The sequence below is a fragment of the Castanea sativa genome, chromosome 12 (genome assembly GCF_040712315.1).
Source record: "Castanea sativa cultivar Marrone di Chiusa Pesio chromosome 12, ASM4071231v1".
Taxonomy (NCBI): domain Eukaryota; kingdom Viridiplantae; phylum Streptophyta; class Magnoliopsida; order Fagales; family Fagaceae; genus Castanea; species Castanea sativa.
Genome location: NC_134024.1, coordinates 25,063,945 through 25,135,816, shown reverse-complemented (window position 1 = coordinate 25,135,816; position 71,872 = coordinate 25,063,945). Strand labels below are relative to the sequence as shown.

The 71,872-nt window shown below is 35.9% G+C and overlaps 4 protein-coding genes and 2 pseudogenes across 8 annotated transcripts; all 6 read left to right on the top strand.

Moving 5' to 3' along the window:
* The first annotated feature begins 5,639 nt into the window (after positions 1-5,639).
* LOC142620866 (hexose carrier protein HEX6-like) lies at positions 5,640-11,463 on the top strand. 3 transcript variants are annotated; one of them, XR_012841649.1, is made up of 5 exons: positions 5,640-5,951; positions 6,343-6,665; positions 6,950-8,201; positions 10,354-11,044; positions 11,342-11,463. XR_012841649.1 is itself a non-coding variant. In XM_075794167.1 (3 exons), exons 1-3 carry the CDS (start codon positions 5,654-5,656, stop codon positions 8,021-8,023), a joined length of 1,695 nt encoding a protein of 564 aa, XP_075650282.1. In that variant the 5' UTR covers positions 5,640-5,653; the 3' UTR covers positions 8,024-8,253. The 3 variants fall into 3 exon arrangements, 1 of the variants encoding a protein (XP_075650282.1); XR_012841648.1 differs by lacking the exon at positions 11,342-11,463 and having other exon boundaries at positions 10,354-11,239; XM_075794167.1 differs by lacking the exons at positions 10,354-11,044; positions 11,342-11,463 and having other exon boundaries at positions 6,950-8,253.
* LOC142620867 (hexose carrier protein HEX6-like) lies at positions 8,025-11,463 on the top strand (annotated as a pseudogene).
* A 20,017-nt stretch (positions 11,464-31,480) lies between these two features.
* Positions 31,481-35,196, top strand: LOC142619002 (hexose carrier protein HEX6-like). Its single transcript, XM_075792074.1, has 4 exons — positions 31,481-31,753; positions 32,162-32,484; positions 32,811-33,990; positions 35,017-35,196. Exons 1-3 carry the CDS (start codon positions 31,624-31,626, stop codon positions 33,825-33,827), a joined length of 1,470 nt encoding a protein of 489 aa, XP_075648189.1. The 5' UTR covers positions 31,481-31,623; the 3' UTR covers positions 33,828-33,990; positions 35,017-35,196.
* A 3,033-nt stretch (positions 35,197-38,229) lies between these two features.
* LOC142621384 (U4 spliceosomal RNA) lies at positions 38,230-38,361 on the top strand (annotated as a pseudogene).
* Positions 38,362-39,130: 769 nt separating this feature from the next.
* LOC142618729 (hexose carrier protein HEX6-like) lies at positions 39,131-41,744 on the top strand. Of its 2 annotated transcripts, none has more exons than XM_075791733.1 (3): positions 39,131-39,544; positions 39,977-40,299; positions 40,613-41,744. In XM_075791733.1, exons 1-3 carry the CDS (start codon positions 39,415-39,417, stop codon positions 41,687-41,689), a joined length of 1,530 nt encoding a protein of 509 aa, XP_075647848.1. In that variant the 5' UTR covers positions 39,131-39,414; the 3' UTR covers positions 41,690-41,744. The 2 variants fall into 2 exon arrangements, with proteins under 2 accessions (XP_075647848.1, XP_075647850.1); XM_075791735.1 differs by having other exon boundaries at positions 39,407-39,544; positions 39,897-40,299.
* Positions 41,745-47,587: 5,843 nt separating this feature from the next.
* On the top strand, positions 47,588-51,921 carry LOC142620023 (hexose carrier protein HEX6-like). 2 transcript variants are annotated; one of them, XM_075793462.1, is made up of 4 exons: positions 47,632-47,921; positions 49,739-50,058; positions 50,686-51,516; positions 51,676-51,921. In XM_075793462.1, the coding sequence occupies exons 1-4, from the start codon at positions 47,792-47,794 to the stop codon at positions 51,757-51,759; spliced, it is 1,365 nt and encodes a 454-aa protein (XP_075649577.1). In that variant the 5' UTR covers positions 47,632-47,791; the 3' UTR covers positions 51,760-51,921. The 2 variants fall into 2 exon arrangements, with proteins under 2 accessions (XP_075649575.1, XP_075649577.1); XM_075793460.1 differs by having other exon boundaries at positions 47,588-47,921; positions 50,686-51,921.
* The last annotated feature ends 19,951 nt before the right edge of the window (positions 51,922-71,872 follow it).

Here is a 71,872-nt window from a genome sequence, read left to right as displayed (position 1 = left end):
GTGATTGGAGCCTATTAATGTTAATTGAAAACTAATTTGGGACCTATTAATGTTAATTATGCTAAAATTATTTTCTAACAAATGACCTCTGCTCACCATTTCGTTGATATCTTTCAAAATATTTTGAATCTGTGAATGAGGTTAATTTTCCCTAAAACTAGACATCTAGGGCTTCAATTTAAGCACAAGAAGAAGAAAATTTTGGTTAGAATTGAGTAAGATATGATTTTTTGAATTTGGCTCTATAGGCTGTTATAGTAGCTATGGGAAAATCGAATTTTGCTTGCTCTTCACTCTCACTAATCTCTACACTTAATGCACTAGATTTCCCCAAAGTCTGAAATAAGGTTTAGGTTCATGATTCTTTTTTATCATTTGTCAACCTTCATTAAATGGCCTTTTATTTATATTTTCTCCACTACTACTATATAAACCCCCCTTTCCTTTATTCCAAAGTACACAGAAACACCATCTCTTCTCATCTTTTAAGTTCTAGTGAAGTTGAGTAATCTTATTATATTTTAGTCTTCCTGAGACTCAAGGTATTGAGTGAGACTTACTCTCCCTTTCCTAGTTCTTCTTTTTTACTCCACCTTTAGGACTTCCACCAAGAGCCTCCTCCTTCACCGTGTGGTCGTGCATGCAGGTATAATCTTTTCTCCTAAATTGATTTTATATTATTATGATGAGATTAAGATTAGAGCATGTTAATGTTTATTTAATTTCTTTAAATATGTTTGAATGTTCTTAAATGTTCATATGCGTTTTTCACATGTTCTTGGTTATTCATCACATGTTCATGCATAACACTAGTTTTGATCTTAAATCCATATAAAAAATATGAAAAACACATTTGTTTCATAACTCTCTCAAATCCTTGAATCTAGGATATCACCATCCACATACGTTCACTAGAATTTATTTTTTAATCCAAATGCAATGCTTAATAAATTGAATTAGGATTTATCACATGCATACATATTAAATTCAACATGAAAATTGATTGACATATTGGATAATATGATATGAATGTTGGCCACCATTGTCTAAATGACCGGTTTCATCAGGCAAGGTGGGTGCCTAACACCTCCCACCTTTTAACATAGCTTCGAGCTTAGATCAAGAGTTGATAGATCAATGCTTATCTATGTAATTTTTTATTTTTAGATTGTAAATAGGAAACAAATTCATGTACTTTAACTTAGATTGTATTTAGGATCAAAGTCATGTAATTTCCAATTATCAATGTAAATTCAATTTCAGATTAATAAAATGATGAATTTTTCCGTTATGGTTTTCTTATTTTTTCCAATAATTAAATAAGTGGTGATTCCATTGTAAAACCCTTAATCTAAAAGGGAAAATATAATAAGTCGAACCTCCATTTTGAGATTTAATAACACGACTCTACCCATTCATGTGGGTTTGACCCAACACTATAAAAAAAAAAAAGGGCCGGGAGCGCAGTCTCTCACAAAAGGATATGATTTTAAATACTACCCACGTGGCTTGTCCATAAGCGAAAAAAAAAAAAAAAAACCAAATAAAGGGCGGGGGGGGGGGGGGAGTTTTCTTGTTTGGAATCCTCAATTTAAATGCTCAAAATACCCTCAAAGTCACATGTTTAAAAAGTTTAAATAATAGGGTTAAATATGTAAAATTATTAATTAAAAAACTCTTAAATTTTAACTAAATTAAAAAAAAAAATGTAGTTTTGCACGTTTGTCCCTCATGCCTCTATGCTTTTTCCATTCTCTCTTTTTCTAACATGAAGGAATAAAACTGCTCCTACTCCTAAATTTTAACTAAATTTAAAAAACTATTTAAAAATAACCACATTTCTCACTCACGTCTTTTTTTTCTTTTTTCTTTTTTCCCTAATGTGAAAGGATAAAACCTTTTTTTTTCATAGTCTCCCTTTTCATATTTACATTCTTTTTTATTAATTTGTTTTATAGGAATTGTGGGTAATAAAGTAATAATGCCAGTATGTAACGCATGACTCACATGACTCGTATATTTATGCTGTTTGAAAAGGGACCCTAATGCACTACCATTTTGATAAGACTGGACCCACTAGGCCACTACCATCTTTTACTTTTATAAAAGTAATGGTATTTCTATTGCTATCTTCTTCTTTTTTGCTAAAACTTTGCTATCTGTATCTGTATATATATCTCTTTTATTTATTTATTTTTAAATTTTTATAATCTTATCATAACTTTTGCCGGATATCATTTTTGAGCAGATTGATTTTCTTGGTTTATTGAAGGCAGCAAACAACAATAATTCTAATAACACAACCTCTAGCACACTCTCTCTCATTATTCTTGATGGATGAGAGTGAATGAACGAGGAAAAAATGGTAGATACATGTAAAAGTGAAAAATAGTTATAATTTATCACATAAGATAATTGTGAGAAATGATGATGCAAAAGTTGTAGTCCTAAATTAACTCCTACAACATGTGAGAAAGATCAATTATTTATTTTTTAAAATTGTTATGCAATTTTTCACAACCAGCATACTTTAAGTTAGAGTGGTTCTACTACCACAACTTTTTTTGCCACAACAGAGTTGTGGCAAATTACAACTAGGTTGCATATCACTTTTACTATTTTACATAAACTCACAATTTTTTCTCTACTATTCACAATCTAGATTTTTCTCTTTGAGTTACATGTTTGGGTGCTACTAACTAATATTTTGAGTCACTCATTCATCATTCAGTAATGGACCTTTGTCTACCAACTTCTTAGTATATATATAAGGATCCGCTTTGTTTCCAAGTGAAATGGTAAGTGTCCATATTTAATTAGAATTAAATTAAACCAGATTTTAAAAGGTTGTTAATAAGGGGTAAATACTATTTTGAGTTAGAAAGAATCTATAGAAACAAAAAAGTTGACAAAAAGTTTAACATATCTATGGTGAATCCAAAAAAAAAAAAACTAGAAAATTTACTAATTTAATTATTATGAAATTCTTTGTGTATGGAGTAGCATTGCTATTTGAGTCACCCGTCAGACAATGATGTTATTTTGTCTACCAACTTTTTAACTTTTTCAAAAAGACTATACTTTTATATAAGTTATTGTATTTTGATCGCTATCTTTATCTCTTTTATTTATTTTTAATAATCTTAACATAATCCTTCCCGGCTATCATATTTGACCAAGTAAAGAATTTATACAGTTTAATATCAAAGTTTCATGTAATATTTTGTATGTTTTATTTTGTGATTGAATGTCTTGACATCAAAATAAATACCCCCGCCCTTGGTGAATACTGATTATGATTATATTTTTGGTATGTATTATTAAAAAAAAAATTGTGGTTGTAAGCAACCAAACAACATCCTAAAAGATCCTTTGAATAATGGTGGATCGAAATAAAGGAGATTGATTTTTAAGTTAAAGCATTCCCCTTCCCGTTTGGAAATGCAAAACATTTGCATTTTGCATCCTAAAATGTTGCACATCTCATCACACCCCTATGCTTTTCAATGAATGAAAAAATACAGCAATTCTGAATTAAGATAAATAAATAAAAAGTATTAGCCTTTAAAAAAAAAAAAAAAAAAAAAAACTGACCTCTAAGTATGCGCTTATGCGCGTGCTTAGAGGCTCTTCTAATTTTTTTTTAGGGATAATTACAATAAACCTACCTATGGTTAGAACCGTTTTCACTTTGCATACCCGTAATTCAATCATTTATACTTTGCCCACCTGAGGTGCTTGCCGTTAGGGATCTGTTACCCACCTCTCCCTTTGCCGTTAAGGTTTTTTATTGCTTAAGAACTTCTTTGAGAACAAAACACAGAAATAGCACACAGATCAAAGGCTCAATGAAATCACTTTTAATCTATATCAATATCAACAATCTCTTAACGACTCAAAATTGTGAACCAATTTTTACAAGAAGACCAACAATCTCAAAACAACTAGCAACTTTATTAACAAAAGAGAGTGAGATAGAGATAAGCAATCATCAACCAAAGAATGAGGTAATGAGAAATCTAGCCGTGGGTTTGGATTGTGGTGGATCAGCCATGGGTTTGGTGGCGTAGTGACGACCCTAGGTGCTGCTTATGCCTCTCCTAATTCTCAATCCTTTTCTGCACAACCAAACACCACCAATTAAGGAAAGGAAAGGAACCTTCCAACTTCAAACCCACTCTGAATCCCAACTTCTCTCTACCGCTGATAGGGAGCAACGACCGATTTTGTCGTGGGTTTGGGCCCACACCGCTATGGTCCACATGGGTTAGCCGAAGGATCGAACCGACGCGACTCTCGAGCTTGCTTCGCTTGCCAAAGACAACGATCAGAATAAGAAGATCATCATCAACGAAGGTGGGGTCCCACCGCTTCTCAAGCTGCTCAACGTGAAGGAACCCATGGCACGAAGCTCTTCAATGGAGGCGGAGGCTCCGCGTCAGTGTTGTCGCATTCAAAGGAGAAGCCAAAGGAAAAGGAGAAAGAGAGAGTGAGTCGGACCTCTTCAATTCTCTGGCACGAGCACCAAAATGACGCCGGAGCCGTTCGGAAGCTTCTGGAGGAAGATCCAACGATGGTGCACTCTAGGGACTACGACAACTGCAAGCTGCTCCACGTGGCATCGCTCCACGGCTGGATCGAAGTCGCTCCACGTCTTTTGTGGGTGATGCCATGAATGGGTTGGGTTTGAAGAGAGGGAGAAGTCAGAGAGATAGAGATGAGCAGGGAGAAAAAATAATAAATAAATAAATGAAGGAGATGGTTCTGGAATCTATTGGATTTTTTTATTTATATTTGATTTGTATTCCTCCAATTTATTCTTGTAGAAGTTCTTCAGCAATCAAAAACCTAACTTTTTGATTATTGTTATATTTGTTTTTGCCTAAAAATGTGTTTTTCTAACGGCAAATGGAGAGGTGAGTTACGAAAGGCTAATGGGACTAATCTTAGGTGGCAAAGTGTAAATGATTGAACCACGGGTAGGCAAAGTGAAAACGGGCTATACCACAAGTGGGTTTACTATAATTATCCATTTTTTTCAAAGGTTAATAATTTTCATTCATCATAATTCGCGATTGTTCTATTCTTCAATTACAAACATCTAGAGGTGTGATGATATTATGCATTTGTGGGTGAAATACTTTATTTATATAAATCTCATCACATCTCTAGGTACTTTTGTGATTAAAGAATGGAACAATCGCAAATTCTAATGAATGAAAATTATTAATCTTTAAAAGAAATAGAAGAGTGCTTAAAGGTCATTCTATGATTTAGAGGTGTGATGAAATTATTTGTTTGTGGGTGAAATAATTTTTTCATATAAATCTCACCATACTTCTAAATATTTTGATGATTGAAGAATGAAACAATGGTAAATTATAATGAATAAAAATTATTAATTTAAAAAAATAAATGGAAGAGCTCCTAAGCACGAACGACACCGGAGAGTGCCTACTTAGAATCTAGTATAATATTAATATTAATATTTATAGAGATAACTGCAATTCCGATCACCACTCAAACGGTCCAAAACCGTAGAGAGTGCCCAAAGATATTTTTGGACATAAAGTGGCTGACAGTGAAAGTCAGCAGGACTCTAAACCTGCAATTCTTATAATCAAACCACATGCTTCGCCAAAGTCCAGAAACTATGATATTTTGTTTTGACTATACCATATTTATTATAGTATTTTATAACATCGTTGCTCATTCCAAACAAGGAAAGACTGTTCATCTGAACCTATATTATAAAACTTTGAACTCTCTCTCTCTTTCTCTCTCGTTTGTGTGTACTGTGTGTTGGAGCTTGGAAGAAGCTATGGCAGCTGGGTTAGCCATAACAAGTGAAGAAGGGCAATATAATGCCAAGATGACCCTTTTGGTTGTCCTATCTTGTATGGTTGCTGCCACAGGAGGAATTATCTTTGGCTACGATCTTGGAATTTCAGGTCCCTTCTTCCTAAAATTTTATATTCATCATGTTTATAAAAAAATATATATAAATCTTAGTTTTATTTTTATTTTTCACCTACCAATTAAGAGAAAACATTCGATTTATACTTGCATATAGTTGACGATGGTACGTTATGTGGTGTGTTGGGTTATGTTTTTGCACACATTAAACTCAATTAAGGCTAAAAAAAAAAAAAATTCAATGCTTAAAGCTTTCCAGCTTCTTAGTAGTTCAGTTTTGTGTTATAATTTTTCATCAATATGACTGGCTAAGGACTTAAAAAAAAAAAAAAAGACTGGCTAATAAGCAATGTATCATTATCTAATAAACCACACTACTAAAGAAGTTTGAAACAGTTTCACTAACATATGAAAGCAACTATGAAGGAGGAGTGACCTCTATGGAGCCATTTCTCAAAAAGTTCTTCCCCGAGGTGTACACTAAGATGAATGAAGACACTAAGACCAGCAACTACTGCAAATTTGATAGCCAACTGTTGACCTCCTTCACATCCTCACTTTATATTGCTGGCCTTGTTGCTTCCTTCTTTGCCTCAACAGTCACTAGAGTCTTTGGGCGCAAGCCATCAATTCTTATAGGAGGTACCGCATTCCTTGCTGGTTCAGCTCTTGGTGGTGCAGCTTTGAATGTGTACATGATTATATTTGGTCGAATTTTGCTTGGAATTGGTGTTGGTTTTGCCAACCAGGTATTAAAGTTACTCTATTTTTGTTTTTCCTCCTTTTGTGAAACCTCTTGCATTCATCTCTGGAACATTTTCTGAACCTTCTTTTAATAGCATCAGTAACAGTTTTAATAAATTACCTTAATGAATGTGGAAATTGAGTATGGCAGAAATTGTGAAGGTCATATGTGTAGATGCATACAAAAGTAAGACAAGACTAACATATTTTAATCTTGTATCATTATGGGAATATCTTTGAATTGGATCATAGTCTAAATTTTGTTCTGAAATGGACTTTGTTTTTGCAGTCAGTACCCTTGTATCTCTCAGAAATGGCACCACCAAACTACAGAGGAGCAATTAACATTGGCTTTGAACTCTGGGTTGGCATTGGGGTTCTATTAGCTAACCTCATAAATTTTGGTACTGAGAAGATTAAAGGCGGTTGGGGTTGGCGAATCTCCCTAGCCATGGCTGCAGTCCCAGCTTTAATCCTTACACTAGGTGCTCTATTTCTCCCAGAGACACCCAACAGCCTAATCCAGAACAGCAAAGACCACGAAAAGGCCAAGCTAATGCTGCAACGTGTCCGAGGCACCAATGATGTGCAAGCAGAATTAGATGATCTCATCGAAGCTAGTTCCATATCAAAAACCATTAAACACCCATTTAAGAATATCATACATAGAAAGAATAGGCCTCAACTGGTTATGGCAATAGCAATTCCATTTTTCCAACAAGTAACCGGAATAAATGTCATCACCTTCTATGCACCTGTACTTTTTCGAACAATTGGTTTAGGTGAAAGCGCATCACTATTCTCCGCAGTCATGACTGGGGTTGTTGGTGCTGTCTCAACCACCATATCAATGCTTATAGTGGATAAACTTGGCCGAAGAGCTTTGTTTATGATTGGGGGTATTCAGATGTTCCTCTCACAAATTATAATTGGTGGACTCATGGCTGCTCAGCTTGGAGATCATGGTGGGATTAGCAAAGGGTATGCAACTTTGATTATAATTTTTATTTGTATATATGTGTCCGGGTTTGGATGGTCATGGGGGCCACTAGGATGGTTGGTTCCAAGTGAGATTTTTCCTTTGGAAATTCGATCGGCAGGACAAAGTATTACAGTAGCAGTGGGCTTCATCTTCATATTTTTGGGTGCTCAAACTTTTCTTACCATGCTTTGCCATTTCAAATCTGGTATTTTCTTCTTTTTTGGGGGATGGGTAGCTGTGATGACTGCATTTGTGTACTTGTTGTTGCCGGAGACTAAGAACGTGCCCATTGAACAGATGAGTAAAGTATGGAGGGAGCATTGGTTTTGGAAGAGAATTGTTGGGGAGGTGAATGAAAATATAAAGATGGAAGCAGCATGATATGTTTACTTATTGTATACCAGATCGTAATTACTATGTTCTCGTTAGAATTTCCATTTTCGCTCTCTCATCTCTTGCAATTTCAGCTTCTTTTTTGTTAGCTAATTGCGAAGTTATTAAAGGCTGGTGTGAGAAGGTGAGGATTCTGATAAGGAACACGAACATGTACATGAACCAAGTAAGTAATTTATATAGACTGAGTAATATCTTCAAGCTAAGGTTATCAGTTAGCCCCTATTTTTCTTGCCATCTGGATTTGAAATAGCACTTGCTAATTGCTTTCATTATATGATAAGTTATGAAGTGTGTTGATGGGAAAAAATTTTTTCTTACCAAATGAACATATTACCATTATTTGTAGAAGATAGAGTCAGAAGTTTATAACCATCAACAACAACAAAAAACAAAGCCTTAGTCCCAAAATTTTGGGGTTAACTATGGATCCTTGATACATCAGTTAGGGTCGACCACACACACACACACACACACACATATATATATATATATATAATGCCACCACTAGATAAAATAAAAGGCTGGGGATTTCAGTTTGGTTAAGTCTTTGAGCTGTATTATTTTTGGGCCATTCTTGTCCCCATTTATATGTTGATTTGGGTCCAATTCAAGAGATAAAATATGGCTGAACCCGACATGAACATGATAGCTGCATGCGGGCCTCACACAGCAGCCCAAGCCCACCCAAAGTTTCAGCCTTCAGAAGATTTTTATTTTTATTTTTATTTTTATTTTTTGTGTGTGTGTGTGTGATGAACTTGATGAAGATAAGGTTGTGACTTCATGTTGTATTCCAATGACCATGACTCTGGTTCCGTTAAAATTACATGATGGCATAGTATAAAAATCTACTCCATCCTTTGTCTCTTTTAAAGTAGGAGAGAACCATAAGCTACAATTGCCAATGAGTATATCTTTGTCAGTGCTCATTTTTTACTCAAGTGTTTTGGAACACATCAATAGCAAATCCAGAAACTGTAATATTTTGTTTTGGCTTTACCACATTGATGTTGATGCCTGTCAAAGAAGACTGCTCTATTGTTCTGAACCATAGATACAACTTTGAAGTTTGAACACACAGACACACATTCTCTCTTGCTTGTGCCTACTGTACATGTTGGAGCTTGGAAGAAGAGATGGCAGTTGGGCTAGCTATAACAAGTGAAAAAGGGCAATATAATGGCAAGATGACACCCTTTGTCGTCCTATCTTTGGCTACGATATTGGAATTTCAGGTCCCTACTTCTTAAGCTTTTAGATTCATCAAGATTAAAAATAAAATAAAAACCTTAGTTTTATTTTTCTCCTATATATGCAATGTTAGAGACCAATTGAGAAACGCATACTAGTCTGTACTTACAGTTGACGACGATGTATATATATATATATATATATATATATATATATATATATATATATATATATATATATATTGGTACTCAATTTTCAAGTACCTTTTAAAGCAGTCCAAGACACATATCATACTTTTGTTTTTACAAACATTAATGTACTCAATTAAGGATTAAAAAGAATTCAATGTTTAAGCTTTCCATCTGCTTACTAGTTCATCTTCTGTTATAATTTGGCATTAATATGACTAACTAATATCTCGATCAATAAGCGATAATTAACTAATAAACCACGAAACAAAATAAGTTTGAAACAGTTCCACTAACATATGTGAGCAACTATGAAGGAGGACTGACCTCTATGGAGCCATTTCTCAAAAAGTTCTTCCCAGAGGTGTACACTAACATGAATGAAGACACCAATATTAGCAACTACTGCAAAGTTGATAGCCAACTGCTGACCACCTTCACATCCTCACTCTATATCGCTGGCCTTGTTGCTTCCTTATTTGCCTCATCAGTCACTAGAGTTTTTGGGCGCAAGCCATCAATTCTTTTAGGTGGTGCGGCATTCCTTGCTGGTTCAGCCCTTGGTTGTGCAGCTTTGAATGTGTACATGCTTATATTTGGTCGCATTTTGCTTGAAATTGGTGTTGGTTTTGCCAACCAAGTATTAAAGTTACTCTTTTTCCCCCTTTTGTGAAACCTCTTGAGTTCATCTCTGGGGCATTTTTGCACCTTCATTAAATGGCATCAGTAATATGTTAGTAAGTTACCTTAATGTTCTTTCGACAAAAGGAATGTGGAAATTGAGTTTGGAAGAAATTGTGAAGGTTAAATGTATAGACATTATACGCATACAAAGGCAGGACAAGACATCAGTGATATGTTAGTAAGTTACCTTAATCTTAGAATTTTGTTTTGTTGCTAAAATGTGGTTCTAAATCCTAGTACTTGTTTTTGCAGTCAGTCCCCTTGTATCTCTCAGAAATGGCACCACCAAAGTACAGAGGGACAATTAACGTTGGCTTTCAACTCTGTATTAGCATAGGTTTCCTATCAGCAAACCTTATCAACTTTGGAACTGAGAAGATTAAAAGTGGTTGGGGCTGGCGAATCTCCCTAGCCATGGCTGCTGCTCCAGCTTCAATCCTCACACTAGGTTCTCTATTCCTTCCTGAGATACCCAACAGCCAAATCCAGAATAGCAAAGACTACGAAAAGGCCAAGCTTATGCTGCAACATGTCCGAGGCACCAATGATGTGCAAACAGAATTAGATGATCTCATCAAAGCTAGTTCCATATCAAAAACCATTAAACACCCATTTAAGAATATCATACATAGAAAGTATAGGCCTCAACTGGTTATGGCTATAGCAATTCCATTTTTCCAACAAGTAACTGGAATAAACGTCATCACCTTCTATGCACCAGTACTTTTTCGAACGATTAGTTTAGGTGAAAGGGATTCACTTTTATCTGCGGCCGTGACTGGGGTTGTTGGTACTGTCTCAACCTTCATATCCATGCTTATGGTGGATAAACTTGGCTGAAGAGCTTTGTTTATGATTGGGGGCATTCAGATGTTCCTCTCACAAATTATGGTCGGAGGACTTATAGCTGCTCAGCTTGGAGATCATGGTGGATTAGCAAAGGGTATGCAACTTTGATTATAATTTTTAGTTGTATATACGTTACCGGGTTCGCATGGTCATGGGGGCCACTAGGATGGTTGGTTCCAAGTGAGATTTTTCCTTTGGAAATACGATCAACAGGGCAAAGTATTACTGTAGCAGTGAGCTTTCTCTTCATTTTTATCAGTGCTCAAACTTTTCTTACCTTGCTTTGCCATTTCAAGTCTGGTATTTTCTTCTTTTTTGGGAGATGGGTGATGGCAATGACTGCATTTGTGTACTTCTTGTTGCGGAGACTAAGAATATTCCCATTAAACAGATGAGCAAAGTGTGGAGGGAGCATTGGTTTTGGGAGAGAATTGTTGGTAAGTGAATGAAGATAGAAGCATGAAAGCACCATGATATGTTTACCTGTTTTATACCAGCTCATTATTACTATGTTCCCACGAGAATTTCCATTTTTTTCCCTCTTATTTCTTGCAATTTTAGCTTCTGTTTTGTAGGCTAATTGCAAAGTTGTGAGAAAGTGAGGATATTCCTGATGGTTGACTAATTAAGGCCAAATTTGCCAAATAGCACAATTTTAGCAAAATTTTAGCAAAAACACATAATGACAAATTTGTTAGTTATGTGGCATATTTTTGGAACTAGAATTTAATAAACTCGTGTTCCAAGCAGCTCGCAAGCAATGGAGTCCATATTGCTTGGAACCTGAGTTTCAAAAATGTGTTGTATAATTAAATAATTTTGTTAGGATACTTTTTTTTACTAAAAGTTTCAAAAATTGTGCTATTTGGCAAATTTGGTCGCTAATCAAGGAACACAAACACGTCTGGTGTACCATGAAATTCTTGAACATTTCCTCTAGTTTTCTGACTTGGTAGATAAATAATTTATACTAAGGATCTGACTAACTAATTTATATGGTAGTATACATCTTCAAGTTAAGACTATCAGTTTGAGCCCCATGTTTTCTTACAATTGGATTAATAGCACCTGCTAAATTTTCATTAGATGATAAGTAATACAATATTTTGATGGGGAAAAAGTTTTTCTTACCAAACTAACTTATGACCATTATCTATAGAAGATAGCATTATAAGTTCAAAACCATCAAAACATAGTAAAGCTCGTCTCTTTATTTAAATCCCTAATGATTCTCACACGTAGTTTTATCATTGCCATAATGTTCTCATTTAAGAACCTCTTCTCTTATTTCTTTTAGTCAGTAAGTATAGGTCTATTGGTGTCGTTCGTGTAAATGCACATGTGACAAACTTACAAGCATTGAACACTGTGTTTGATGAAAGTGATATGCTTGAAGAAATTACGAACTTATGAATGCTTGTGTACAATAGTAGTAAAAACTTGGTGTGTTATAATCTTTCCCGATCTTGATCGATCAACTCCTTAATATTGATATTTTTGTGAGCAACAAAAATGACTAAATCATCAAACTCGTCTGAATCGCTGAGGCACGCCAACTGTTCGACTAAATGCCTCACCGACTCATAATGGTTTTCAACTTGTTGGCTCCTACTCTGCTTTTGCCTTTTTTTTTTTTCTTCCCTACAATCTCCCCAACTTCCCTTCCGTGAAGTTTGCATTTCTGATCTTGACTTGTCTTAATTTTTTGTTTGCTGGTTTTTGGGTATCGTGCTGTGTTTCCTGTTATTTGCTGTACGTAGTTTCCATGCTCTGTGTACCTTGCTTCGGCTTATGCTTGAATGTATAGTTATTTAGGCTGTGTTTGGCAACATGTAAAATGTTTTTCAAGTGTCAAACGTAAAGGAAAACATTTTTTGTTGTTTGACTGTGCTGTAGAACTTACACCGGATAATTATTACTTGAGTTTGTTCTTGTATGTAAAAAATTTCTATTCTCTGGAAAATGTAAGCCCAAGCCAGCCACCGCCACAAGGACAAGCACAACCCACCACCACCCATAAATAATCCACCACTATCCACACAAAACTCACAACCACACAACACAAAAACCACCAAAACACCACCACAACAACAACAAAAAAATCAGAGATCAAAGAAAATGAGAATTAGACACAAAAATAAGTATGATGCTTGGTTCGGGTCAAAGAGAAAAAGTGAGATGAGAGAGAGTGCCATGACTGAGAGTGGAAGAGAGGGTGTGGTTCTTGAGTGAAGGCACTAGATCGGTTACATGTAGTATCCGATTCAGCCTTGATTGGTTGGAGGAAAAGAGAGAGAAAGCAGATCGGCGAGTGGTGGAGACGAGGTTGAGAGGAGACGATCTGACCCAGAAGGCGGCGACGACAAGATCGAGAGGAGATGATCTGACCCAGAGGAGGAGGAGGCGATCTAGAGGGTGGCAGCGACGAGTTTCAGGCGGCGGCGACGATCAGACCCGATTCAATCTCTCTCTCTCTCTCTCTCTCTCTCTCTCTCTATGGGTGTGTTAGCTCTCTCCCCTCCTGCTTTGGCCTGGCGTGCGGGAGCATAGAGAGTGATTAGGAATTTTATGAGGAGACGGGAAATGGTTTGAAGGTAAATTAACCGCGAAAAATGATTTGCAGGTGGGGTGGGTATTTTAGAGCATCTACGTCAGTCTTTCTATTTTACACATTTATTTTTACACTAAAAATTTACTTTTTATATTTTATACATTTACTTTTACTAAATACCCACATCAGTTCCTCTATTCTACCCATCTTTTAATTAAATAATCAATACTCTCACAATTTTTTATTACTTTTCCTAACCACCTTGACAAAACGCGCGCTCTCTCTTTCTCTCCTTTCTCATTTCTGATTTTTTTTCTCTCTCTCTCTTCTTTCTTATTTCTCATTCTTTTCTCTCTCGCTCTCTCTTTCTCTCCTTTCTCATTTCAGTTTTTTTTTCTCTCTCTCTACTCGTTTCAGATCATCTCTCTCTCTCTCTACAATCCCATTTCAGATCAACTCTCTCTCTCTACCATCCCGTTTCAGATCATCTCTCTCTCTCTCTACTCGTTTCAGAATCTCTCTCTCTCTTTCTCTCTCTCGATTAACACTTTGATCCACTCGGATCCGAGCTCCGATCCATGATTCACCAATTCCGAGCTTAGATCCGCTCCGATCCGTCCGATCCACAAGCTCCGATCGACCAGCTTCGATCTGCGCCGATCCATCAGCTCCGATCCGCGCTGATCCACCGGCTCCGATCCGAGCTCCGATCCACTCCGATCCACCAGCTCCGATCCGAGCTTCGAGTTCCGATCCACGATCCACCAGCTCGGAGCTCCGATCCACGATCCATCAGCCACGAGCTCCGATCCACTATCTGTGTGTATCTCTGTTTTTTTTTTTTTTTTTGAGAAGTGTATCGCTGTGATGATGTCTGTGTGTTTGTGTGTGGGTGTGTTTGTGTGCATTTGAGGAAAACGAAGATGAGCAGTTAACTGGGTTGTTGAGCATGGATAGGAGAGAGAAAAAAAGGAGCCAATGGAAATTAATAAAAAAATGGATAAACGAGCTACAGTAACCGTGTTAATATACACGGTTACTGTAGCTCGGGGATGGATTTGCACAATTTTGCATGTTTTTACACCCACTGATGTGTGCATTTTTTGGCTCAAAATGTGTAAAATTAGTAGTTTTTTGTGTTTTAGATGATTTTAACTGGACTGATATGGATGCTCTTACGGTCAACTGAAATCTATTTTCAGTTTGACTGTAATTTCTTGTGTTGTCAAACATCAGTAATGGTGTAAAACAATATCAAAAATTCAATTACACTCGAAACAAATGCAGCTTTAGTTGTAACAAATAACTATAGTTCTAATCTAAAAAAAAAAGTAATATGATTAAATATTTTAAAAATATAATTGTTGGATTATATGTTCTTTATATTTTTAATGTGTATGTCAAATTTCATGTTAATCAGATATTATTTATTATTCAATCTATAAATTTATTTTTTATACATGATTTTAAACTGTAAAAACTTGAAATTCAAATATTTGATTGATAATATAACTATTGATATTTAATTTTTTGAAAATTTTGGAAGCATAGAAAATATATAAAGAAAATGTAAACCAATTTGTGGATTTGTCAAAATTCATATCTAATAAAAAGATATTAAGTGGAGCTGTAACCATTAATTACATCCAAGTTTGTAACCAACTTTATCTAGAACTAGCCGTAGACTCACACGATTCGTGAGAATAGATAATTATTTTGTAACTATGGTATAATACATAATTTGTTCTCTAAACTTTGAGTAAAATTGAACACTTCACCTATCAAAATTGAACAAAAATCATTTGTATAACGTACAACATACACTTTGATTTTTTTTTAAAATTAAGATTTAATTTCCTTTAATTGGACATTCATATCACATTTATTGTTGCTACGCTCATGTTGAGCCTCCTCATCTGCCACATCATTATTCTTTTTATTATTTATTTTTTACTTTTAATTTTTTGACTATATTAAATATATAAATATATTGGCTTTACAAATTCATCTTAGGTAGTTTTAACTTTACATATTCATCTATTTTAATTTTGATGTTATAATTAAATAATGAATCAATGAAAAATTAAAACATAAATATTGTTTATACATATTCATTTTGGATGGTTTAATAGTTGATAGACATTTAAATACATAGCCAAAATTGTGTTTTGATATAACTTCAAAATCTCACTTCCAAAATAACTAAGTATTATGTCAAAAAAATCAAACAAAAGTTATAAGAGGGAGAGAGAAGACTTGTGATAGAAAACTAAAAAAAAAAAAATACACATTACCAAATCGTATTGACCCAAAATAGTAAAAATACAAGGGGAAATTACACTTTGCCCACCTGTGATTTGTCCGAAAAACACTTTGCCTACATGTGGTTTAAAAATTGACACTTTACCCACTTGAGGTAAACTCCTTTTATATCCTGTTACTCACCCCTATTAAAAACATGGATAAAAACTAAGTTTTGTAAAAATTAAAACCTAGCTTTTAATTTTAGGTTTTAATTTTGGTTTTGGAGAAAGTTTACAATTTGTCAGTAAGACGAGACATTTGTGAAGTAGAGTTTTTCTGCTGATTTGATTCTCTCAGGATTTCATGTTCACTAGTTGGACATTCTTTTATGATTATTGATGTAAATGTTTAATGTGATAGCAGAAGACCCTGGAAATCTACCAATTTGATTGCTTTCATGCAATGCTTGCCACTAAGGGTCTGTTTGGTTGAAGGAGTGAAAAAGTAGAAGGATAGAAAATAGTGAGAGGATGAAAAAGTAAGAGGCTAGAAAATATTTTAATTTCCTTCATTTTTGTTTGGTTGGAAGTGGAAAGATGGAGGAATGGAAAAAGTAAGTTTGGATAAATTTACGTATATACCCTTATTATACCATTTATTTTCCTTCTTCCTCATCTAACCAAACACATTCAAAAAAAAATTTCTCTCAATTTTCTCTCCAAAGTTTTCCATCTAACCTATCTCACCTCCAATCAAACACATGCTAAGACCCGTGAAGCTTTTGAAAAGACTCGTCTCTTTGAGAACCATTTGTTCAAATTATGATGTAAAATTCTGAACCAAGGCATGGCTGGCGAATGTTAAGCAAGGAATTTTTTCATACAGCCATTTACTGTCATCCCCATAAACTCCAAACAGTGGACCTATTCATGAACACCGCGTACCTCCAATATACCCTTGAAGATAAAGTACTTTACCACTAGATTTACCACTTCAGGTCAAGCATGGTTTTGCACCTCTGGCTTACTAGGCGACATTGTTATCGAAGTCAACGACGTGACGTTTCATCTCCACAAGGTTTTTTTTCCATCAATCCCTGATTTATTTTTTCTCTACTACAATATAACATTCTCTCATTTTCTTTTTTGATATTTCAGTTTCCTTTGATGTCCAAGAGTCGAAAGCTTCATGACCGTACAACGGAGCAAGAAACTAACAGTAGTACTGTACAACCACAAACAACGGAAGAGGAACAAGAAAACAGTGACGGATACGAAATTGAGGAAATATAGTGATACATAACATTATCGGAATTTCCAGGTGGTTCAGAGAAGTTTGAGACTCTGGCAAAGTTCTGTAATGTGCACGGAATTTTCCGATTTGTTGTTGATAAAAAAATTTAGGTTTTAATTTTTACAAAAGCTAGCTTTGAGACTTTTCTTTTCGATTGATTTTTTAGTTTTTTATGTTTTGAGAGGAGAGAGACATAAAATGGTAACAAAAAATACAAATTTACCTCTATTTTTAACTAAGGTAGGTAATGGGAGACAAATAAAGTTTACCTCAAATGGATAAAGTGCCAATTTTTAAACCACATGCAGACAAAGTATAATATCCCCAAAATACCATGATTCATCAACCTAAAGTAAATTTGCATAAAAGAATAAATTATATATATATATATATATATAGAGAGAGAGAGAGAGAGAGAGAGAGAGAGAGAGAATTAAATCCTTTTTTGGGAGAGAAATAGAAAATAAAATGAGAAGAAGAAGCGTCAAATTAAAATATATAGCTCTCAGTGAAACATCAAATTATCCAAGTCATGCTATATAATAGAATAACATTATATTCAATAGGATATCTTTATATGTGTTGGGGACATTTTTGCGACAAGGGCCAAAAATGCGAGAACGGTCCAAATTTTCCCTTGGGTTCTTTAGAAGTGTTTATTGTGGAGAATCAAGCCCAAAATTCTAAAAGTATAATGAACAAAAGGCTAATGGTGTTTTGACAAGAGAGAATCAAAATACTAATAACAAAAGTGCAAAAAAAGCATAAAAATATACCAGGTCTGAAAGTTTGATCCACAGTCAGTGAGAAGAGGAAATTGAGAGAGGCTGTGAGGAAAAGAGGGAAGTTTTCCCTGTACCCATATTTCCACCCCTATACTTTAAAAGTGCAAGAATGTTAGCTAGCTGAATGGGCTTAACAAAAGTGCAGAAAAAAACATAAAAACATAACAGGTCTCAAAGTTCGACCTACAGTCAGCAAAAAGATGAAATTAAGAAAGGTTGTGAGAAAGCGAGCAAAGGTTCCCTGTACCCATATTTCCACCCCTAAATTTCAGAATTGTGAGAATGTTTCCTAACTCAGTAAGCTTTTGCTCTCAAGTTTCAGCTCTATGAGAAAAATGTGGTTGGCCTTGTTTTGAACTGAAGAGAGAGTTTTATATTGAATTTAAGGTGTTGCTAATGACTGGTTTTTGAGTAGTGGAAGAGGTTTTATCCCCCATGATACTAACTTGGTGTTTTGGCTTGGGTTGCTTTGTTTAGGAAAGAGTTTGGCATGCTTTTACCATGATTTTTGAAATAAAGTAGTTGACTTTATTACCTATTCTTTCCTTGTCAATGTAGGCTATTGACAACTACATTTGACTACAATAGGCTAACTAATTAGTTTAAGGTTAGCTGTGTTTTTTGGGTGGAAAAGAAAATATGGTAGCATAATTAGGTTAGGGCGGAAACTTTGGGCCACAGTCAACCAAAACATAAAAGCTCATTTAAGGTGAAAATTTTGGGTACAAGACCTCCTCCATGAGCCTAAGGTGCTACCAATGTCCATTGCTCACTTCGTAGCACTCTTGGTTTGGGCTCATGCAAAACGTCCAAAAGAAACTGATCCATACCCTCCAAACCACACTTCTTCAATTTTTTCCATAAATGGCATGGACTTGGGCCATGCTTAAAAGAATAAAATATAATGTAATACATAAAATGAGCCCACAAGGAGGTCGGGTTTGGTTGAATCAGGCTTGTAGAAAATATGTCATGAAAATGGGTATCAACATTAGCCCCCGAGCACACGTGGCGCTTGCGACATGCGGTGTGAGTAGTTGATGTTTCTCGTTACTTGTAGATGTTGTGGGTTTGAGAATTAGTTTACCCAAACACTCCATTTTTTGTTGAAACGTCATGGATTGCAAAGAAGCCCATATGTTGAAGTATCGTGGGTCTTAGAGCCCACTTGAAGAAAAATATGAGGGACTGGTTGACGAAGTCCACTTGTAAAATTTCTTGTTTGCTTGACAGATCACTTGTGTAGCAACGTCATTGTTTTGCTTATTTGCTTGAGTCCATACTTGGTTGTATGGATTTTGGTGGTGGGACCCTGTAAGCTAATTGGAAAATGGAATTTGAATACCTGGCATGATATGTGTGTGGAGCCCTTTAATATTTTTCCAAATGAGCAAGAATGGCTATTGAAAGTAAGCCTTCACTTGGGCCAACACCGTGGGCCCAAGGTTGTCTAACTTGGTCCATTAGATGGTCGTTTAATTTCACGCCACATGCTTCAGAAGAATCACAAAACTTGGTTTATTAGAATTTAGATGCTCTGCATCCACTTATTCCTCGCCACTTCTCTTCTTTTTGTTTTTTGTTTTTTTTTTTAACCTAGTACTAGTAATATATATTAGTCTAACTTCACTTCTTCATTTGGCTTCTCAGATTATTGGCTTGGATCACTTCTCCAAAGAGCTTCAAGCCTTCTTTTTGTAACGCTCTTGAAATCAAGCTCTTGCAAGTAAGTCTCTCTCTCTCTCTCTCTCCCTTTTTTTTTTCCTTTTAAATAAAGCCCTTCAAACTTCATCAAATCTTCCAACACCCACCTTCAATCCTCCACCCATAATTGCTAAAATCCAAGGGCGGTGAGATGATGGTGGCAAAATGGAGGACTTGAGGAGATCTTTGTTGGTGGAGAGCATAAATTTAAAGATCTCAGCACTATCCATCGTTCAAAATGTCGGGATTTAGGTGGGACGAAATGCCATCGCTAAAGAAAGAGGAAACCCATCGACAAAGGGTAGAGTTGTTCCATCGATGATGTTGGTGGAGTTTTACGATAGATTGTCGCCCATGGCCGCTGGACCATTTGTACCAATTTTGGTTAAGCAATGTTGTTGGCAAAGAGGAAGGAACCTTCGTCACTAAGGAGCGAGGTTTTTGTTGTGAGAGATTGATGCCGAATGCAGCGACAAGATGTTGAATATGTTCTTTGTGCAAGCTCGGTAAAGTTGGATGTGACGCTCACCTTCGTGAGTTAATATATATTTTTTCCCTATCTCTCGAATGTATTTGATGACATGTTAAATGAATAGTATCGTTGATTGTGTAGGCTGGCTCTTCCTTAGGAGATCACAGAAATTTTGCGAGGTTCCAACCCATAAGATTAAGTCATTTTAATGGAAGCTGAATTTCATATTGAAGTTGGCTCCTTACTGATTCCGATAGTTGCAAGGCATGGAAATCAGTTCGTAGTGCAATTATGATTGACCTTGAGTTGGTCATCATGAATAATTGGACCACATTGAGGATGCTGTAAAGATTGTGTTTGCCAAGATTAGTTTCGATGAAGTTGTAGCCATGAGCGATATTGCTAGCCTCCTTGGGACAACTCATTTGAGATGGAAATGAGTGAAGATATCACTTGGCAATGTAGTATAGAGGTGTGAAATAGTTGTTGTATGTGCTGGTACTGGTAGCCCTAAGTATTGTGTTATCGTGGCGAATGCGAATAAAAATGCAGAGTCACAAGTTGTTGTTGCTTTATGCTTGTTGTAACAATGAGGAGAGTGTTGGTGAAGTCATGATTGATGATTCCATAGAGCGTCAATTATTTGATCATTATATTGCCCATCCATAATAGCCCTCGCGTCTTGGGCCTTGATAGGACAAGATTAACGATGATAGCATGAAAGGACTTCTTGTAAAATAGCCATTGTGTATACTAAAATGATGAATGGCGCAACTTGTATGCAAGTAGGAGATTCCTCTTTGTCGTGTGGCTATAAAAAATATTCAATGAAATGTCATTATGCCGAGATGCTTTTGCTTGTGGTGATGTCCCAGCTCCATTTGTTTGAGAATGAAGCCATAATTTTTTTTTTTTTTGGGCAAGTCAAGATTTGTTGTGGCAAGCCAAAGCTTGTTGCCATTCTTTCTTGTCATGCCAATAGGAGTTGTTGAGTGTGATGCTTCTTTATTCTACATAGAATAAATGTACTATGACAAACTATGCCATTGTTGAACAGAAACTTGCAATTTATTTGGGAAGTCACATATCTTCTTCGTTTTCTTTTCTTGTTTTCATATAATAGTATATTGAGCGCATCATACTATGGTTTCTTGTAGGATGACTTTGGTTTAGGAAATTGTGGTGCTGTCTTTGGGACTTTCATTCACGAGGCCAATCTCATTACTAATGCATCATTTTTTGATATTGAAGCTGCTGCGGACAGCAACATAGAGCTGCAATAGATGGTACCATGATCACTGTTAGTAACTTTGAACCCTTTTTAGTCTGTCTCTTGCTGGCGTTGGACATTTGATGAACTTGCCGCTTTGCTGTCCATGCGCAGGGCCAGGTTGCTTTAAATTCCGATGTTAAGAGACAACATCATAAGTTGGTGTAAAATTGAATGCCTAAGTTGAAATTGAGTCTCTTTTGTCTAGTCTCATCACTCCTAGCTTGCCTCAAGAGGATTGCAAGGCTTCTTTGGTTGAGCTTGGTGAGTAAAATAACAACAAACATGAAGCTTCCCTTTTTAACGCCTAGAGAGTGGTTGTAGTAATGAAAATGCATAGTACTTAGTTTGTTCCTTTGACCGAGGAGCGATTGTTTGAATGAAAGAGTGTCGTCAAATACTTGATTGAAGATAGGTCGATTGTTTTGTATTAAGCTTCTGGCTTTGGAAGTTTGGACTGGTTGTAATGTGTAATAGAAGTTACTGCCTTGGAGACACTTTCTCTTGTATTTCGCCTTTGTGGATAGCCCACTTATGTATAGAGCAGCTTCCTTTTACTTGTATTTATGGAAACTTTGAACTTGTGCTGTCATGGTTAGTAGATACAATTTGTGTTTTGTACAAAGAAACACATATGATGTTTCAACATGTAATTTTGAATTTTGGAACGAAAAGAATGGTTTTTACCTCAAGGATGTGAATAGTTTGTATTTTGTACCTTGAGAATGAGTTTGTACTTTTCTTCAATAGGCTATAAGCATGTTTTTGCTGCGAAAACAGCCCTTGTACATGAGCATTTGAGTATGCTAAGGAAATCTTGCTTGGAAAGTTCATGTGTACCTTGTGATTGAATAGCAAAATTTTGATAGATTATGTGCACTTAGTCTCTTGAAGAATGCTTGTGCTTGATTGGATAACTTGTGAATATGGTTTTGCCTTTGCAATGACAAGTTAGTAGACATGTTGCTTAGTTGTCATGCCTTTGTGAACAGGTTTTGGCTAAGTGCATGTCTCACTGTCTATGCACCATTTTTAAGCGCTCTATTGAAGGGTAGATTTGTTTCACAAACAACAGCTCATATATATTGAAGCTTGGCTCGCTGCTTAGTAGTCCACTTATTCTCGACATGTATTAGATTGCTATTTCCTTAGTTTCAAGAAGCCCCGCCACATGGGCTATGTTTTCACGCATTGCAACTCATGGTGCATTTGTTTGTCACAATTTCATAGGGCGATTGCGTTCTCACATACTATGCATAAGCTTGCTAATTTCTTGAGAAAGGGTTTTATCCTCGCGCATAACAAATTACCATGTGGCAATGAGATAGTGATTTGTTGTGTCGATTTTCCCATAATTTTTTAGGGATGATTATGTCCACCATGTAATGGGCCACCATGCTTGAATAATAAGATGTTGTGTTGGCTTCAATACTGCTTCGTAAAGCCTACCTTTAAGAAGACATTGGCTTTCCCTACCTTGTTGAAAGTGTTGCACCATCACAAGTAGAGGTCTTACCATGTATGAATAATATGACATCTCACCGGCTTCCTAATCATTTGGTAGGACTTACCTTTGAGTACATATTGACTTTCCTACCTTGTTGAGGGCTAGTTATGCCCTCGCAAGTAGGGGTATCGCCATAATGAAACTTCCTATTGGATTTTCCTAACCATTTGATAGGGTTTACCATTAAGAAAGTAGGTGATTGGCTTTCCCTACCTTATTGAGGGTATTTTCACCCTCGCATGTAATGACTTTGCCATTAAAGTAATTTGTTAGCTTTCTAGCCGCTTTGTAAGGTTTTTTTTATTAGGAGAAAGCATTGGCTTTCCCTGCCTTATTGAATGCATTTCACCTTCGCATTTAGGGGTCTTACCATGCTTGGATAATATGATAGTTCGTCGGCTTCCTATGTTTTACAGGGCTTGCCTCCAAAAATTGGTATAAGCGAGATGTATTATTGTCGCTTATGAACGAGATGTCAAAGCGGAAAATGATATGCTTCTTGATGAGTTTGGCTACAACTATTCCCGTCACTTTTCTTGAGTGGAATTGCTTCCGCTTGCTTAGTGAATTACTTAGTGGCGGTAAAGACTTGAATGTACCCATTCAAGGGTGAATAGATAAGTCCGATGAGATTAAGCCCCCAAGTATAAAAGGCTATGAAACGATTATGTTTCGAATGTTTTTAAGGTGTGTGCATATATGGTTGGAGTGCACTTGAAGATACGGCGACTTTTAGCGAATTTGGTTGTGTCAAACCAATGGTATCCTATTACCAAGAGTTGTTGGTGGGATTTCTTTCTCCCTTAGTATTCTCTATATTACTCAAAGATAACTTCTGAAAATGAGGGTCCTCCATATGCTATATAGAGGGCAGAATATGATTCCCTTTTGTTGAAGATTTGTTGTGCCGCACACAACAACTCCATAATTTGCTAACCTAGTTTCTAATTTTAAGACAACTAGTCGCAGATCTGCTCGTTGCACATGATAATTTTTTAGATAAAATACTATTTTAATCCCTAGACTTTATAAAGAGTTTTTTTTTTAATATAAATAGTTTCATCATATTTTTCATAATCTTATCTATAACATTTTTTACCATTATCTTATATTTATTGGTTGATGATTTGTATAAAATAGACATTAAATGAGAGGTAGAACTATTCAATAATCTTTTTTAAGTCATGGTGTATGAAGATTATGATTATATATATATATATATATATATATATATATATAATTTCCCTAGTTAGAGTTTAATTAGTTTTAAGTTTAAATTTTGTATTATTATATTTAATTGTTGATTTTATTGCACTATAAAGTTTTTAATGTCCTTTGTATAGTCATCTCTATTTTATTTCTTACTCCTCTTTACCACCATTTTATTTTCCAAATAACAATTAGTAATTTACGTTTGATTTCATTTCTTTTTTTCTTCCTTCATTTATTTATTATTACTTTGTATGTTCCCTTGCTAATTGTAAATTTTATGGTTATTAATAAGAAATAGATATCAATGATGGCTTAAATAGTTATAGATGTAGTTATGTTAGTGGTATGTCAAAGGGTTTTTTTTTGTTTTTGTTTTTTTTTGTTTTGGGGGATGTGGCTGAATTTAAATGTTAATAAAATGATATGAGAAAAAAAAATAAAAATAAAATACATAACAATAAACACTAACTTATCCAAATAATTCTATGTAATATAATAATAGTGCATTCTTATATACTATTTTTAATTATTTATAATGTAATATGATAATATTTAACAATCAAAGTCATAAAAGAATAAAAATAAATAAAAACTTAAAACACAAAACTAAATCCCATCAACCAAAATAGAGTTCTAAAGAATAAAAAACTTTATCAAGCTAAAAGAGAGATGCAAGAAAAATAAAAATAAAAATCCATCAAAAAATTGAGGGAGAAAGAGTGGGAAATAACCAGTTTTTTGTGAGAGAAAATTATATAAAGAATGGAAGAGTGAATGAAAAATTTATACTAAGAGAATGATAATAAAAATAAACAAAATAAAGGAAGATAAAAGGAAAGAAGAAAAGTGATATCAAGGTAGAATGTTTGGGGAGATAAAAAGTAAAGATAAGGAGAAAGGTTGGAGAAAGTGTAAATGTTAAAAAAAATTGAGTACAATTTGATGAGCACAATAAAAAATTACATTTTTTATTTTTTTTAAAAAATAGAGAGAGAAAATATAAATAATTTAATGATAAGGAGGATGTGGTTGAATTTCAATATTGAGTAAAATAGAAGAGAAGAAAAGAATAAGAAAAATTAAAAGATATAACAATAAATACTAAATTTATCCAAATTATGGTATGTAATGGAATACTATTTTATTTTTATCTACTATCTTTAATTTTTTATAATGTAATCAGATAAAATTTTACAATCAAAGAGAAAAAAAAAATTAAAATAATAATAATAACTTAAAACACAAAACTAAATCGTATCAACCTAAATTAAAGTTCTTAAAAACACAAAAATTTATCAACCTAAAGCGGAGATGCAATAAAAAATAAAAATTCACCAAAACATTTAGAGAGAGAGAGAGAGAGAGAGAGAGAGAGAGAGAGAGAGAGAGAGAGAGAGAGATTTTTTGTGAGAGAAAACTATGCAAAGAATGGAAAACAGTGACAAATTTATAGTAAGAGAAAAGGGATATGAAGAGACAAATAAAAGAAGATAAAGGGAAGATGAATAGAAATATTAAAGTAGAGGGTAGTGGAGAAATGAAAAGGTAAGGGAAGAAGAAAAGTTGAAGAAAGTGTAAATATTTTAAAAAATAAGTGAATGTAAAAAAAAAAAATCATAGGAAAATCGGAAATAAAAAAGAAATATATATAGATTTTTAAACCAACAAAGATGAATATGTAAAGTCAATAATCTATTTATATTTTTTTGTAAAAAAAAGGAATAAATAATTATGTGGCAAATGACATGGCGATAAGGTGGCGCAACTCAGCAGCAATAAATGTCACGCTTCAACTTTTAGTGATATATAGATATAAATGATAGGCTAAGTATCAGAGACATTGGTGTATGGTTGTTTCATTCCCAAAACAATAGTTTCTCTTCTGAGCTTTGGTTAGCCTCTTTGTCGAAGATACTTGGTATTGCAAACAGGAGCTCCATACTTTGCTTGCTTGGCTTCTAACTTTGAGAAGATGATAGGCTTGGCATTAAAGATGCCGATATAGGGTTGTTGCATTTCTAGCTCAACAATTTTTCTTGTTAGCTTCTATGTTGCTTATTCCAAGCTTCCACATTGTATTAAGATTCCACTCCAAAGTCTACGGAATGGGTTTCAAGCAAATAACGTATGATTTTTTGAGTTGTTTGACATTAATATTTAGAGCGAGTTCTAGCAAAGCATTCTTCAAAGGCATGTGCAAACTCTTCCTATTAGTGGACTTAGTTGCGGATTTCAAATGCAAGAGTTGAATGACGAGAACAATTTTCTTGACGATGGCAATGTTTGGCGCTTCCCTCTTCAAGTATAATATCGAATTTAATTAGGTATGATTAGCGCATTGGCGTGGCTTGGAATGCACGCGCTTGTCGCGACTTGAGATATGTGAACATGTCATGGCTTGGCGTGCACGGATCAACCATGACTTTGGATGCGTGAGCTTGTCATGGCTTAGAGTGCATGAGCATGTCACGACTTCAGTGAGAGGGAATCGAGTCCTGCTTTCCCTCTTTGTCGGATGGTCTGAGGAGGTTTCCATTTTATCCTCTAGAGTAATTATGATTTGTATTAGTAAACGATAGTCATGGCTAAGCTTTAGCACAAACGACTTATAGAAAATATTTTGATTAAAAATTTGAAGGATTGAAATGGTTTAAGCGATATATAAAAAAGATGAATTAGAGAAGAGAATGCTTGAGAGTCTTAGCTTAAGCATGCTTTGACGATAGTATATCACTCGTATGAGTTCAAGACTTGGCATATGAACGTCGCTACTTCAAGACTTGGTGTATGGTATGTCGCTACCTCAAGGCTTGGTGTATGGAATATCTAACGACTTGCGGTGGACCATTTAGCTCTGGCCTTTAGCTATTTGGTGAAGACTTCATTTAGCAATGATGCCAAAAAATATTCAGCTGCGAAGGGACACACATAGCATTAACTATACTCGTCCCAAAACGAGTTAATCACCGACAGCCCTCATATTCTTTAGCACTAACCTTGGCAACAATACAAACTCAACAATAAAGGAGACATATGCTTAGGCGATGTTAACAATGAGCTTTTAGCATTGTCGTTGGGGGTTCTTGGGTTGAAATTAATGTTTAAAACTTTGCTTCGTTGATCATTGGTTGTTGCCTTCCTTCCCTTTGCGGTCAGACTTGCAACTCATTCTTTTTGCATTTTCAAGCTATAACAAAAATGTTCACAAATATTATATAAAGCAAGAGATGTAGGATAATTCATCCATAAGAATAATAGCTAAAAAATAATATAAGTGTGTGGAAGAAAATTTTTCCCTTTAATAAGAAAGTTGATTCTCCCTCCATTCTTAAAATCCTTCACTTCTTGGATGGATTCCGGAGGTTGGAATGATTTTGCTCCACATTTTGGAGCATCTCCACCAGCTTAATGAGCTAAGGATGAATCTTTTTTTCAGCTTAACTCCACAATGCTCTTCTTGCGTGGCAAAGCATCATACAATTTCTCTTGGAATGACAAGTTGGTGTGAGAAACACCATCTCTTTGCTGGTTCCACATCCTTGGAGGCACCATTTCTCTTGTTTCATCTGCTTAACTCCCTAGTGAAGTCACCAAAATGTCGGAGACATTTTGGTGACAAGGGTCGAAAATGTGAGAACGGCCCAAATCTCCCCTTAGGTTATTTAGAAGTGTTTATTGTGAAGAATCAAGCCCAAAATTAAAAAAGTATAATGAACAAAAGGCTAATGGTGCTTTGACAAGAAAGAATCAAAATGCTAATAATAAAAGTGCAAAAAAAGTATAAAAACATAACAGGTCTGAAAGTTCGACCCTCAGTCAGCGAAAAGAGGAAATTGAGAGAGGTTGTGAGGAAGAAAGGGAAGGTTCCCCTGTACCCATATTTCCACCCCTATGCTTCGAAATTGCTAGAATGTTAGCTGGCTGAATGAGCTTAACAAAAGTGCAGAAAAAGTATAAAAACATAACAGATCTAAAAGTTCGACCCATAGTTAGCAAGAAGAATAAATTAAGAGAGGTTGTGAGAAAGAGGGGGAAGGTTCCCCTGTACCCATATTTCCACTCCTAAGGTTCAGAATTGTGACAATGTTTCCTAGCTCAATGAGCTTTTACTCTTAAGTTTCAACTCTATGGAGAAAACGTGATTGGCATTGTTTTGAACTGAAGAGAGAGTTTTATATAGAATTTGGGATGTTGCTAATGACTGGTTTGAGTAGTGGAAGAGGCTTTTATACCCCATGATACTAACTTGGTGTTTTGGCTTGGGTTGCTTTTGTTTAGGGAAGAGTTTGGCATGCTTTTAGCATGATTTTGGAAATAAAGTAGCTGACTCCATTATCTACTATTTCCTTGTCATTGTAGGCTTTTGACAGCTGCATTTGACTAAAAAAGGCTAGCTAATTAGTTTAGGGTCAATTGTGTTTTTTGGGTGGAAAAGAAAATATGGTAGCAAAATTAGGTTAGGGTGGAAACTTTGGGCCACAATCAATCAGAGCATAAAAGCTCTTTTGAGGTGAAAATTTTGGGTACAAGGCCTCCTCCATGAGCTTGAGGTGCTACTAGTGTCCCTTGCCCACTTAGTAGTACGCTTGGTTTGGGCTCATGCAAAAGGTCTGAAAGAAACCAATCAATTCCCTTTAAACCACATTTCCTCAATTTCCTCCATAAGTCACATGGGCTTGGGCCATGCTTAAAAGAATAAAATATAATGTAATACATAAAATGAGCCCACAAAGAGGTCGGGCTTGGTTGAATTGGACTTGTAGAAAATGTATTGCGAAAATGGGTATCAACAATATGCAATAGGATAACATCTAACAATCATATAAAAATAAAACATAATAACTTAAAAACAAAAAACTAAATACTCGAAGTAAAATTCTGAAGGACTCATAATTCATAAATCTAAAGTAGAGATAGAAAAAATATAAAATTCACACAAAAATAAAACATGAGAGAGAGAGAGAGAGAGAGAAACTTTTTCATGTGGGAAAATATGTATAGAATGTGAGAGAGAATAACATATTTATAGTAATAGAATGGGGAGAAGAAGAGCCAAAATTAAAGAAAAAAGAAGGAATAGATGATGAATGATTAAGTTTGAGAGTAGTTAGGCCATTTTGGATATACACCGCTGTAAGTTTCTTTAAGACCTTATTCCCTTGCTCCATGTTTGTGTGTTAAAAATATTTAGTATTCTAAATAAATAAATAAAAGTTCGAGAATAGTAGAGAGATAAAAAGGTAGAAGAAATACTATGATTAAAAATAGTGGAGAGAAATGGTTGGAAATAGATAGATGATATGGCGCTGATGTGATTCAATAAAAACATAGCAACAATAAATGTTGCATTTCTACCTGTAAAAATATATAGATATAGATAATACGTCCTTCCAAAATAAGAGAAAAAGAAACAAACGAGTCTATCTAGGTACATGTCATGGAATTGATAAGAAACTGATGATGCGAAGAAAATCAGTAGGCTGAACACTTCGGACCTGAAAGGACTACTTGCTATCTTGATGGTCTGAAAAAGAAAGAACAATCAAAGGTGACTGGGGTTGCCAGCCAAGAACCATCCGATGGCAAAATTAGTTTTCTCTCTATAATTTTGGAGTTCCAACTTTTTGGGAAAATGTAAAAACGTACCTTTGTTTGGTCTGAATGGGCATTTATATAATGTCCTAAAGACAGTTATCAAGTTCATAACCTCCCCTAGATTTGAGGAGGTGTGAGGGTTCAAAGATAACTTCCATAACTACTTAGGAGTTACGTTTTTATCATACAATGGTCACTGGAAGTTATGAGTGTAATAAGGAGTCGCAGTACATATTTAGGAATTTTACCTAAGTGCCAGAGGTTCGTCCAAAGGTCCTCCTGTCGAGCGTATCTCGCTTCCCAAGAAGGTCGTTCCTTTAGGGACGACCTTACCCAAGACTAGGTTGACGGCATCCTCGGACGAGATGGTGAAGTTTGGTAACACTTGACCAGGCGAACCTTGTCCAAGCATCCTCCTGAAAAGACGGGCTTCTTATGGACGAGGTTCTTACATCATTTGCTTTCTTGGCCTTGTCCTGGACGAGCTCCATGGACGATGCTGGAGTTTGTATTTTATCGTACCCATCAAAATCTATTTAGCAAGAGGCAATTATATTCTTACATCCACTTTTTAAGCACCTACTTTCGTGTTTTAGACCGATCTCTCTCTCCCCCCCCCCCCCTTTTTTTTTGCCTTTTAAAATGTGCACATACATGCATTAATTGTGAATATATAGTGTAGTATGGATATAAAAAGAAAAATATTAGCTTCAAACATGTTTGAAATTATCTTTTTTCAACTCATTATATGACAATTTAAAAAATCACACGTATATAGTTTTAGTCACATGACTTTGTTAATAGCTCATATAATTTATTTAAATACTACATATAAATAGTTTTATAAATTATTATGTAATGAGTGGTAAAAAATAATTCCAAACATATTTGGAAGTTGGAACCAAACTTTATTCAACTTTTGTTTCCGAGACAAATTTTTCTCTTGTTATTATATACTCTATTCGAGTGGAGGCAATCGTCACCTTAATGAAAATGCGTTTGGTGCTCGTGGAAGAATAGAAACAAAAAGTGTTGTTTGAAAACACCATTCTAAATTCCAGGTGACAAAGTCTGTACTGCTCAAGCAAGGGAATATTTTTTCTGTGAGAGTAAAAGTCGCCAAGTCTCTTCCCGAGTTGCTATCCCTGTTAGATGGTCTAAACCGCTAGGTGGCTGGCATAAACTTAACACGGATGGAGCGGCTTGTCGAAACCCAGGTAAGGCCGGGGGTGGAGGAGTTATTAGGGACTGTCATGGAGGTTGGTTTAAGGGATTCTCAAGATCAATTGGTCACACAACTAGTGTCATGGCTGAGTGGTGGGCTTTGCGTGATGGTCTGATTTTGGCTATTCAGTTGGGAATACATCAGTTAGAAGTGGAGCTTGATGCCAAGGTGATTGTGGAGATTCTCAATAGTGCAAACTGTCCTAATAGAAGTTATGCTACTCTGCTGTGACATTGCAGGTCTCTCATGGCCAGGTTCAGGCAGGTTCGGGTGGGGCTTGTATTTAGAGAGGCGAATAGATGCGCTGACTTTTTGGCTAAGAGGGGCTGCTCCATGATGGAAAATTTTGTTGTGTTTGATACATCTCCCTCTAATGATTTAAATGTTTTGCTTGATGCTGATATGAATGGGCTGCATTATTATAGGCGTGTTGCCAATACTTTGGACTCTCTGGCCAGTTTGTAATTTTCTGTTTGTTGTTTACTATTTGCACCTGATTAACAAAAAAAGAAAAAGAAAAAGCGTTTCAAAAAGCCGAGTACTTTTTTTCTTTTTTGGTGATCATTATCACCACTTCAACCATGTGGCCGACAATGAAGCTTACAAGACTCTGCACTAGTTGATAGAACACACATGTTCCACTATAAGTGCTAAAACAAATATTTTTTGTTCGACTTTTTCCACATACATAACATTGGTGCTAACCAGTAAAAGAAGAGTGCTCTTTTTATTCTGAACCTACAATTTTGAACACACACACTCACTCTCTCTCTCTCATTTTTGTGTGTACTGTGTGTTGGAGCTTGGAAGAAGCTATGGCAGTTGGGTTAGCCATGACAAGTGAAGAAGGGCAATATAATGCCAAGATGACCCCCTTTGTTGTCCTATCTTGTATGATTGCTGCCACAGGAGGAATTATCTTTGGTTATGATCTTGGAATTTCAGGTCCCTTCTTTTTTGAACCTTTATATTCATCAGGATTTTAAAAAATAAAAATAAAAATCTTAACGTTATTTTTCTCATATATGCAATGTTAGCCACCAATTGAGAAACACATACTAATCTATACTAGTATTGGATTTTCAACTGCCTTTTATAGTTGTCAAAGACACATTTCAGGTTTTTGTTTTTACAAACATTGTACTCAGTTAAGGTCAAAAGAAGAATTAAAAAAACCAATGTTTTAAGCTTTCCAGCTGCTCACTAGTTCAGCTATTGTTATAATTTGGCATCAATATGACTGGGTAATATCACCATGAACATTACTATTAGTAAGTAGTATCATTATCTAATAAACCAAGTTACAAAAGAAGTTTAAAATAGTTTCACTAACATATGAAATCAACTGTGAAGGAGGAGTGACCTCTATGGAGCCATTTCTCAAAAAGTTCTTCCCAGAGGTGTATACTAAGTTGAATGAACACACCAAGATTAGCAACTACTGCAAATTTGATAGCCAACTGCTGACCACCTTCACATCCTCACTCTATATTGCTGGCCTTGTTGCTTCCTTCTTTGCCTCATCAGTCACTAAAGCCTTCGGGCGCAAGACATCAATTCTTGTAGGAGGCGTCGCATTCCTTGCTGGTTCAGCCCTTGGTGGTGCAGCTTTCAATGTGTACATGATTATATTTGGTCGCATTTTGCTTGGATTTGGTCTTGGTTTTGCCAACCAGGTAGTAAAATTACTCTCTCTTTTTTCCCCTTTTTGGAAGTCTTGAGTTCATATCTGGAAGAATTTTTTAACCTTCTTTAAATAGCATCAGTGATACATTAGTAAGTTACATTAATGTTAATTAGACAAAAGAAGTTAAATGTGGCTACTGAGTTTAGCAGAAATTGTGAAGGTTATACGTATAGACACACACAAAAGCAGGACATGACAAAATATTTTATTCTCGTTTTTTTTCCCCATAATCATTCTTGTATAATTATTGGCATATATATCTTTGAATGTGATAATTGTCGAAATTTTGTTCTAAAACAGACTTTGTATGTGCAGTCAGTACCCTTGTATCTCTCAGAAATGGCACCTCCAAACTACAGAGGAGCAATTAACATTGGCTTTGACCTGTGTGTTGGCTTAGGTATACTATTAGCAAACCTTATAAACTTTGGGACTGAGAAGATTAAAGGCGGTTGGGGCTGGCGAATCTCCCTAGCCATGGCTGCAGCCCCAGCTTCAATCCTTACAGTAGGTGCTGTATTCCTTCCAGAGACACCCAACAGCCTAATCCAGAACAGCAAAGACCACGAAAAGGCCAAGCTAATGCTGCAACGTGTCCGAGGCACCAACGATGTACAAGCAGAATTAGATGATCTCATCAAAGCTAGTTCCATATCAAAAACCATTAAACACCCATTTAAGAATATCTTACAGAGAAAGTATAGGCCTCAACTTGTTATGGCAATAGCAATTCCATTTTTCCAACAAGTAACCGGAATAAATGTCATCTCCTTCTATGCACCAGTACTTTTTCGAACAATGGGTTTAGCTGAAAGTGCATCACTTTTTTCTGCAATCGTGATTAGGGCTGTTGCTACTGTCTCAACCATCACATCCATGCTTATAGTTGATAAACTTGGCCGAAGAGCTTTGTTTATGATTGGGGGTGTTCAGATGTTCCTCTCACAAATTATAATTGGTGGACTTATGGCTGCTCAGCTTGGAGATCATGGTGGGATTAGCAAAGAATATGCAACTTTGATTATAATTTTTATTTGCATATATGTGTCCGGGTTTGCATGGTCATGGGGGCCACTAGCATGGTTGGTTCCAAGTGAGATTTTTCCATTGGAAATTCGATCAGCAGGGCAAAGTATTACAGTAGCAGTGAGCTTTCTCTTCATTTTTATCAGTGCTCAAACTTTTCTTACCATGCTTTGCCATTTCAAGTCTGGTATTTTCTTCTTTTTTGGGGGATGGGTGATGGTGATGACTGCATTTGTGTACTTGTTGTTGCCGGAGACTAAGAATATGCCCATTGAACAGATGAGTATAGTGTGGAGGGAGCATTGATTTTGGAAGAGAATTGTTGGGGAAGTGAATGAAGATAGAAACAAGGAGGCACCATGATGTGTACTTGTTTTATATCATAAGTACTATGTTCCCGTGAGAATTTCCATTTTTCGGTCTCTCATTTCTTGCAATTTTAGCTTCTGTTATGTTGGCTAATTGCAAAGTTGTGAGCTATGATGCACGGACACAGACAAGGACACGGACACGGATACGAAACGGACACGGACACAGCGATACGGTAATTTTTGAAAAACAAGGACACGACACGGTAATTAAATAATTAATTAAATTTTATATTTAGGCATATTTTTTAATATTTTTAGACATAAAAAATTGTGTCTAAAATTTAAATTATGTAAGAACTCCAGATAAGCAAATTAACACCCAAAGTAATACAACAATATACATAAAATGTTCAGAGTACAAACCAAAAGTTTAAATAGACTCAGTTGATTTTTCACTCTCAGTATTCATTTTAGTAAATCACCTACAATATTTAAGTAATTTAACTTTAATAAATAAATAAAATTATAGCAGTAACAACTAACAACATTATATTATAAGGCACATAATGTAACAACATTATATAATTTATATCCCGCTCCCACGGTCATTGTGTGACCGTGGGAGTGGGATTAAAAAAAAAAAACCTTATAAGTTATAAGCATTATAACCAACCCGTCCCATTCACCCAAACAAATATCTGGAAAAAAAAAAAAAAAAACAGAGAGAAGCTTAAGTCGAACCTCAGTTGTCCACGCCGAGAGAGAGAGAGATCGGAAGGGACAGGGACGATCGGACCTGAGTTGTCTATGGAGCTCGCTGATCGGCCCGATCTAGCTCCGGCGAGGGACAGAGGGCAGCGGCACAGCGGGCAGAGGTCAGAGGGAGAAGAAGTGAGAGCTTGAGAGTTGAGATGTGGGTTTCGGGCTAATGAGTTCTCACTTCTCAGACTTTTGTTTTAGGGTATATCATGAAATCAATGGTATTGGTAAGCCCATCCATCAAAATCTGTGATTTTCCTTTTCTTTTTTTTTCACTGCTGGCGTGTCGGACGTGTCGGAGAAGCGAAAAAAAAAAAAACCGACATTGCTCGAACACCGGAGTCCGGCGAATCGTACCGGTTCCGGTGTCCGACACGTGTCGGACACGGACACTTCGCCAAAAATGGCATGTCCGTGCAACCTAGGTTGTGAGAAGGTGAGGATATTCCCGATAGTTGACAAATCAAGGAACACAAACATGTACATGAAATTCTTGAAAAGTTCCTCCAGTTTATCCGTTTTGAGTCCCAAGTATTTGGATTTGAGATAGCACTTGCTAATTGCCTTCTTTAGATGATAAGTAATAAATATTTTTGATGGGATAATGTTTTTCTTACCACACTAACATTAAGCTTTATCTGTACAAGATAGTATCATAAGTTCATAAGCAACAAAGCATAGAAAATTAGAGGAAGTGGATTGTTAAGCAACTGTACGTGGCTATGATTATGTTATTAACAAAAGTTTAATTTAAGCTAACTAGTAAACTGTAGTTTTCATGTGGTCTGCTTTCTAACTGTTCCCTACTATCTTTATAATCAACTAGAAGGTTGCCCGCGCGTTGCGCGGATAATGCTATAAGCTTTTATGTAAAATGGTTTTTGAAATTTTCGTACATATATTATAACATAAATGGTGGATATTTTCATTGCTAAAATCACCTACAATTATAGTAGAAATTTCAGAGCATGTAGGCATATTTTGTTGTCTACCATCAGTTGTCTACCAATTAATTGCAAGCATACATTATGCATATCAAACTCCTTGAACCTGTCCCTTGTCATACGAAATGTCTAACTAAGGCGTTGACCCTATGAAGCATCTTCAGTTGATCGTAAACCAATTACTTGCAAGCATACATTATGCATATCAAACTCCTTGAACCTGTCCCTTGTCATACGAAATGTCTAACTAAGGCATTGACCCTAAGAAGCATCTTCAATAATATTTTAACTATAGCAGTGCTAAGGTTGCATAGTGATTCATGTCTAGGCCAAGCAACAAACACACTTTGATATTGTCAAGGCTCTTGCGGACAGTCGTACATGATACTTGACCAATAAATAAATAAAGCAAGTAGTTTCAATGATGGTTGAGGTAGACATGATTCAACATATTTAACAATTTTTTAACCACCGCACACCCTTGGTGCGATGCTCACTCCATAAGTATAAGTACTTATGGGGTTTGGGAGGTAAGGGTCGAGGTTCAAGTCTCCAGGAGGGACCTTCACACGCATATACACTTAGATTAGGCTAGAATAGAAATTCTATCTTCTATAAAAATAAAAATAAAAAAATAAACAATTTTTTAACAAAGGTGTACCAGTATAATATATTTAACAATTTTTTAATACCATTTTGAGTTTATATAGATTCTAGGCTAACCTTCAAATAATGGAGACACCACATAATTTTTTTCTGCCCACTTAGTTCTTAATTTGTACCTTTGGGGTTCTATTGTTTCTTTCTTTGTTCTTATTTTTAACAATTGAGTTTCTATCATTTAGTAGGACATAGAATATTTGTAGATTGTGGTGATTATTTAAAAAATTTGCTACCAAATAATACTTAACCCCTCAATAGGTAAAAGAAAATTATTCACCTAAAAATAATAACTTCTTTCTTACCCGTAGCTAATTTAATTTGTTTCACTTATGTCAATTATATAGGCTGCTACATCATACAACCAAATAAAAATTATAAATTTTTAGCCAAGCATTTTATCAAATACTATGGATTCAAAATAAAATATATGATTACTCTTGGGCTCTTTGCACTTTGAATCCCACAAAAGTTTTGCCTCCATTGGCGCTTTGAATGTGACCCTATCCATAGAGATACATGTATTTGTGCTCCGACTACATGTGGCTTGGAGGAGCTTGATTTATTGATTAAGCTTCTTCCTCATTGATCTTTCTACCTGCCCAACAAACCAGATTAGTTACTCAACCTGTCTTTGCCTTAGGGTCTAAATATTACCCAATTCAACTAATTTTCTTAATCACATCCTCATATAACATATTTAAATCACTCACCAAAAGCCAAATCATAAATTACAAAAATAGTGTGGCTTAGTAAAAATCTCAACCAGTAAACAGTTCAAATGAAAAGAAACAAACCACCATCTAGTTCGATTATCAAAAACCCATTACCAAACAACAACAAAGAATGAACAAATTGAGTATTAGTATTTTGTACCTCTTAGATACTGAAGAAGGGTTTGATAAATTAGGGGCTGGTGGCATTTTCTCCTTGTGTTTAGTGACTTTAGTCCCCGGCCAAAACATGGTAAAGTTGAAGCTTCAATCTATCCGAGTCTATCTTCCCTTAAACATTGCAAACCGCAAACTTAGTATCCCAAATAAAATTTTGAAAAAAAAAATTGAAAGAAAGAAACAAAAAGAGAGAGTTGGCAATATTTATTTATTTACAGACACTAAGAAAGGAGCTTTTGTCCATGAACTCAAAGAGGAATCATTGATCCATTAATATATAATTTTCAAAAGAAATAGGTACAATAGTGTGCGTTTAATTGAAAGGGGAAGTGAAAGAGTTTTTTGTTTGTGTTTTTGCTAGAAGAAGTGAAGAGTTAAGACTTAAGAGACGTAGAAAGAACTGAAGAGTTAAGAAAGAGAATGAATGAAATTTAAAAAATTTAAGATAGGTTTGATCTCAACAGAAATTACTTGGAAAGTATAATATTATTGTAAAGGTGTAATATAGTGCAAAGCTTGGTCTCACTTTGCCAGGTGCTTATCCATAGTGTGCATTTAAATTTGAACGGGGAAGTGAAGTTTTTTTTTTTTGTCCGGAAGAAGTGAATAGTCTTTTTTTTTTTTTTGTGGATGGAAAGAAGTGAAGAATTAGGAGAGAGGAAGAAGTGAATTGATTTTTGATGAAGCAATAAGTGCTAAACATAAAAGCTGCATTGTTTTAATTTTTGAAGTTGGAAAACATCATTTCATAATAAAGAGGATTGCAAAGAACTCATATAGAGCGCCACATGGCAGAACCTCATGCACTCTCGCATGAAGTCTCTGCTTTTATATATATATTGATTACTGTTTTCTAAACCACATTTACTCTCCAGCCTTTACCGTTTTCTTTTATTGAAAGAGATGTCAATTGATCTAAGGAAATTTGAACCTTAAAGGTTTTTGTTAGAAACATCCAAAAATATCAATTGGTTTACAAGACTATTGGCTTTAAACCATAATTTGGAGATTATTTTTTAAAATGTACGTAAAAGACATTTTCCAATTGGGACGAAAGCTCAAATAGATGTGAACATATAATAAATTAAACGGAAATTAGAAAGCCCAACATTAGATAAAGTAAAATAAAATAAAATAAAAAATCTTTGCGCAGGGGCAATTACACAGCTAGCGAGGTTCTAACCAAGGCATGTCTATTGCCGGTTGAAAACTATTTCCAAACCCCTCTTGGACCTAGGCCTTTGAGAATTTCTGGAATGACTCCCTCGGGGTTAAAGCCCTACAATTAGCTAGTCCAATACTCCAATGTAATTTACTAGACCCCCCAAAAAAAAAAAAAAACTGGAAAAAAGTAAATTGCAAATATTGTAAAAACTATTTTTTATTAATATTTAAAAAAAAAAAATTTACGGATATGGGTTTGGTTTGGTTAAGACTTTGGGTTGTATTGTTTTTGGGCCCTTCCTGCCCTCATCCATATGTTGATTTGGATCCAATTCAATTGATGACCATATATCCCAATCCGACATGAACATGATAGTTGCATGCAGGCATCACACAATAGCCCACCCAAAGTTTCAGCCCATCAAAAGAAAATGTTTTTGTGGTGTACTTACTGATAAGGTTCTGTCTTCATGCTGTATTCCTATGACTATGAGTCTGGCTCCGTTTAAATTAAATGATGGCATGGTGTACAAATCTACTCCATCTGTTTCAAAATATTCTCCCTTAAAAATTGGGCACTAATTATAATATAGTGTTTTTATAAACTGTAATCATGAATTAAACTCATGATTTTAGTTTATTGAAATACAAAGACTGATTTTGCCGTTAAAAGTTATCATGATTGTTTAGTGGAGTTATATTAAAATCTAATTCCCTTTCTCACGTTTGTTTTTTTTTTTTAATTAAAATATTTAAAGAATAAGAAGAAGAATGCTCAGTTTTTGTTGAAGTGTTTTGGAACACATCAATATCAAATCCTTCTCCAAACCTTTGGAAAAGTGGCTTCTCTGCAATTGCGGTTCAGTAGTCCTCTAGTAGCTTAAGTAGTCGTGCTATATTTTGTGACATGATATGGCTGATAGTGAAGAAGAACCCAGCAAGACTCCAAACCTGTGATTCTCATGATCGATGAGCCCACATGCTCCGCTAAGTCCAGAAACTATGACATTTTCTTTTGACTTTACCACATTTTCTACATTGATGTTGATGCTAGTCAAGGAAGACTGCTCTTTTCTTTTGTTTACAACTTTGAACACGCAGACACACAGTCCATCTCTCTCTTTCTCGTTTGTGTTTACTGTATTGGGGCTTGGAAGAAGCTATGGCAGTTGGGCTAGCCATAACAACTGAAAAAGGGTACTATAATGGCAAGATGACCCTCTTTGTTGTCATATCTTGTATGGTTGCAGCCACGGGAGGAGTTATCTTTGGCTACGATATTGGAATTTCAGGTCCTTTCTTGCTAAACTTTTATATTCATCTTTCATCAAGATTAAAAATAAAATAAAAATCTTAGTGTTCTCTTCTCTTATATATGCAATGTTAGCAACGAATTCAAAAAACCCATACTCATCATAGTTGTATAAAGTTGACAATGGTATATAAAATATGTGGCACTAAATTTTCAAGTGCCTTTTAAGGTAGTCTAAGATAAATATCAGGTTTTTGTTATTACAAACATTCATGTACTCAATTAAAAAAAAAAAATCAATGTTTAAGCTTTCCATCTGCCTACTAGTTCAGTTTCGGTTATAGTTTGGCATCAATATGACTAGCTAATGTCTCCATGAATATTGCTAATAGGAAGCAATGTCATTATATAATCAACCATGCCACAAAGAAGTTTCAAACAATTTCACTAATTTATGAAAGCAACTATGAAGGAGGAGTGACCTCTATGGAGCCATTTCTCAAGAAGTTCTTCCCAGAGGTGTACACAATGATGAATGAAGACACTAAGATTAGCAACTACTGCAAATTTGATAGCCAACTGTTGACCTCCTTCACATCCTCACTCTATATAGCTGGCCTTGTTGCTTCCTTCTTTGCCTCATCAGTCACTAGAGTCTTTGGGCGCAAGCCATCGATTCTTTTAGGAGGTGCTGCATTCCTTGCTGGTTCAGCCCTTGGTGGTGCGGCTTTAAATGTGTACATGCTCATATTTGGTCGCATTTTACTCGGAATTGGTGTTGGTTTTGCCAACCAGGTAGGAAGTCACTCTTTTCTTCTTTATTATTTTTTTTTCTTTTGTAAAACTTCTTGTGTTCATCTCTTGGAATATTTTGTTGTTGTGAACCTTCTTTTAATGGGATCAGATAGTAAGTTGCCTTAATGTTCATCAGAAGTAAAGAATGTTGAAATTGAGTTTGGTAGAAACTGTGAAGGTTATATGCTTAGACCTTAGACGCATAGAAAAGCAGGACAGGACTTTGTTTTGCCCTCATATCTTTATCGGTGTATCTTTGAATAGGATTGTTGCTAAAATGTTGTTCTAAATTCTAGTACTCCTTTTTTTGCAGTCAGTCCCTTTGTATCTCTCAGAAATGGCACCACCAAACTACAGAGGAGCAATTAACATTGGCTTTCAACTCTGTGTTGGCATAGGTGTTCTATCAGCTAACCTTATCAACTTTGGAACTGAGAAGATTAAAGCCGGTTGGGGCTGGCGAATCTCCCTAGCTATGGCTGCTGTTCCAGCTTCAATCCTCACACTAGGTGCTCTATTCCTTCCTGAGACACCCAACAGCCTTATCCAGAACAGCAAAGATCCCGAAAAGGCCAAGCTAATGCTGCAGCGTGTCCGAGGCACCAATGATGTCCAAGCAGAATTAGATGATCTCATCATAGCTAGTTCCATATCAAAAACCATTAAACACCCGTTTAAGAATATCTTACAGAGAAAGTATAGGCCTCAACTGGTTATGGCTATAGCAATTCCATTTTTCCAACAAGTAACCGGAATAAACGTCATCTCCTTCTATGCTCCAGTACTTTTTCGAACTATTGGTTTAGGTGAAAGTGCATCACTTTTGTCCTCTTTCATGATCACTGGGGTTTTAGGTACCTTCTCAACCTTCATATCCATGCTTATAGTGGATAAATTTGGCCGAAGAGCTTTGTTCATGATTGGGGGTATTCAAATGTTCCTCTCACAAACTATGGTTGGTGGACTTATGGCAGCTCAGCTTGGAGATTATGGTGGGATTAGCAAAGGGTATGCAAGTTTGATTATAATTTTTATTTGTACATATGTGGCAGGGTTTGCATGGTCATGGGGGCCGCTAGGATGGTTGGTTCCAAGTGAGATTTTTCCACTGGAAATTCGATCAGCAGGGCAAAGTATTACTGTAGCAGTGGGCTTTCTCTTCACTTTTATGGTTGCTCAAACTTTTCTTACCATGCTTTGCCATCTCAAATCTGGGATTTTCTTCTTTTTTGGCGGATGGGTACTGGTGATGTCTGCATTTGTGTACTTCTTGTTGCCGGAGACTAAAAATATGCCAATTGAACAGATGAATAGAGTGTGGAGGGAGCATTGGTTTTGGAAGAGAATAGTTGGGGAAGTGAATGAAGATGGAAAGATGGAAGTGCCATGATATGTTTACTTATTTTGTATCGGTTCATACTATGTTCCCATGCGAATTTCCATTTTTGCTCTCTCTACTCTTGCTGTTTTAGCTTCTTTTATGTAGGAATATTGCGAAGTCGTTAAATAATGATGTGAGAAGGCGAGGATCCTGACCCTGGTATGAAAATTGGCTAATTGAGAAACACGAGTTTTTACATGAAATTCTTGACGAGTTTCTCTAGTTTTCTGACTTGGAAGTGAAAAAATTGATACGAGGAATCCGACTAACTAATTTATATAGGACAATACATCTTCATGTTAAGGCCATCTGTTAAGAGTCCCAAAGGTTTCTTACCGTTTGGGTTTGAAATAGCACTTGCTAATTGCCTTTGTTAAATGATAAGTCAACGATAGTAACACAACTTTTATATTGTAAAGATGTAATAGTTCAATAGTTTTTCACTATGGACATAGATCATTAGGCCAAGCCATGTCAACTCTCTCTCTCTCCCAAATTTTAACATGATATCAAAGTTAAGGTTTTGAGAATCCTCTTCTTTTCAGCTTAGTCATCCACATATCATAACTTGTCACATAGCCTTACAACATTAGCATAATAGCACATCTCTACCATTCTGGCATGCCACATCAACCAACACATCATCAAAATATGCCACATCACAAACACACCATCAAAATCTACCACGTCAACAACACCTATGTTAACAAGCCATGTTAATAATCAAATCATCTAGTCACTATAGTACCCCGTTAACCAATAATGAATTTGACTATTGACTTTGAACAATCAAAGTCTTCTGACTCTCACTACACTACCCTTAGCCAATATCTTTCAACAAACAATGCCGCTCTCCTTTGGCGGTCAATGTTGTCACCCTCTGACACTAACATTTGTCGTTACATTTTAAGTCAAGCATATAGTTCATTCTACATTTGATCTGGTGAAGCTTAATTACTTTCCTATACGGTTACAGTTTCTTTCCAAACTCAAGGTATCCTTAAGCTTGCACCTTAAGTTTGAGTGAATAAGTTAGAGGTATTAGTCCAATCAAATTAGTACAGTAGCAAATTGCAATCGCCAATTCTTGGAAATATTTTAGCTGCAACTCCAAGTTCACTTTTCATCCAAAAGTTTTCTCTACCTTTTTTTATTTATTTTTATATAGAGAAGTTTTCTTTAGCTTGTATCTAACAATTTGCTAGAATTGACATTAGACTAATAAATCACAAGGGCAAAACATGATAGGGATTTTCATTTCCTTTTTTCTATAACACACTGAAATCTAGTTTCTTAATTTCTCATCCTTTAATAATGCTAACCGAAAGAATTTAAAGTTTATTTGAAATCAGCTTCAACTTTTAATTTTTAGCTCTTTTATGTATAGCTTTTAAAAACCTAACGTTTCCTACTTTTTCTCACATTTTTCACGGTACAAGTATACTTTAGCACACTTTCAGCAAAAAATTTTCAGCAAAAAACTAGATAAACTATTCCTAGCTAGGAGAGGAAATGAAGATCTGAGACAACAGAGAAAGCAATCCGTATATCCCATTGTTCTTTTAGGCATACATGGTTGATAGTTATCCAATTTTGTAGCCACCTTGCTGGCTTAATCCTCTTTTTATTATTATTATTATTATTATTATTATTATTATTACTGGCCGCGAACCTGCGCATTGTGCGTAATACTTATTTTTATGATGGTTTTATTAAATTTTTTTATACAATTTAAACTAATTTAATAAAGAGTAATGTATTTTGTAATTATATTTTTATTTATTATAAGAATCAATATATATATATATTTATATAAGCAGAGACCTCATATAAAAGTGCATAAGATTCTGTCACATGGCACTCTAATATTGCATTTAACCTTTTTTTACCCTTTCTCATTAAGTTTTTTTTAACCATTATCCAATAGATCATAGTAACTTATTTTTACCATTATATAAATTTAACATTTTTTCCTCTTTTTATTAAGTTTTTTTTACTGTTACCCAATAGATCATAATAACTTCTTTTTACTATTAAATAAAATATGGGTTGTTCTTGACAATTAGACCCATTAGACCAAAATTTGAGAGTTCATGAGATTCTGCCACGTAACACTCTAATATTGCATTTAACCTTTTTTTACCTTTTCTCATTAAGTTTTTTTAACCATTACCCAATAGATCATAGTAACTTATTTTTACCATTATATAAATTTAGCATTTTTAATCTCTTTTTATTAAGTTTTTTTTACTGTTACCCAATAGATCATAATAACTTCTTTTTACTATTAAATAAAATATGGGTTGTTCTTGACAATTAGACCCATTAGACCAAAATTTGTTCACTATAAAATGGACTACCTTTTAAAAGTAAACCAAACCTTATGAAAAACTCAAGCACAATTCTTACCTTACATACTCTGACCCAAGTTTGACCATTCCCACGTGTAAATCAAAGCAAAAACTCTTACCCTCTTACAAACTCTCTTCTTCCTCCCCCACATATAGATGATATTTCTAGAAAATCTCATTCTCATGATATCATGTCTTCATTTTTTCCAATTTCAATTGAATATGATTTTGTCTATTAATAATGTTCTATGCAATTTATGCAGACAAATTTCTATCATTGACCAGTGCAACAAAAATATATATAAATCTTAAGATCCCTGAGGTTGCTGAAATAATTGACAAGTGCATATTTCTAAAATTTATAATAACAAAAAAGTTTAATAAATATCATATACTATCTCACAAAATGCCAATAACTTGATATTTTCTTTAAAAAAATTCAATGATAGGAATGGTAAAAAACATGATCCTATATAAGAAAAACTAAAAATACATGCAAAACAATATGAAGACAATAGTAAAGATAAAATGCATAGGAGGATTTATCTTTAAATAATATGAAGACAATAGTAAAGATAAAATGCATTGAATAAGATCATAAGAAACAGGTTTGTTAATCATTTCAAATTATACTCATCATTTATGTAAAAAAATAATAATACATCATATTATTTACATTAAAAAAATAATGCATATTAATTTCAAAGTTCTTTGCAAGATGTGAACTGCTAAGGTATTACAATAATAATTAAGTAACATTGATACAACAATAGGTTGATATTACATTTTGTGCATACTTTATGACAGGAATGTCAAATCACAAGCAAAATCATTTTGGTGTGCAAAATGTGAAACAAAAATAAATCTTTCTATCCCAAAGTTAGAATACTCATATTAACTACATACTCTCCAAATATTTATCTCATAATAACTACTATATATATACAATTGCAAACTACTTCAGATACATGATTCAAATTGAAGTTTTTGATGCAACTAACAAAACAAATTTTGTGATATTTGATCGAGATTCCAAGAAAATCCTAAATGAATCTACAAGAGATCTTGCTGAAAAATAAATTGAGGTATTACTTATTTAAATTATTGTAAAAATATTGATATTGGAGAACGAATCCCACAAGATTTGAAAAAAAAAAATTAGGAAAAAAATGGATTTCTCTACTTCATTTGAATGAATTTAATCTAAAGGATGGTTTTGAAAATTATATAGTTGCTAAGATTTGTGATGCACCTTCAAATGATAAAAAGGGATGGAAGAAAAAAAAAATACATAATTCAATATGCTATATTAATTCTTTTTGCTGCACTATTCCAAAATTAACAAAAATAAAAAATAAAAATATTTTAAAAAAACTATAACATCATTGAAATTTAATATAAAAGCAAATACTATGAAAAATCTTAGTAACAAAGTCCCAACTTTGTAAGATCCAATCAAGAGTCTCTCAATGCCAATTCATTAGTGATTAACACAAATGATGCAACAAAAGGAAAAAAGTGATGAAAGCTCAAAAATTGAACAAATATGGATAATTAAACTTCAAACGTTGAAGATGGAGAAACTGTTGATGATATCAAGTATGACCATACCGCAATAACAAAGATTGAAGAAACCAAAAAAAAAAAATAAAGATTTTGTAATGAAGCTTTTTATTACATCATATAATAAAAATCAGTAATATAGAATGAATTAATATGCTTTTATCAACTTTTATTATACAATATTACTCCAAGTTGTTTTAATTATTACTCATTACTTGAACAAAATAATTCTAATAGATATATGTGTGCAATTTGTAATTGTTACTTTTTATGATGAACTCATGACTAGCAAAGTTTTATAATAAATATGCTATAATATATGTATAATATTTTTCAAAAACAAATTTACATAAAACATTACAACAGTATCTGTGCATCACACGAGAAACTTTCTAGTAATCATAAATGTAATATAGGAACAATCATAAATAATAAATTTAATCATTTTTATTGTACTAAAATGAAAAAAATACAATTTTTTTTAGAAATTCAAAAGGCAAGTTAACAAAAAAATTTATTTTTTAATAAAAGCTATTTATAACATTTTGTGAATCATAATAAAGAATATAAAATTTGAAAATTATTCCTTTAATTTTAAAAAAACTTTCTCAAACTTATTTTTTTTGCCTACAATCCAAAATACTGGAAAAAGTAACTAAAAATTTAATAAAAGTTAACTATGATTAATGGACCAATTAGGAAAACAATTTGTTGTTTATAATCTATTAAGGTTATTTTCTTTGTAGAAATTGTAATTTCGTCCACCCAAAACAGATTATCAAATGAACAATTATTAGTAAAATCTAAGAATTAAATTTCTATATATGCATTGTTATAAAATAATTATAATTAAAGTAAAATTGTGAAAGATAAAATTTGTTTCTCATCCAATAATTTTTGTTTAGCCAACCTTTGCTTTTCTCTAAATAAATGGCATTATAGAGTAATTTTAATACTGAGCACATCTAAATTGAGCACTATAAAAATCATGCAATCAAATTATAATAACTACCAAATTAAATTATCCAAATCATGCTATGTTGTAGAATAATATTATATTTTTATATGCTATATTTAATAATTTATAACGCAATAGGATAACATTTAACAATCAAAGAGAGAAAAAAACACAACAATTAAAAAAAACAAAACTGAATTGCATTAACCTAAAGTAGATTAAAGAATATAAAAAAATTATCAACCTAAAGCAAAGATGCAAGAAAAATAAAAAATAAAAATCCACCCAAAAATTGCGTGTGTGTGTGAGAGAGAGAGAGAGAGAGAAAGAGAGAGCATTTTTTTTTGTAAGGGAAAACTATGCATAGAATGAAAGAGATAGTGACAAATTTATAGTAAGAATGTGTGAATAAGAAGAGACAAAAATAGAGGAAGATGAAGGGAAAGATGAAGAATGATATTATTGTAAAGGGTAGTACTGGGGAGATGAGAAGGTGAGGAAAGAAGAAAGGTTGGAGAAATAGTGGGGAGATGAAAAGGTAAGGGAGAGAGAAAGGTTAGAGAAGTATAAATATGAAATAAAAAAATATTTAAAAAATTATAAAAAATGGAAAAAAATAATAATAATGACATAGACGCTGATGTAGTTCAATGTGAGCACAGCAACATTAAACGCTACACTTCAGCTTTTAGTTATAATATAGATTATGTGTATGTTTTAATTATAGTGGGAATGAGGATGTTTTCGTAAATTAATATAGTAACAATACAACCAAATCTCTTCCCGTGGAAAAATGATGGATTGTCCACCCAATTATTGTTTGGTGGACATGGTTCTCTTATTTTTGGTAATCCTCCTTCCAAAAAAAAAAAAAAAAAAAAAACTTATCTACCATTCTTCAGACAACACATGTAGCAAGTCAAGTTGACATGCTTGACTTTGTAAAATGGCGTGTCTGATAGTGAATACATAAGCCCATATGAGACTCCAAAGTTGCATATATACTTGAAATATTCCACACCACATGCTCCTATCCCACGAAGTTTATAAAATTAACTATAGTTTATAATATACTTTGATAGCATTATTTGTTTTGACGATTCAAATTGACAACAATGATGTTGATCTCTACTGGTCAAGGAAGACTGCTTGCTGCCTTTATTTTCTACATATCCACCACATTGAACTCTCTCAATCTTTGTTGTGAGTGAGTGAGCTTGGAAAAAAAAAAAAGAGGCCATGGCGACAGGCCTAGCAATAACAAGCGAGGGAGGGAACTACAATGGAAGGATGACCCTTTTTGTGATCCTATCTTGTATGATGGCTGCCATGGGAGGTGTTATCTTCGGCTATGATATTGGAATTTCAGGTCCGTCTTACAATATAGTTTATCATCTCAGCTTTCTTCTTACCATACTTAGCCATTAATCCATTGACATGCTCAACCAGTTACATGCATCATGCTATGCTAGCTTTAAGCCTATATAGCTTTCTTTTCAGTAAAGTCTTCCTATCTTTATTGCTATGCTAGCTTATGAAATTGAAGGAGTTATATTTGGATCAGCTTGGATGATTGTTTGTTTTCCGATTTCTGACATCACATATTGGTTTGTATGAACAATATTATACTGCACATAGTATTATACCCTTATTATATATATATATATATATATATATATATATATATATATATTTTTTTTTTTTTTTTTTTTTTTTTTTTTTTCTGTCTGAGAGACCATTAATATAATGCTAGTAACTCTAAAATATCTGTTTGTTTGTACCTACACGTTTGTTTGCCTTGGGTCTATTTTTGTTGTTTTGCAATTTTTGACTTTTTAGTTTAGCAAAACTGTATTCATTTATAAAATAAAATAAAAAACCCAAAGGAGAATAAAAAAAGTTGCCACTTGGATAGTTGGATCCATCCACTTAAAAATTTTTCCCTCCGCCCTAGCATGGTGGTCAACATGGTTCAAAACCAATATGATTATATGTGTCAAAATTGTAGTTTTCGATATTTTTGGGTTATGAAATCTAGTTTTTTTTTTCCTTAAAAAATCCATATTGTAGTTATTGTTAATGCGATGAATTATCAGCATATGTAATAAAATTATTAACATTTGTGACTCTATTATCATCATTTTAATTAGAAGTAACTAAAATTTATAAAAATAAAAAATAAAAAAGAAAGAATGAAAAAAGAAAAAACCTAGGTAAGCTTTATGACAAGGTCTACTATTGAATTTGACATAGACACATAGGTACAAGCTTTTATCTCCATTATAGTTTAACTTGAAAAGAAATTAAAATACCGAAAAGACCAAGGGAATATTTTCTTAATATAGTATGATATGAATTGATAACAGAATACTCCAAAATTGGGGTATCATATCTTAAACAATCAAAGAGGTACCATAGAATTAGTCATTGACGTTCAAAACAGAATAAGAATCCTACAAATAAAATATAATAATTGTTAAAAATGAAGTTTAGTTATAAAATTAGTTGTAAGCTTGTAGCATTAGACTACAACTTTACTCAATATCTTTTTATTAGAAGTGAATTTTGACAAATTCACCATTGAATTATATCTTTTTCTTATATCTTCTATGTTTGCAAAATTTCTAGAAAATTAAAAATCAATATTTATGTCATCAATAAATTATATAAATTGCAAATTTCTATAATTTAAAATTATGCATAAAATATAAAACTCATAGATCACATAGTAATAATATCCAATTGATACATAATTTGACATGTGAATTAAGAGCTTAAAAAATATGCAATATAACTGTTAAATTTTCAAAATATGTAATAATGTTTATTTTATTGAGTTAGATTGTATTCTTAAACTACAACTAATTTTGTAGTTAAATTTTGTCCAAATGGTAATTATTATTGTTGTTGTTGTGCTTCCTATTATTATAGAATCATGACAGTTGGTTTCACACCGATATTGTGAAGAAAAATAAATAGACACATAAATTAACATTTCAATGATTGGGCAGGCCTACACTTTATATCAATTGATAACCTAAATTTCATAATCGATCCAGAAAATATCGAAAAAAAGTTCTTGCTTGAGTTCATCATCCAGTCACTGGATGTGGATTATAATATAAAAAATTATTGAGATTATTATCATTCTTATTTATTATGTTCAACCATTGTATAACTGTGAAGGTGGAGTAACTTCTATGGATTCATTTCTGAAAAAATTCTTCCCGGAAGTGCTCACTAAGATGAAAGACACCAAGATTAGCAATTACTGCATGTTTGACAGCCAATTGTTAACTTCCTTCACGTCTTCACTCTACGTGGCTGGCCTCGTGGCGTCCTTCTTCGCCTCCTCAGTCACAAGAGCCTTTGGACGCATGCCATCAATCCTTGTAGGAGGAGCTGCATTCCTTGCAGGTGCAGCCCTAGGCGGTGCAGCTTTCAATGTCACCATGCTTATACTTGGTCGTGTCTTGCTTGGAGTTGGGGTTGGCTTTGCAAACCAGGTAGCATATATTAAGAAAATTACATTTATATTAATACAATATTCACAATTAAGAATATTTAGTGTTGCATGCAGTTTTGGTGTTGGCGTATGAGTATATTCCCTTATTTCATCTCCTTCCCTTATATATGTGTGTGTGCGCGTGTTTCTCAAAAAAAAAAAAAAAAAAAAGAAGAATATTTAGTGTTTGCATGTGTATATATGGAAGATTGGATATAGACTCCATCCGTTATTATGGTGCTCACCCACTTTCACTTAATTATATGATGGTAGAATTTTATGACAATACATGCTCTCCCATTCACCCTTCATACTCCAAATAAATTACCTGCTCTTTTTCTTTTTCTTTTTCTTTTTTTGAGATACAAAATAAATTACTTTCAATTCCATATACAATTTTTACTTTCTTTATAAACAGAAAATTTTATTATTTTGCCAAACTTTTGTTTTAAACACTCTATCTCACTAGAAGGTATCTATTTTGATACTTCATAAAGGAAAATGACCAAAAATTTCACTATAATTAATTTCTTCTCCCACCATACACCATTGTCTTTTCATACTTCTAAAGATAGAAGATCTTTGAATTGGATATTCTATTTTACAACAATAGTACTTGTCTTTGCAGGCAGTCCCACTATATCTCTCTGAAATGGCTCCAGCAAAATATAGAGGAGCATTCAACAATGGCTTTCAATTCAGCGTTGGAATTGGTGCGTTATCGGCTACCCTCATCAACTTTGGTACACAAAAGATCAAAGGTGGATGGGGCTGGCGAATCTCTCTAGGAATGGCCGCTGTCCCTGCCTCAATTCTAACACTAGGTGCGATTTTCCTTCCTGAAACACCCAACAGCCTAATCCAACGCAACAATGACCACCAAAAGGCCAAACTAATGCTACAACGTGTCCGAGGTACCAATGATGTGCAAGCAGAATTAGATGATCTCATAAGAGCTAGTTCCATTTCAAAAACCATTGAACACCCATTCAAGAAAATTGTACAAAGAAAATATAGACCACAACTTGTAATGGCTATAGCAATACCCTTCTTCCAACAAGTGACAGGGATCAATGTCATTGCCTTCTATGCCCCAATACTCTTTAGGACAATAGGTTTAGGTGAAAGTGCATCACTTTTATCTGCAGTCCTGACTGGGATTGTTGGTACTGTCTCAACCTTCATATCCATGCTTGTAGTGGATAAATTTGGTCGAAGAGCTTTGTTTACAGTAGGGGGAATTCAAATGTTTATCTCACAAGTTCTTATTGGTGCAATAATGGCAGCTCAGCTAGGTGACCATGGTGGGCTAGACAAAGAGTCTGCATATTTGGTTCTGATTTTGATATGTGTGTATGTTGCTGGGTTTGGATGGTCATGGGGTCCATTGGGATGGTTGGTTCCAAGTGAGATATTTCCCTTGGAGATTCGGTCAGCTGGGCAAAGTATTACAGTGGCAGTGAGCTTTCTTTTCACTTTCATAGTTGCTCAAACTTTTCTTGCTATGCTATGCCACTTCAAGGCTGGGATTTTCTTCTTTTTTGGGGGATGGGTGGTGGTGATGACTGTGTTTGTGTACTTGTTTTTGCCGGAGACTAAGAATATGCCAATTGAACAGATGGACAAAGTTTGGAGGGAGCACTGGTTTTGGAAGAGAATGGTGGGGGAAGTGAGTGGAAAGAGTAAGATAGAAGGACCATGATGCATGATTTGCAAGTCCTCTGTTCTTTCTTCTCCTTCATGGTCCAAAAATACAAAATAGGGTGATGGTGGGATTCAATTATAAATGTATGATACAACACTAAGACCATGTTTAGTAAGCAGGAACAGAATCACAATCAATAGAATTGCTATTCCTTTGAAATTATCATTCAGTTCAGTTATTTAGTTGTATTTTTGTTACTATTCTTTTAAACTAGGGAATAAGGAGTGGTTGTTTCTTATCAAATAAGCCAAGTAACAATCAAAAAACAAAATCCCAAAACCCATCATTAGAAAATGTTGATTATAAGTGTAATCAATTTATACCATGATATGAATTTAATTAAAAAGACAAACAAGTTACAAACCATTTTTTTCTAACGTGTTAATTTAATTTCAAATATGTGTTAACTTTTGCTATGAAACATGTATTATTTGAAAATAAAAAGTTTTTTTTATATATCAATATTTCATTCAAGCAAGTGACTCCGTTAGCTATTAGAAATTTAATATTTATCAAAGATGTTGTTTGATGAAGTGCAAATTCGTCAATCGCGGTGAGTGCGTTCAGATGAAGCCAAATTCTTGTCGTTGTGGTGAAGAAGATGAGACTGCTCCCTTAGAGTGGTCACCGGTGTGGTGCCTGCCACCACGTCTCCGATGCCAAAGTCAGTACAAAGAAACCTTCAAAGTGAAATAGTATTCTAGAATTATGACAAGTATTACTCGGAATGATGTTCATACCTTGTGCTGGTGCTTGTGAGGGTCTTTTATATGTTTTCCACAGCATCTAGCCATTGTAGCAGTTATTATAGCTATAATGTCTCTATTGGTAACGCCTTGTGTCCTATAATGCGGACTTTAATAGGCGTCCAATGGTCTATACAGCTGTATTTGTAACTGCCCGAGATATTATTGCCTATATTGAATGGTCGGATACCTTTGTCACTTGTTGTAGACATTTGGTTGGCTCATCCCAAGGGATGACCCCGCTGGTAATGATGACATCGTCCATGTGAGCTGAAGGCGTCAGTCCCATCAATTGCCCCCTCGAGTTCCGTGGTCGTCGTAGTGTGTTAAGGCGACCATTGGAAGTATAAAAGTTTTCTGTGGCTTTTGGGATTTCGTTCCGCATTTAAGGTGTAGTGGTGGTGTTTCGTGCGTTGTGGCCACGTGGCACATCTTGAGTGGAGCGGTTTTAATGCTTCCATTGTGACTCTTGGTTTCCCTGCTGGTTTTTAGGCTTTTGGTGTCTAACTTTTTAAACTTCCTTACTTCTTCTTTACTCTTTTTCTTTTATTCTTTTTTGCTTTGAGTTTTCCGAGTTGCCACCATTGACCCTGTGCTACCATTGTCACCATGAACCTTCTGTGATTCGCATCCTCTATTCCCTATTCCTTTAGGTATAGCTCTACTCTTTATTTTTATTTCTTTAAGTGTATATTTTCTGTAGCAACTTCTGATTTATCTTTGGCTTTCTGGGTGATTTCTGGTCTTTTTAAGATTCCCACTTTTTCTTTTCTTGAGTCCTATGCTTAGCAGCTCTGAGGTTTGGACCCTTTGTCCCTCTATTTCTTTCCTTTTTTGCTCGTTTAGGGGGGTCTTTAGGAGTTTTCCCTCACCTTGAGAAATTTGTATTAGAGGGTAGCGGGTTAAGTGTAGCATTGGGTGATCTGCTACCGTTGTTACGTCAATCAATTAGTTGGTTTGAGGATTTGGTAAAGGAAAAAGGAGTGATGTCAGAGGTGAGGTCAAGTGAATTAGAGACTGGATTATCGTCTAGTGATAGACCCATAGAAGGGGATACTGTCGTTTCTACTCCTCGGGAGGTTAGGGCTTTCCATGCTCTCGAGAGTGTGTGTAGCCTAGACAGAGACACACTTTCTAGGTTTAAGGATAGATTTCAATTCTAGACTAGGGTTAGGGTTCGTCTGCCTGGTGAGAAGGATCAGGCTTGCCATTTCTTCCCTGGGAAGGTATGCTTCTATGAGGCTGCCGTTCTCTGTGGGCTTAGGTTCCCCGTCCATCCTTTTATTATGGAATTGTTGGGCTATTTTGGTATCGCTCCAGGGTAACTTATGCCCAATTCGTGGAGGATAGTGGTCAGCTATATGGGGATATGGCTGGCCGCTACAGACGAAGACATGATAGGGTGGACGAGCTCGTTTACCTGTATTGTCTAAAAGCATCTAAAGAACATGGGTATTGTGAATTGGTGCCGTGGGAGAGAAGGACTAGGATCGTTCGGGATTTGCCCTCGTCATTCAAATATTGGAAGTCCCGGTTCTTTTTCGTGTCCAAGGATGATTGGGAGACTCCCTCTAACAAGGTTTGGGGTGATCTCCCAAGGCTGCTCCGTTGGTGGAGTACCCCGAACTTAGGTGCAACATTTTTCTTCCCAACCTTTCATCTATCTATTAACTTACCATCACTTAACGCTCATGCCCATTGTTTTGTGCAGTTAAGAGATGACCTAAGCTCAAAAGCAAGTACAAGGATCGAGTTGAGAAAGCGATCAAATACGCCAAGACGATCGAGGATTTTGACGGCCTGGTAGATCCTTAGACTCTTGGCTTTTATTGTCTTGGTCCCGAACCATCTACTTACGTCCTGTCCTTTACCTTGAGGTAGCAAACTGACGATGTCAATTCCCCATTGTGCAAACGGTCAGGGGGAGGATATCTTCATCAACTTCTCTGCTAGAAGGCGTTGGACATTCCCAAACCTTTGACATTTGTCGCACCTCTTAACGAGCTCTCTTGTGTCTACTTGCATTGTAGGCCAGAAATAACTTGTTCTAATAATTTTACTTACCAGGGACCTGGGGCCTGCATGGTCTCCATAAATTCCTTCATGGATCTCCTTTAGGATATATTTTGCCTCTTCTTCATCCACACACTTTAGGTAAGGCATGGAAAAACCTCTCTTGTACAGAGCACCGTTCAGGATTGTGAACCTAGCTGCTCTTTTTTCCTAACCTTCCTACCCTCTTCGATGTCTTGAGAGAGGTGTCTATCCTGAAGGAAGGATATGATTGGTGTCATCCAGCTACCTATGCTCTGGATTGCAAATGTAGGGATCTCCTCAATGCTGGGGTCTTTCTGGGTTTCCAGCATCAAGTCTGCATTCGTTGTTCCTTCCTCTGATGATGCCATCTTTGCGACTTCGTCCGCTAGGACATTCTGGCTTCTCGGGATCTATGTAAACTCAACTTTATCAAATTCCTGAATCAAATGCTTCGTTAGCCTGAGGTATTTCTGCATTCTTTCCTCCTTTGCTTCATATTCTTCCTTGATCTGCCCGATCACCAGTTTTAAATCACTCTGGACTAATAGGTTCTTAGCTCTAAGTGCTTTTCCAAGCCTCAATCCCGTCAATATCCCTTCATACTTGGCCTCGTTATTGGTGGCTAAGAATTTCAGTTGAACTCCATACTTGAGTACCTTTCTGTTAGAAGTGCTTATGATAACCCCTACTCCCTCCCCCCCCCCCCCTCTTTTGGGCTGACGAACCGTCGATATGTATTGCCCACCGTTCACCCTCTTCAGTGAGGTTGTCCTCGTCAGGGAAAGTAAACTCGGCAATGAAATCTGCCAGGTATAAATATTAGTCTTCCCCTTCCATGGATGGACTCAAGAGGGGTGGATTGCTGAGGTAAATTTTAAGTTCCTAAAACGCTGCCTCACACTCGTCTGTCCAAGTGAATGCCTGCTTCAACGTCTTGAAGAAGGGTAAACATTTGTCCGTTGCTTTTGAGATGAACCTGTTGAGTGCCGCAATCCTTCTTGTGAGCTTTTGGACTTCCTTGACAGTCTTGGGTGAGGTCATGTTGAGTATGGCCTGTAATTTTTCAAGGTTGGCTTCTATTCCCCTTTGGGATACCATAAATACCAAGAACTTCCCTGAGGCTACACCAAAGGCGCACTTGTTGGGATTTAACTTCATCTGATATTCTCTAAGGGTGGCAAATGTCTCCTTCAGGTCGTCCAGATGTGCCAGTTCTTCCTTGCTTTTGACAAGCATGTCATCCACATACACCCCTATGTTCCTGCCAATCTGCAAACTGAACATCTTGTTCACTAACCTCTGATAGGTTGCTCCTGCATTCATTAGCCCAAAGGGCATCACTTTATAACAATAAAGCCCTTGACTTATGACGAAAGTAGTTTTTTCTTGATCTTCTTCAGCCATTTTTATCTTGTTATACCCTGAAAAAGCATCCATGAACGTCAGTAACTTATGCCCGGCTGTCGAATCCACCAGCTGGTCTATCCTTCTCATTTGCTTTCTTCACCAACACGACATTGGCGAGCCAATCGGGATAGTAAACCTCCCGAATAAAGCCTACTAACAACAACTTGTTGACCTCGTCTGTGATTGCCTGGTTTCATTCGGGGGCGAAGACTCGTCTTCTTTGTTAGACAGGCTTTTTCTCAAGATCCACGTTCAGTCTATGCTGGATGACTATAGGGGATGTACCAGGCATGTCCTCATGACTCTATGCGAAGATGTCCAAGTTTTCTCTAAGGAATTGGACGAGCTTTATCCTCATCCTGGGACTTATGGTTGTCCCTATCCTTGTCGTCTTAGATACTTCTCCTTCAACCAATTCTACTGTTTCCAAGGCTTCTACTTTATCTTCTCTTTTCTCCTTAATCGTCCATGTATGGTTCTCCTTTGTAGCCAACACGGCCTAGTAACATTCCCTGGCTAGGACCTGATCTCCTTTCACCTCGCAAACACCGTTCTCAGTTTGGAATTTTACCTTTAGGCAATAGGTGGACGTGGCTGCCTTCCATAGGTTAAGTGTTGGCCTTCTAATGATCACATTGTAAGACAAGGGGCAGTCTACCACCAAGAAGTCTAACTGACGAGTCAACTGCCTCGGGTAAGTCCCTACTGTTATTGTCAATGTCACTATCTCTTTGGGATGTACTCTGTCTCCACTGAAACTGACGAGGGGGGAGTCGAATGGACTCAGCCTTCTTGGATCTAGCTTCAGCTGTTGGAAAGCGAGAAGGTAGATGATGTCTGCAAAGCTACCATTGTCTACAAGGATCCTCTTGGTGTTGAATCCTTCTATTGTGAGCATTATGACTAATGGATTGTTATGAGGCTGCTTCACTCCCCTTGCATCTTCCTCGTTGAAGGACATATCTTGGTACGTTTGTCTCTGCTTGAATGGGGGTATCATATGGACACTATTCACCTGCCTCTAACATACTTTCTTGAGAGATCTGAATGATCCTCCTATACATGGTCCCTTTGTGATTGTTTTTATCTCTCGAATCACATTCTGTGGAGGTTGGGTTGTATTGTCTTCGTCTCTAGGCAAGGACTCGCGCTGGTTTTTGTTACTGTCCTTGAATCTACTAGATTCCCCTTTCTTCACATACTTTTGTAGTCTTCCTTTTTGTATTAACTCCTCTATCTGCTGTTTTAGATCTCAACAGTCTTCTGTGTAATGACCATGATCCTTGTGAAATCGGCAGTACTTCTTTTTGTCTCGGACATTGGGGGACAAATGTAAAGGTCTCGACCACTTAAGGTAGTGTTCATCCTTAATCTGTGTCAAAATTTTGTCAACAAGCATAATTAGAGATGTGAATTTTACTATTCAAGGAACTTTGTCATCCTTCCGTTTATCTCCGTCACTGCTTCAATAACCCTAACGTTCCCTTTTTTGCCCCCTGTGATCGTCCTCCTTCCTCCCTTCTTTTCCTGGCCTTCCTTCGTCCACTATGACTGCTGACACATCTTCAGTATTCATATACTTTTGTGCCTTCAGGAGCATTTTTGCCATCTTCTTAGGGGGATTCTTTGCAAGCGAAACCACAAATTCTCTACTGCTTTAAAGGTCGTCAATTGTACTTTGTCGTCAGCATCGTCTACCTCCAAGTTTTCTCGAGTAAAGCACTTCACATACGACCGCAAGGTTTCTTTCTCCCCTTGTCTAATAGTGAGTAGATGGTCCGCTGGCCTCTTAGGATGTTGTCCTCCGATGAAGTGGCGTAGAAAGGCACTGCTCAACTGTTCGAAGCTGTCGATTGACGCAGTTAGCAACTTTGTGAACCATTCCTTCGCATCTCATTTAAGAGTAGTAGGGAAAGAACAACACAATATTTCGTCAAGAGACTGCTGAAGGCCTAATGTCGTCTTGAAGGTGTTAAGGTGGTCCTAAGGGTCCTTAAGTTCGTCAAACGACTCAAGCTAAGGCAACCGAAATTTCAGTGGTACTGGGTGTTCCAGGACCGCTACAGTGAAGGCTGAGTCTGTTGCCCTGATCATTCTATCCACGCTTCGGTCTGTCTTTTCCTTAATAGCATATCTCAGCTCGTCTATCTCCTTCCTCATCTCTTAAAGGAGATCAGAGCTCTGCTAGTTTTGGAGTAGTAGGCTTTCGGCGATTACTTCTTCCATGGCTGTCTCCCTCATCCTCCCGGTCGTCTTTGGACTGATTCTCCTCTTGTTGAAACCGTAACCTCATTTCCTGATTCTACCAAGTGAGTTCTTCAACAGTGGCAACAAGAGCTTGAACTTGTTGAGCTAAGGCTGTTGAGTCCTGGTTGGACTCCATCTGAAATTTGAAATTGGTAGAAACTAAGTTTTCGAATATGAGCACGAAAAATGTCGTTTCCCACAGACGGCGCCAAACTGATGAAGTGCAAATTCGTTAGTCGTGGTGAGTGCATTCAGATGAAGCCAAATTCTCGTCGTTGTGGTGTAGAAGATGAGACTGCTCCCTTAGAGTGGTCACCGATGTGGTGCCTTCCACCACGTCTCTGATACCAAAGTCAGTACAAAGAAACCTTCAAAGTGAAATAGTATTCTAGAATTATGACAAGTATTACTCGGGATGATGTTCATACCTTGTGCTGGTGCTTGTGAGGGCCTTTTATATGTTTTCCACAGCATCTAGTCCTTGTAGCAGTTATTGTAGCTATAATGCCTCAGTTGGTAACGCCTTGTGTCCTATAATGCGGACTTTAATAGGCGTTCAATGGTCTGTACAGCTGTATTTGTAACTGCCCGAGATATTATTGCCTGTATTGAATGGTCGGATACCTTCGTCACTCATTGTTGACATTTAGTTGGCTCATCCTAGGGGATGACCCCACTGGTAATGATGACATCGTCCATGTGAGCTGAAGGCGTCAGTCCCATCATTGTCAATTTATACATGTGTGTGTGGAGAAACAAATATGAACAAAGTACAAGGATATTAATTAATTTTACAATTATTGAATTTTCAAATAATTGAATGTTAAGAGAAACCTACGAAGAGTGTAAATATAATTATAAAAATAAATTTAGAAATTCAACAAGAATATGATTCCATTATTATATCATCAAATCATGTTATATCAAACAATGAAATACAATTTATAGTTCTATTCATGTACTATCACCAAACAGATTATAGAATATGCCTATTGAACAGATGAATAGAGTGTGGAGGGAGCATTGGTTTTGGAAGAGAATAGTTAGGGAAGTGAATGAAGATGGAAAGATGGAAGTGTCATGATATGTTTACTTATTTTGTATCAGTTCATACTATGTTCCCATGTGAATTTCCATTTTTGCTCTCTCTACTCTTGCTATTTTAGCTTCTTTTATGTAGGCATATTGCAAAGTCGTTAAATAATGATGTGAGAAGGTGAGGATCCTGACCCTGGTATGAAAATTGGCTAATTGAGAAACACGAGTTTTTACATGAAATTCTTGACAAGTTTCTCTAGTTTTCTGACTTGGAAGTGAAAAAATTGATATGAAGAATCTAACTAACTAATTTATGTAGGACAATACATCTTCATGTTAAGGCCATCTGTTAAGAGTCCCAAAGGTTTCTTACCGTTTGGGTTTGAAATAACACTTGGTAATTGTCTTTGTTAAATGATAAGCCAACGATAGTAACACATAACTTTTATATTGTATAGATGTAATAGTTCAATAGTTTTTCACTATGGACATAGATCATTAGGCCAAGCCATGTCAACTCTCTCTCTCTCTTTCTCAAATTTTAACATGATATCAAAGTTAAGGTTTTTGAGAATCCTCTTCTTTTCAGTTTAGTCATCCACATATCATAACTTGTCACATAACCTCACAACATTAGCATAATAGCAAATCTCTACCATTCTGGCATGCCACATTAACCAAACACATCATCAAAACATGCCACATCACAAACACATCATCAAAATCTACCATGTCAACAACACCTATGTTAACAAGCCATGTTAATAATCAAATCATCTAGTCACTATAGGATCCCATTAACCAATAATGACTTTGACTATTGACTTTAAACGGCGAAAATCGGCAAATGCCCTTTTCGCACAAAAATTACAGGATTCTGCCCCCTTTTCCAAACTAATTAGGGAAGTGCCCCTCTTTTGTAATTCGACAATAGAAGAGTCAAGTTTTTATGAAGAACTCAATATCCCTATGATCGAGTTACTCTGGCTATTATGCCACGCTAGCTTAGCAGATGTGGCTTTTTCCTAATAAAAAATGTTCATGTAGTTATTCATAACTCGGTAAGTGTAAAATCGAGTTTTTTGAAGAACTCGATTGTGTAAAATCAAGTTTTCTTCAGCGATTTGAACCCCTAAGACCCTATCGTCTCATTACGCCTATTCACTCACTCTCTACCTGTACACTCTCTCTTCCTCGCTCTCTGCCATCACTCTCCCTCTAGACTCTCCCTCGCTCGCTCTACGATCAGGCTTCCCCACTCTTCCCTACTCTCCATCAGTCTCACTCTCCCTATCCAGTCTCTATCAGTCATCATTGCTTCCCGTCGTCGTTGCTTCCTGCCGTCGTTGACTACAGGTACGTTGCTCTCCTCTTATCTTTTCTAATTTTGGTCAATATTAAGTTGTGTTTTATGTGGGACTTTGATTATTTTGTTGAAACTTACTTAAAAGTTGTAAATTTAGTAGTCAAGATGAGAATTTTGTTGTCCTTTATATGCTGCAATGATGATGATCTAAAGTACTTGTTGCTATATGGTTATGTCTGTGTGATTTTCTCATTAATGAGAATTTTGTTGTCTTTTACATGCTGCAATGATTATTTTCTCATTAATGAGTTTAAATGTGCTTGGGGTTTTGAAGGGGGGTTTTGGCAAATGAGTTTGGTGGGTCTTTTACATGCTCCATGAAGTAAACTGTTCTATTAATAAATTACCATTATTTATCATAAGACAAATGAACATGAAGTAACCTGTTCTATTAATTAAAATTATTTATTAATATATGAAAGTATAATTTATATAAATATTTTCCATTTTTGCGATAGGTGTTGAACTTCATGTTGATATCGTTTCCTGTTTTCATTTATTGTAGAATTTTTATTTGCTGCAAACGGTATGAGTGTATGCACTGACATTGGAAATAGAGAATATATTGCTGCTTTCATTAGAGTTGAAGCCATGACATGAATTTCATTATCTCCATTTTAAGCTTGTTTCTTAGATTAAATTAATCTATCACATTGAAAATAGAGACTAAATGCACATCAAAGTTTGTAACTTTTGTTTTATGATCATTTGTTTTATGATTATCAGAGGGGGATTAATCTATCTTTGTCTTTCCTTCTCTCTAAGAATGTGCGAGTTATAATATGTTGATTGTTACTTCAATCTATCTTTGTTTTTTCATTTGTTTTATGTTGACTGTGAATCATATACTTTTTATCTTTTTGTTAAATGCTGGTTCTCGAATCTTCTATCATTCATTTGAATCTTGAACCAAATGATAAAATCTCTTTTAAAGTAGTAAGACAATTTGGTGATAAGATGTTTGAATGACTTTACTTTTGTTTGGTACCTTTTTGTTTGTTTCTGTTAATGTTAATTGAATTGCTTTTGTATTAATTTGTCAGTGTGCTTTCCCACAAATTAAGATTAATCTTTCAAGTATGCTTTCTTTTTTGCTAAAACCAAACAATTTTCATGGAGAGAGAGAGAGAGAGAGAGAGGAATAGAAGGATATTTTGAATACCAAGGTTGTCCATGCAGAGTCTTAAATTTCAATTAATAGGATTGTTGTATTATTGGATGTTATTGAATGCGTCTAGACCTCCAAAGCTTTCTGTTCTCATAGTATTTGTTAGTTGTAGTTTGTACTAGAAACTTAGGGTATACATCCTGTTTACTTCATTGGTTTTTGTTGTACTTGGTTTATATTTGTGAAAATTTAAGGCTTATGGTGTAATGTAGAATCCTGACTATTGCTTATAGCTAATACTAGACCTAGGTATAGTTTGGAGTCTGATAGAGTCATTCTCCTAGCATTTGAAAACGACTCACGAAGTAAGAAATTGAGTAGAATTAACTCCTAAAATGTTGAAAATAGACCTAAGAAATGAAAGAGTGGGCTGACTGAGTCATGGTATGCTTACATATCTAAGGAGTAGAAATGTAGAATAATTAGTATAGGGATCTTAGTTGAGACCAAATGACTTGTAGCTGTAGGGATCTTAGTTGTCCATTGTAAACGGGCAATTGCATAGGACATAAAATGGGGAGCTGTCAAGGATGACCATATAGAGAGTGTTACTTTGTTGAAAAGATCAAGTTTGATTTAACAGGTCTGAGAACAGAATGCCTAAACATTTAGTTGTTGCAATTTATATTTACTATGTCATTGCATTGGTCATAAGCCATAGATCTGAATTTAAATGTCCTTGGGGGAAGATCACATATTGCGTGTTGCATGGTTAAATTTAATTGGAAACCTAATATGCAACTCCTAATAATTGTAATTGATATTTTCCCTGTTACAAACACTCTCAAAGACATCATAAACCAAAAAGAACTATCACATTCAAATGTTGCTCAGATGTTGAACATCTAGGTATCAATCAAGTTTCTAGCACATTAATTAGTCATTTGTTTTATTTTTTACTTCAATTACAGATAATAGAAAGAAAAAAAAATGTTTTTATGTAAAATTATGGCAAGTTCTTATTTATTTAAGCTTTAATTTGATTGCTTTTGGGTTGCATGTTAAGTGGGGGTAAGAAGTGATGTTGACAATCTTGTTGGGATCATAATATGTCTTACTTGTCAGATAATTGCTAGCAATCTATTTGCTGCCATGTCAGACATGCAAGCACTAGATAGAGTGCAACCTGGACCCGACGATCAGATCTAGTTGACCGGGTAGCCGAATCATCAGTCAACTCTACTTTGGAGGCGTGCCGCCGACAAGGTATGTTTAAATTTATTATTAATACATATCTGTTTTATAGTTGCCTCGTGTGCACTACCTAACACAATGCTCGTCCGTGTGCAGGTGGTGCTTGGCATCATAAAGGTTCGATGCCGTAAATGTGTATTGCCGCAGGGTAAGCTAGACCCACGTATCATGCAATACATAGATACAGCAGGTTTGACCAAGTTATTCAAGGTTCCTGATATGGAGGTTGACCACGCCTTGATCACGGCCTTGGTCGAGCGGTAACGTCCGGAGATGCACACATTCCACTTACCCCATGGAGAAATGGGTATCACCTTGCAAGATATAGAGGTGATGCTAGGGATTTCGGTGGATGGGTTGCCTGTCACTGGGAAAACAGACCTAATATGGAACGAGGTGTGCCGAGATTTGTTGGGCCATGAACCTCCGCCCTTGAGACCGAACATAAACACGGGTATCCTTGCTAGGGCAAGGATAAGATACACGTGGTTGATGCAATGTTTGAGGTTCCCCCAGCTGCGGACTCCGGTGATGAAGTAGTGCAGCAACATGCCCGCTACTACCTACTTGTTTGGATGGGGGCCCTGTTGTTCATGGACAAGTCAGCAGACTGGGTCTCGCTCTTGCCTCTACAATTCCTCAACCCAATCAACAATGTGAGACGGTACAGCTAAGGTAGTGCAGCATTGGCCTAGCTCTACAGGCATCTTTGTAGTGCATCGAAGAAGGATGCGATGCAGATTGGAGGAGTACTCTTGTTGGTGCAGCTAAGGGCCTATTCAAGGTTCCCACAAATATGCCTTATTACGAGGCCGCCTCTACCACCAGTGCACTCAAGGCCCCTTGCCATTAGGTACGTTCATTGAGTTCTCGTTATTCAAGCTAAACCTCTCTTAGGTTATGGGTTATGAGGTTTAACGCATAAGAAGGTCCACTTAAAGTAAAATAAAGCATGATAGTTTGATTGCTTATTCATGTCATTTGGAATAAAACTAAGTTCGTACGATATGAGCATGTTATTAGATTACATTTTGTATTGGGTACTTGGATAAAATGTCATAATGGTTTCTACTTTCTAACGCTTTCTTTTCTTAGTTATAAGTGACAATATCAGGAAATATATTTAGTGCTATTGTTACTAATTTATGGCTTTTCTTTGCAAATTCTTCATATATCATATGTTGAAGTTACAGAGACCAAAATGATGAGAAATTCTCCTATTACTATCTTCGCAGTATGCATTTTGTTTTTCTTTGAACTCGATCGCAAGCATGTTTGACACAGTTCTTATGGAAACAAACTCTGATACTCATTAACTTCTTCTTGATGCCAATATACATTCAGTACAATATGCGTATGTGTGCTTGTGGTGGGTTCAGGGTTAGGATAATTTGTAGGTTTTGATTTATAATTGTTGAGGAGAAGGTTGTGGGGTTCTGCTAGGAATTAAAAGATAGTTTGATGAGTTTCTTGATGGCTACTTGGTAGAAGAAAGTTAGGGTTTTGATAGGTAACAGGAAGGACTTAAAGTGTAGGAACCTAGCTATGAGGAAATGTAAAGTGTGGAATGCAGGAACCTAGCTATGAGGAAATGTAAAGTGTAGTCCACAATTGTCTCCTGATTGCACCATGAATTGCCATTCGATTGCACTCTTGATTGGACGAAATTTTTTGTAATAGAGTCCAAGGGAGATGTTGGTATAAAAAGTCTTTAAATGACCTTAAGCCAATTGACAAGTTCACATTGTGTTAGGCATTACGTTATTATATTTTTCTTTTTTTCTCTAAAGACGATGTTTGAAACACTGATTTGTAGAATGCATATTAGCTAAAATGATCTTTAAAGTCCCTTTTTCACTCAACTTAGTAACTTAAAGTTGATTTTACTAGTTTGTTTACTAACTTCACAGCTTGAGAAATGATAAGTTTGGAAAATGCTTATCAAAAAGGTGAGAAATGATATGTTCTCCTTGATATTGCCGAGACCTATAATCTGAAACTAACTTATATTTTAAAATTTCTCTTCTTTGTGAATTAGGTCCAATCCTACTTTGTCTGCTCGCATAAATCTCCAGTCAAATTTGATGCCTTTCATATGTTCAACTAAAGACTCTGGCTGCACATAAACCAGTAAATCATTGGAGGACAATTCAACTATTTTCTCTATACTTGAAATATGTACATTAGCACGAATTATTGAGTAGACTGGAAATATTTATCTAAATTGATGTCAAGCAAGATACATACGCATTATACTTGATTGTTCTTTTTTCTTTATATAAATGTTACCAAAGTAGTCATGATGTAAATGTCAGTACTATTACTTGATTGTGCCTTTTGAAATTTGAACTATTATTTGATGACAATGTTTGCAAAAATCGTGATTCATATTAATGCGACAAAATGTGTTTGGTCTTACTATTATTTGGCGTAAACAGTTTCTTATGTGCAAGTGGGAGTGAGCCAGATAGGCGAAGAGACTTCTTTATTATTTTGGATGGCTTAATGAGGCGACATGTTATAGTCGAAGCCACAGGTTTGGTTGCATCGGTACTGGGTTGCTCACCCTTGAGCATGGGCTGATGTTTTATGACCTGTACACTACCCCAAAGCTTCCAGGGCCTCGTACTATGCAATCATGGGACAATATCTTTTGACAAAAATTTTTTCTTTTTCAATAAAAGAAAACCTACTATCGAAATTCAAACCAAACTAACAATTGAGAAAATGTAGCGCGGAAACTAATATAATAAGGTTAACTAGAAAATGTGATGAATGAAACAATTAGCAAGTTTGTTATCAAGTATCGCAAGATAGCCACCCTGCTAGTCAAACAACTAGAAAATGATGACATTTCTAGTTAAACCACAGGAAATTGAAACCAGTTACTCGGCATATATACACATCTTATTGAATACTAACACAGGAAATCATACTTTTGCATTCATTTACCCATACGCTGTCTCGTTGGTTCGTCAACTTCATTATCCCCCACAACATAGGACACCACCTCATTCAATATGTTTGCACTTAAGCTTGCAACCCTCCTTGTGTGGTCACGCTCCTCAATGGCAACTTCCAACTGATACCTCAACAAGGTGTTCCTAATGTCCCCACTTGGATAGTCGGTTCCTTCGCTTCGAGATGTGCTCGGTGAACTTGAGGTGGACATGTTCGGACTTGTCCACGATGTTGATGCACCACCCTGAACATCCATACCATTACGATGCAAATACTCCATGTATACGGCTTCTGCTTCCCTTCAATCTTTATATGATTTGTGACTGGCGTTTGAGAACTTATGAACTTGTCTGCTCACATCTACCCAATTGCCATATATGCCTGGAACACGACCGTTAAACACAACATAGGTATGGCCCATCCTGCTCTACAAACACGCAATGGACAGTCCTTGCACTAAAATGGTGATGCATCTTACTACCAGAGTAGGAGTGGGTTTAAATAGAGAAAATGGGAAGCAAAACTAGATTTGTGAGCAGTCGAGTTATTAAGTAACTCGATTCTTACATTGTCGCGTATCTGAATCGCCATCATGTCAATAGAGGTCTTGTACATATAACTCGGCTACTTAGATGTCGAGTTTTTTATATATCTCTATTTTAATAATATCAAGTTATGATTGATTACCCATACCCACATATCAGAGCCCATGCACGTGTCTGCCTCTCTACAAACATCACAGCTTCACTATGAGGGTTCTGAAAAGAGAGCTTGAGATTGAACAAGTTCGTCTGCTATAGCAAGCTTTTTCCACCTCACCTTTGCATCCTCGCCAAGCTTTCAACAGTTGTGGTCCCCTTCATCTTTGTTGTGACACATCTCCCCTGACAGGTATATCTTCACTTTTGGAATATCAGTGTGACTACACTTGGATTGGCAGTTTAGCATAAATGTGATTACCTTCAAACAACTCATTGTGACACTATGTATGTGTATATCTTGACTTGGATATATATATATATATAGACACACACACACACACACACACATATATATTTATAGATATGGAAGGCAGTTTAGCATAAATGTGATTACCTTCAGGCAACTCATTGTGACACTATGTCTGTACACACACACACACACATATAGATATGTACTAATAGATATATCTATATATAAACAAACCTACCTACCCATATATGATCATACATATATGATCATATATATAGATGTAGCCATCCATTTTTTGATATATTTTGATGGTAATTGAAAAAATTGTTTGTTACTTTCTCAATTGCTAATTAATCATTTTTTTAAAATGATTAAGTAGCAAAATCCTATATATATATAGGCAATTGTGTGTGTTTGTGATAGTGGCACTGTATACATATATAGTAATGTATGTATAGATACTTATGAACATTAATTTCAAACACACATATATTAATATATTCCTTTGATGATGATATATGCTTGTTGTATTATAGGAATCAACAATGATGTAGCAAGCAATCAGGGTTTAAATTGTCTAGCTCTTTCAGTTCTGAAAAGTTTAGTGTGTAGGTTCTAGAAAAGAAAGCTTGAGAGGTGAACAAGTTCGTCTGTTAAGAATACTTAGGATATCATTATAGTGTGCCTGTAAAAGTTTTATTGTATGTCCACGTGTGTAAAGATTAATTACACCATGGCTTAACATAATCCCCTATCTTCTGCATGATAACCACAATTAATTGTCCTTATCCAGGTCTGACATCGGTCGTCATTGCTTCTACGTTTACTACGATGGGAAGCAGCATTTCCATGACATGCATGGGCTGTCCTATAGAGGCGAGTCAGTGAAGAAGAAGTTCATTGAGTTGAAATGTGGAACACACTTGAGAAAAATGCAGAGGAAGATAATGGAAGCTCTAGGGTTGGACAGGGAGTCACATAAGATATCCATCGTGTACCGTGCCCCCCAGCTACTTGTCAATACTCAGGCTTTCTACAACTCAAATCCGTTGGGTTACGATGCTAACGTGGACATGATGTGGACAGTGATTAAGCGGATCCCCCAGTACATATCGTCCGACTTGTACGTAACAGTTGAGGCTGTTGAGTTCCATGCCAGTGCAAGTTCGCGGCATGGCAGTGGGGTGGAAGAGCCACACTCGTTTCCGTTTGATGTGCATCCTTCCTTTGCCGATGCCACACCTTTGGACAACCCCTAAGAAGCCGAAGTGTTGGGCGCCACCCAAACAAATGATGTGGGAGGGTCTAGTCACGCATATGCACATGTCCAACCCTATATGGATGGAGGACTTGATACAGATCCCAGTTGAGATGTGTACGAAGAGTTCATTGATGATCATGGACCGGTAGAAAATCCGGAGGTCATAGAGTTGCTAGAGGACAAACAGAATTTATATGCTTGCCCTAACATAGTTCCTATCCCAAAATGATTCACATCAAACACATGGGACAATATTAATGACCCATCACCTGCATTGGGTACAGGACAACTTACAAGTTAGCATAAAGGTGATTTGCCAAAGAAGGGAATGTTATTCAAAAATAAAGTCTTCGTTCAGTATATGTTGACCCTCTACTCTGTGGAGCATAATAAGCAATACAAGGTCATCAAGTCTGACACCAACAGGCTGGTAGTGCGGTGCGCACGTGATGCATGACCATGGTCAATTCGGGCTAGCTTCAGCAAAAAGCACAGGATGTGGGTGATCAGTAAATGTCAGGGTCCCCACAATTGCACATCCCTTTAGGTAGCGACCGATGGACGAATGATGGATTCAAGGTTCATTTCCATTGCACTTGAGCAGTATGTATGAGAGGACATGCTACATGCGAAGCATTCGCATGAAGTTAGTATGTACAAGGTTTAGGAAGCCAAACAGAAGGCAATTGTGCGTATTTACAGGGATTTTGATGAGTCATACGCGGAATTTCCATGGTTTCTAGCGGCATTATCCGATATAGATGCGGACACGGTAACTTTGTTCAAGGGCAACCCCTATGTCCCGGGGACTTGTACATTCAACTCCGCATTTTAGGCTTTCAATCCGTGTATTAGAGGGTTCAGGCATTGCAGGCCGGTGATAAGCATAGATGCAACGCACCTCAATGGCAAGTACAAGGGAAAGCTATTGATAGTAATGGCAACAGATGGTAACAACAAAGTTTATCCACTTGCATTTGCCGTTGTTGAAAGTGAAAGCATGGAGACATGGGGATGGTTCTTGGCATGCTTGCTGACCTATGTTACGAATCAGACCAGTTTGTGTATAATCTCCAACAGGCATCGTCGGATACGATCATGCTTCAATGACACCACTAGGGGCTATTTGCAACCGCCCTTAACCCATCACCGGTATTGCCTCCGCCATTTAGTAAGCAATGTTAACACTACCTTCAATAAAAATCGGGTGTTAAAGAACTTGGTATGGAAGGCAGCAACTGCGAATCAAGTTAGGAAGTTTGAGAATACAATGGATTGCATCAAGAATGTCAATCCGGATGCGTACGACTACCTTAAGGCTATGCCTCAAGAAAAGTGGACACTTGCACATGACCATGGGCACCGATATGGGGCAATGACAACCAACCTATCAGAGTGCTTCAATGGGGTACTTAAGGGGGCACGTAGCTTGCCCATAACCGCAATGGTGAAATTCACATTTTACAAGGTGAACTCGTACTTTGACAATCGTCGAAACAAAATCTTAAAGCAATTGGAAGAGGGGCAACAGTGGTGCAAATATGTGTATAACAAAGTTCGAGGCAAATCAAGAGAAGGCAAAGCTCCATATGGTTAGAAGGATGAGCGTGCAACATGGCTTATATACAGTGGAGACATAGTCTTCACTGTTGGCTACTGGTGGGGGAGATCACACCCATAGGGTTTCTGTCACTGACATGTCATGCACATGTGGGAAGTGGGAAGCAAACAAGATCCCCTGTTCACACCTGATAGCAGTTTGTGCTAAGCACAACCACGATGCGACAGAGTTTATGGATCATTTCTACCTCATGTCCAAACGGCACCACAGCTACAAGCCAATATTCCAACCATTGAAAGATAGGTTAGAATGGCCGAAGCCAGCAAAAACGAGAACAATGATGCCAAACCCCTAGTTGATCCAAGAGAAAGGTTGGCCTAAGTCCACTAGAATCCGCAATGAGATGGATGACGATGATAAGGAGTTGCTAACGTCTTTGTGGATTGAGAACGGACCAAAGTTGAAGTGTGGTTTATGTCGCAAAAAGGGTTACAACCATCGTAGACGTCCGACGCAAAATGTGGGATCAACAAGCCATGCTGCTATATAACAAGTAACAATTACAAGTCATAATAAGCAGTAGTTACACATTGGGCAATCTTGTGATTAGTTGTTCAAGTAGATGCATGAGTAAAAGATGCAGTCTTGATGTATTTTTCTTTGTACTTGTGCAGATATGGGATTCATGGCAAGGAGACAGTTTTTGTGGCGATACTTGAATCATTTATATGTAAATTTGTTTTTGAGAAAGATCATTTATATGTAAATGGTTGTACATTGTGAACAAATTGGTTCAATGGATTTAAATGTAAATGGTTGTACTTTGTAGATTGTATGGACAATTTGATTATGGAAGCCTCTGTTCAGTATATAAGCCACTGTGTTGTTGTTTGTTGTATGTACAAGGCTATGAACAAGTCCACTTTTATGATGAACAAACAGGTCAAACATAATTTATATAGGTGTGAATAGCTACATGATATCTAGGGACTAGATGTTAACCACAGTGCATATAACTCAATTTTACTATTATTGACTTAATTTATGTAACTCGATTTCTTTCGAATTGAGTTATTCACATCGCACACTAGGTAGTTGGATTCCTGCAGGACTGCACCTGATCAGTCCAAAATTCTGGGCTGGATGTGTTTGTAGTTGCAAGCATAACTCGATTTCTTCATAATTAAGTAACGCACAACACACTGTCACAGCAGATGTGGCTTTTTCCCAACAAGTTATGCTTGATGTTTCATAACTCGGTAAGTGTAAAATCGAGTTATGTGGAGGCGATTTCAATCCCTACAAATAACCTGTTGGAGTTACACTACACATAACTCGATTTCTGAATAGTCGGGTTATGTGGAAGACCCTTCTAGGTGCTTGGATTTCTCTTGGACTGCATCTGGATCAGTCCAAATATTTGGGCTGGTTGTGGGACCACAGTGCACATAACTCGACATGCAGGTTATCGACTCATAAAATAACTCGATGTATGTAGTATCGAGTTATGTGCAAGCCCAAGAACATAACATGGATTCCTTAGGGTTACAGCGCACACAACATCGATTCCTTAGAGTTACACTACACAGAACTCAATTTTATAATACTCAAGTTATGTGGAAAACTAGACCATTCTTGACATGATTTAGTACTTCCATCTTTTCTAAATCAAATCAACAGTTGAACTTCTCAGGAAAAAATAGCGTGGCTTTTTCAACTGGAACAATGACTTCTCAATGGCGAAGTGCGTTCGAGGATGGTCCTGCTGATCTTACCACAAAGGCCCCACATTTTGTCAAGATGATTATGCCTCAAAGTCTTCGAGAAGGAAAGCTTGTAAGTATACTGAATTTGATGATCTTTTTTTCTCTGAAAATCATATTCTAATTAACGTCGTCCACTTTCCTTAGAGTTATTTGTGATTGTTTACAAAATTTACATTTGTTGATGACCAAATATCTGAAAATCTATGAACTTGGTTCCATGTTACATGTAGTCATAAAAACTCTGATTTTGTAATGCGTAGGTTACTGCTTTCACTTATTTTCTTTTTTTGTGGGGGTGGGGGGCTGTAACTAAGGCGTATATTGGAATAACAAGAACCCAATTTCATAAAACAGTGCAACCAAGTAGGAGGACTTAATTCTATGTGACATGTACTCATGTAAATCTA

What these genes read in the sequence shown, in the direction of transcription:
- LOC142620866 (XM_075794167.1), top strand. Translation starts at nt 5,654, where the DNA reads ATGATATTTTGTTTTGACTATACCATATTTATTATAGTATTTTATAAC. An exon ending in CTACGATCTTGGAATTTCAG is followed by an intron (nt 5,952 to 6,342) that starts GTCCCTTCTTCC and finishes GCAACTATGAAG; the next exon opens with GAGGAGTGACCTCTATGGAG. An exon ending in GTGTTGGTTTTGCCAACCAG is followed by an intron (nt 6,666 to 6,949) that starts GTATTAAAGTTA and finishes TTGTTTTTGCAG; the next exon opens with TCAGTACCCTTGTATCTCTC.
- LOC142619002 (XM_075792074.1), top strand. Translation starts at nt 31,624, where the DNA reads ATGGCAGTTGGGTTAGCCATGACAAGTGAAGAAGGGCAATATAATGCC. An exon ending in TTATGATCTTGGAATTTCAG is followed by an intron (nt 31,754 to 32,161) that starts GTCCCTTCTTTT and finishes TCAACTGTGAAG; the next exon opens with GAGGAGTGACCTCTATGGAG. An exon ending in GTCTTGGTTTTGCCAACCAG is followed by an intron (nt 32,485 to 32,810) that starts GTAGTAAAATTA and finishes TTGTATGTGCAG; the next exon opens with TCAGTACCCTTGTATCTCTC.
- LOC142618729 (XM_075791733.1), top strand. Translation starts at nt 39,415, where the DNA reads ATGGCAGTTGGGCTAGCCATAACAACTGAAAAAGGGTACTATAATGGC. An exon ending in CTACGATATTGGAATTTCAG is followed by an intron (nt 39,545 to 39,976) that starts GTCCTTTCTTGC and finishes GCAACTATGAAG; the next exon opens with GAGGAGTGACCTCTATGGAG. An exon ending in GTGTTGGTTTTGCCAACCAG is followed by an intron (nt 40,300 to 40,612) that starts GTAGGAAGTCAC and finishes CTTTTTTTGCAG; the next exon opens with TCAGTCCCTTTGTATCTCTC.
- LOC142620023 (XM_075793460.1), top strand. Translation starts at nt 47,792, where the DNA reads ATGGCGACAGGCCTAGCAATAACAAGCGAGGGAGGGAACTACAATGGA. An exon ending in CTATGATATTGGAATTTCAG is followed by an intron (nt 47,922 to 49,738) that starts GTCCGTCTTACA and finishes ATAACTGTGAAG; the next exon opens with GTGGAGTAACTTCTATGGAT. An exon ending in GGGTTGGCTTTGCAAACCAG is followed by an intron (nt 50,059 to 50,685) that starts GTAGCATATATT and finishes TTGTCTTTGCAG; the next exon opens with GCAGTCCCACTATATCTCTC.